The following is a 68113-nucleotide window of genomic DNA, read 5'->3' as shown; positions in this document are numbered from 1 at the left end:
CCAGATTGTTCGTGGCCGCTCCAATTGCCTCCCAGTCTGTCGTTTCCCAACAAGCACGCAACTCGTCCACAGACTCGGCGGTGAAACACTTAATGTTCCTCATAACAGTTTTAGCCAGTTTCAGTCTCTGTCTGTATGAAGGGATTAAGTGCACCATCACGTGATCTGATAGTCCAAGAGCAGCGCACGGGACTGCATGAAAAGCCTTGCTCAATGTAGTGTAGCAGTGATCCAGCGTGTTCTCCTCTCTGGTCGGGCATTTAATAAACTGTCTATACTTTGGTAATTCCTGGCTCAAATTTCCCTTGTTAAAGTCACCAAGCACGATAACAAGAGAGTCAGGAAAAGACCGTTCCACATGTAAGATCTGTCCTGCGAGCGTGCGCGGAGCGTCACGCACGTCCGCGCCGGGCGGGATGTAAACAGCCACGAGAATGAATGAAACAATCTCACGCGGTGAGTAAAAGGGCTTACAGTGGATGAAGAAATATTCCAGAGAAGAAGAACAGTGTCTGGAAATCATTGTCACGTCTGTACACCAGCTATTGTTGATAAAGAAGCATAGTCCACCGCCTCTTTTTTTGCCAGAGAGCGCCGCGTCTCGGTCCGCGCGGAGGAGATGAAAGCCCTCCAGTTGAAGCGCGCTGTCCGGGACACTTGCGCTTAGCCAAGTCTCCGTGAAACACAACACACAGGATGAGGAGAAGTCCTTGTTCCTTCTCATCAGCAACGCTAGCTCGTCCATCTTGTTGGCAAGTGAGCGGACGTTGGAGAGGAAGATGCCTGGTAGAGGCGTGCGTAATCCCCGTCCGCGAAGGCGGACAAGTGCGCCCGCTCTCTTTCCTCTTCGGTGCGGTTTCCCTCTTTTGAGCACAGAATGGACCAAATCCGTAGCTGACGCTAAGATGACTGGTAACAAGTCCATAGGGATGATGGATCTGATGTTCAGTAGCTCTTCACGGGTGTAAGAGCACCCGGAAACACAATTTATGTACAAAAACAAACAAAACAGAGCGCACGAGAGCACCGAGGCAGCCTTCATCGGCGCCATGATGTCTGTGTTGTGAAGTGGCGATTTGTCCAGGGTGTACGCCACCTTCCACCCCAATGCAGCTTAGATAGGCTCCAGCAACCCCCGCGACCCCGAAAGGGACAAGCGGTAGAATAACAATAGCTTGTTAAGAAATGTGGTTCTTAAACTGTTCCGACAATTTGCTCACTCTTTTGTTGACAAAGTGGTGACCCTCGCCCCATCCTCGTTTTTGAATGACTGAGCATATCATGGAAGCTGCTTTTATACCCAATCATGGCACCCACCTGTTCCCAATTAGCCTGTTCACCTGTGGGATGTTCCAAATAAGTGTTTGATGAGCATTCCTCAACTTTCTCAGTCTTTTTTGCCACGTGTGCCAGCTTCTTTGAAACATGTTGCAGACATCAAATTCCAAATGATCCAATATTTGCAAAAAATAACAAAGTTTTCCAGTTTGAATGTTAAATATCTTGCCTTTGCAGTCTATTCAATTGAATATAGGTGGAAAAGGATTTTCAAATCATTGTATTCTGTTTTTATTTACGATTTACACAACGTGCCAACTTCACTGGTTTTGGGGTTTGTACTAGTTTGCTGTGCAACGGTGTATGAACAATTATGTAGGAAATGTGCACGTAGTAGCAGTGCTGCAGGCTTCCTTCTGCTTAAGCCCGCCACACATCTCAGCAACACATTAGTACTCTGCCTTGCCAGTAAACAATGTCTGTTTGTCCTTGTGTGCACACTCTGGTTTGAACCTCTCTTTTATTTAAGTGTTCTGCACAATGACGTTTTAGGTGAGGCCATTTTACAGCAAAATAAACAAAAAGAATCATTTGTAGATGAGAAAAAAAAATAATCAAGTTTTTTTTCTTTAATAAATAATTGAGTTTAAAAATTGAGGCAGGAAATGTTCTGCCTCCATTAAATATTTTAGACATTTTATTATTTCATTGTTGATTTTCCGATAGCTGCATGTCATTAATCAGTCCCCACAGGATTTCACAGGCTTTCCTGAGACTAGTAGTGTTCAATGCTTGGGGCACTTTGTCATAATTGTTTATGATATATTTAGGGTTTGTGTATTAACCAAATGTATTGATACAATGTTAGTACACTTCTGTAATAGAAATAAAAACACAATGATCATTGAAATAACTAAAAACATCAGAAAGAAATGCTTTAGTTACCATAAAAAAAATTACTACAAAAATGTTGTGAAACAAATCTGCTGCTTTTGCAGCTCTATGTTTACAAAAACAAATATGATGCATACAGAGCAAATACTAACTGTGAAACATTGAGGAGACTTAAAGGCCTACCGAAATGAAATGCTCTTATTTAAACGGGGATAACAGATCCATTCTATGTGTCATACTTGATCATTTCGCGATATTGCCATATTTTTGCTGAAAGGATTTAGTAGAGAACATCGACGATAAAGTTCGCAACTTTTGGTCGCGGATAAAAAAAAGCCTTGCCTGTACCGGAAGTAGCGTGACGTCACAGGTTGAAGAGCTCCTCACATTTCCCCATTGTTTACACCAGCAGCGAGAGCAATTCGGACCGAGAAAGCGACGATTACCCCATTAATTTGAGCCAGGATGAAAGATTCGTGGATGAGGAAAGTGAGAGTGAAGGATTAGAGTGCAGTGCAGGACGTATCTTTTTTCACTCTGACCGTAACTTAGGTACAAGGGCTCATTGGATTCCACACTCTCTCCTTTTTCTATTGTGGATCACGGATTTGTATTTCAAACCACCTCGGATACTATATCCTTTTGAAAATGAGAGTCGAGAACTCGAAATGGACATTCACAGGGACTTTTATCTCCACGACAATACATCGGCGAAGCACTTTAGCTACGGAGCTAACGTGATAGCATCGTGCTTCACTGCAGATAGAAACAGAAGAAATAAGCCCCTGACTGGAAGGATAGACAGAAGATCAACAATACTACCAAACCCTGGACCTGTAACCACACGGTTAATGCTGTGCCGCCTGGCGAAGCCTAGCAATGCTGTTGCTAACGACGCCATTGAAGCTAACTTAGCTACGGGACCTCGACAGAGCTATGCTAAAAATATTAGCTATCCACCTACGCCAGCCCTCATCTGCTCATCGCCACCCGTGCTCACCTGCGTTCCAGCGATCGACGGCGCGACGAAGGACTTCACCACGATGATCGGTGCGGTCGGCGGCCCGGAGACGGAGGAAGTCAACCCAAACAGGTGAGGACAGCGGCGCGGCGGCGGACGGCGTTGTAGCTTTCGACGACACCCCGGCCGCCATCAGAGTCGGCAAGAAACATATATTTCCCCAAAGTTACGTACGTGACATGCACATAGCGGCAAGCGATCAAATGTTTGGAAGCCAAAGCTGTGCTCACGGTAGCGCGTCTGCTATCCAACTCAAAGTCCTCCTGGTTGTGTTGCTGCAGCCAGCCGCTAATACACCGATCCCACCTACAGCTTTCTTCTTTGCAGTCTCCATTGTTAATTGAACAAATTGCAAAAGATTCACCAACACAGATGTCCAGAATACTGTCAAATTATGTGGTGAAAACAGACGACTTAAGGTGGCCACCGTGCTATTCCAAAATGTCTGCTTCAACCCGTGACGTCACGCGCAAACGTCATCATACCAAGACGTTTTCAGCCGGAAGTTTCCCGGGAAATTTAAAATTGCACTTTATAAGTTAACCCGGCCGTATTGGCATGTGTTGCAATGTTAAGATTTCATCATTGATATATAAACTATCAGACTGCGTGGTCGGTAGTAGTGGGTTTCAGTAGGCCTTTAAGCTTGGTTATGTTTAACACAATGAGAATAAGGATATTGATACATTGACAAATATGACGTACCTGTGAATGACAAAAGTGCCAAAATGACGATCAACAAAAACATTTCTACAACTTCACCCCACCACCATGTTTCAGGCCACAGGTGAATGCGCCTACTATAATTAAAACACTATGCCCACAGTGAGACCCAGAGCCAACAAGGTGGCCAATCACTTGCATACACCATTTTATGGAATAACAAAACAAAACAGTGGCTCCAAAGGCTCACCAACAACAACAAAGGTAGTAAAGGTTTGCTTTTCTGACACAAATGTCAGAAAAATGTAACTGTAATTTCTGGACTATAAGCCTTTTTACCCCCATGCATTGAACTCTGCACTTTATACAATGTTGCTGATAATTTATAATGGACTAGTCATGGAGAAAAAAAACTATGAAAGCACCAAAGCCGAAGACATTTAAGCCAGCCATCGAAAAAGGAAACAGACGTTGCATGCAACGGAAATTCACCACCACTAACAGGCTTTAAAAAGGTGTGCGCTGAAAAAGACGACTTTGGCTAAATTACATTTGTCTAAAAATGTAGGTGGGTGTGGCTTGTATTTAGGTGTGCTCTATAGCCCGAAGATTATTGTACTTCCTTCTCCTAAATGAGGGGTGTCAAACTAATTCGCTAGGGCTCTGGGTTCTTGTGTGTTAAGTGATTTCGGATCCACTCAGCATAGCTGAGAAATAGGAAACTGAGATAATGCTTGCTACAAAATGAATTGTTTTAAGCGTTAGAATTTTTCAGCAGTTTGTTCAGAACAAAAAACACGGTTTTCGGTTGCATTTATTAGGAGAAAACTTACACTTGACTATACAAGCCTAGTTAATAGAAATGTAGAATGTTTTTTGTAATGGTCAAACAAAAGTACGCTGCAAAATACCATAAGTAGGTAAGTACAAAACCCAAAACCAGTGAAGTTGGCACGTTGTGTAAATCGTAAATAAAAATGTGCAAATCCTTTTCAACTTATATTCAATTGAAATAGACTGCAAAGACAAGATACTTAACGTTCCAACTGGAGAACGTTATTTTTTGCAAATATTAGCTCATTTGGAATTTGATGCCTGCAACATGCTTCAAAAAAGCTGGCACAAGTGGCAAAAAAGACTGAGAAAGTTGAGGAATGTTCATCAAACACTTATTTGGAACATCCCACAGGTGAACATGCTAATTGGGAACAGGTGGGTGCCATGATTGGGTATAAAAGCAGCTTCCATGAAATGCTCAGTCATTCACAAACAAGGATGGGGCGAGGGTCACCACTTTGTGAACAAATGCGTGAGCAAATTGACGAATAATTTAAGAACAACACTGTATAATCCAGACCTGGGCATTCTGCGGCCCGCGGGCCGCATCCGGCCCTTTGTACGTCCCTGTCCGGCCCGCGTGAGGCCAATTATAAATTACAAAATACATTTTAAAAAGTATCTATTTCGAGTGTGCAATACAACAGTGCTGCTTTTGTTTTGAAAAGCGTTATTTGTATTACTTCCGTGTGGACGTATGCTCGTGCGCGCAGCGGCAATCACAAATACAAAATAAATTTAAAAAAACATCTTTGTCGTGCGTGCAATACAACTGTGCTGCTTTTATTTTGAAAAGTGCTATATGTGCGTATGTCCTGTGAGGGAAGGCGCACAGCGGTTATCCCCGAGACGCTAAAAAGAGAAAAGTTGATGACGAATGGCGTGTTTTAAAAAAGACATGGACTGCCAAGTAAAGGTAAAGCCGTGTGCTTATTTGTGGTACACATGTTGCTGTGTTTAAAGAATATAGTGTAACGACCTGCTGAAGTAGATATTGTCTTCTTGAGTTGTGTAAATGAGAATTCTCATTTTAATGTTTAATGTTGTTTAAAGAAGAAAAAAAAAAGAAAAAACACACAGGCAGAAGTCACTTTTTAAGACGAGGCAAAAAAGCGCAGGGGCTTAAGCACCCATAGGGCCCTATGTGTGCACGTGCCTGGTGAGGCTCAACGCAGTGACGTGCCTCAACTGGCTGCTGATCACCGCACCGTCTCTTCTCAGTATTTGAACGGCAAATGTGAAAATAAAAATAAAAATAATCTAAAACTGGTGAAGTTAAATGGAAAATAACTGGATACATATAACAATTTAATTTTTTTTTCTTTTTACTTTTTTTTTTTCTTTCCATGATGGCAGGTGAGGCCGTGCCTCCCCTGCCTCTAGTGACGGCACGCCACTGTTTTGTAAGTAATATATAAATTATTCTTACAACCTGCTCATATGTAGAAGGTCACTAGTATTTTCTGACACATGCTCTGACCTAACATTTTACCTGCTCTTGCTATTCTTCTCTGTTCTAGCAATCCTGTCACACTTTGACAGCGCTAGCTATCTGGGCAATACAATTCTGATTGGCGTGAAATCACTGCCTAACAGGTGGGAAATGGGCTGTTATTTTTGTAGCTCAGTCACAAGGGACACTGGACCATCATCCACTCTCTAATAAGCAAGTGATGGAGGCAAATCTAGAGAGGGAAGTAGAGAATATCATTGTGTCTCAAACACATGGTAGATGTTAAATGAAGAGAATCTGTTATGAATGAGGCATAGGCTATGTTAACACTGCAGGTCAATTCCAATTTTTTAAGTCCATATGTGACATGTATCTGTGATGTCCACATTGATATGAAAAAAAAAAAAATTCAAAATTCTTCAAATCAGACCGAGGCCTCTTTCATATGAGGATATACATATGTTATGTATGCAGTCTGAATGACTGTGTTGCATTAATCAAACCTATACATCATCAAAACGTGATAAATGTCATAATTCTTCACAAAAATAGACGGTGGTAAAAGGAAATAATGGACAAACGAACAGAAAACAAGCAAAAATAAGATGTTTTAGAACTCTCGTCAATGTCCCACCACTCTTGGCTTCGGGTCGCCCACGCGCTACCCAGAACACGCGTCAAATTAACAAATGCCTCATAAACTGCGAGAGACAAAATCATCTTCCTTCATAATCTCCTACGCCAAACAATTTGTTTGAGAAAATATTGACTCCGGTTGAACAAAATCCTTGAAATATCCACAAATGCTCTAGGAGTAAGACCTAAACAATGCAACGCGTGTAACGTCATGACATCATTTGTGCATTCAAGTCAGCTCACGGACACATTCCATTCACATTAGACATACATAGAAGTCGCATGACTTTTGGTAATGTGAACGACTACATTAAAAGATTAGAGTTAACAAAAAATTGGAATTGGGCATCATAACCTGCAGTGTGAACATAGCCTCAGAAAGAGCAAAAATAGGCTGACAAGCAGAGATTGAGATGATAAATCCTATCAGCTTCACTACTAATAAGTGTGCTGACATCCTCCACGCCCGCAAATAAGTTTCGGACCGAAGCAGATAGCTTCGAGTGAATATATGCAAACAAAGGGAAACCCTTATATTGATCACACGCCATGTACACTGGGGTGTGATTATTGTCTAATTATGTCCTGGGCATGGCGTTAAAGTGCATCCGGCAGTGGAGGCTCCTCTATGGGGTCTTGGGGCACTAGGAGGTTAACCCCTTTACTACTGTTACCCCAGGTGGCCCTAGGCAAAGGCCTAGTACCGGACTATCCCCCAGCCAGGGATACGGTGAAGACCTCAACGGCGGGGCAGGCGGAAGATGGTATATGTAAGAACTACCACAACGGCTGCGATGGCGGAAGAAGGCACCCCCACATCCATGTGGGCCCAGTTATGGGGAAATAACAACCCAAGTCCTCAACGGTGGAACAGGCAGAGGATGATTGCTAACCCTATGGAGCGTCACAACGGCTGGGATGGCGGTTGAAGGCTGCAGCAGAAAAGGGTCCGCAGTCGTCTTGGACTCCATGCCACTGTACCCTGACCCGGATCTGTCAAGGATCGTGTGGTGACTGTCTGTGCACCAGTCTCCCCACGTTAAACAAAGTCACGCACAGGCATCCTCCATAAAGGGATACCCCCCTACCAGGAGGATGACCACGCTGACCACTACTACAGCACGCCCCAGGAAGCTACTTGGAAAACAGTTGGGCCCGAATAAAAATCAAGCCGAACACATCACAAAGCATCTCAATAATCAAGGTAAAAAACGTGAGGTTCTGCATTGGTGATGACGTTGGCAGGGCAACCAGTCAAAAGCCAGGGCAGATGGTACAATGCAAAACTCAGGGACAAAGATCAAGCGCAGCTACAAAGGCAGGACCTCACCAACAGTCTGAAAAGTATCAAGACCCAGGCAAATTCCAACTCTGGTACCTGCAATTTTGACTTCCCCCTCGGGTAATGGGGCCATTTACGATCTACGAGGTCCCAATAACAACTCTGGAGCGAACCATGACTTCGTATATAAAGATATGGCTGGGGGTCCCACGCTGTCAAGTTAACATCAGCCTCAATTGCAAAGAGGCCCTTAATCTGCCTATGATGAGCCTCAATGAAGAGTACAAGTGATCGAAAGTGAAACTCCCGATGACTTTGAAGGACTTCAAAGACCAGACCATCAGAAATGAGGCATCACACGTTAAGGACGGAAATGTACACCTTCCGATTCAGTGCAGCACACATCAGCACATATGCACAACGACATTGTGGTGCATGTCCAACTGGGAAGTGGCCTTGCAGGAAGTAAACCTTTTACTTCTGATGAGGAAAATGGTGGTGGAGGATGTGTCCCGGCAGGAAGAGACTGAAAGAAGCGCTAAGGGTGTCTCTCTTGCCAAGCAGGGACAATGGATGAGGTGGGAAGGCTTGGAGAAGAACAAACTCACCTGTTCCTTGGGGGGGGGGGGGGGGGGTAGGAAAAGCCCAACCACCCTCGTACCAAACCACAAACTTTACAGCTAACCATGGCCATGACTGGGAAATTCTAGCTGATATTGGCTAGCAACTAACCTTTCCACATGTCCCCTTCAGTGAAGATGGTCAACAACGGCTGCTACGAGACAAGCTCTACCAGCTCAGCGTGCCCGACTCCCTCTGCAGTTGGATTAATGACTTCCTGACAGACCGAAGACAGCACGTACGGCTGGGGAAGACTGTCTCGGACAGTCGAACCACAAACACTGGTACTCCTCAGGGCTGTGTACTCTCCCCCTGGCTCTTCTCCCTGTATACAAACTGCTGCACCTCCAGTCACCAATCCGTAAAACTGCTCAAGTTTGCGGATGACACCACCCTCATCGGGCTCATCTCGAATGGCGATGAGTCCGCCTACAGGAGAGAGGTGGACCGGCTGACGTCCTGGTGCAGCCTCAACAACCTGGAGCTGAACGCCCAGAAAACAGTGGAGATGATCATGGACTTCAGGAAAGTCACAGCCCCACCATCCCCCCTCACCCTGATTGACTCTCCCACCCCCGTCCCCATTGTGGACTCCTTCCGTTTCTTGGGCACCACCATCACCCAGGACCTCAAGTGGGAGCTGACCATCAGCTCCCTCATCAAGAAGGCCCAGCAGAGGATGTACTTCCTGCGGCAGCTGAGGAAACTTAAGGTGCCGACCGAGATGCTGGTGCAGTTTTACTCAGCCATCATAGAGTCCATCCTGACCTCCTCCATCACAGTGTGGTTCCCCGGCGCCACAGTCCAGGATAAGAATAGACTGCAGCGCATCGTACGTGCTGCTGAGAAGGTGATTGGCTGCAAGCTCCCATCCCTCCAGGACTTGTTCTCCTCCAGGACCAGGAGGTGTGTGGGTCGGATCACAGCTGACTCTTCTCACCCTGGACACACACTATTCTCCCCTCTCCCCTCAGGCAGGAGACTACGCTCCATCCAGACCCACACCTCCCGCCACCTGAACAGTTTTTTCCCCTCGGCCATCAGGCAAATGAACAATAACTCCTAACAGCAGCTCCTTGAATTCCTTCTAAGTCTATCTGATAGCTCAGTTACAGCTCTTTTTACTACCAAATATGTGTTTTATGTCACACGTTTGCACCAAGAAAAATTCCTAGTTTGTGAACCCGTTCTCAAACAATGGCAATAAAACTATTCTGATTCTGAACATAGAGCTCACAGCTCTATGGAAGGACTCAACCAAAACGGTCTACGAATGCAAGAGACTGCGCTACACAGACCTGGCAGCAAATGCACAGCAGTGGGGATGAAAGGCCAAAGTCTATCCGGCTGAAGTGCGGTGTAGAGGTTTTGGGATCTTCAACCATCAGGCTGTTGAAAGATCTCAGCATTCATTGACACACTCAGTGACAGACAATTAGATCAGTTTCTGAGGCAGCCAGCGACTATAGGTCAAGTGCAAAGATCCTTGCAGGGCTCACAAATCAGCAGCATGACCCACTCAACCTATGTTTGTGTGTGTGTGTGATCCCCAGCTGGTGTATCTACCTCTCCTACCATGAATGTTTATGCCAGTGTTACTGTTGACTTCAGTGCTTACAGGCGCTGCTTCAGAGTTGCTCCCATTTGCGTTGTCATTTCTGTCCGCATTCTTTTTTGGAAATAATAACGGACAGCCATAGCTAACGGACGACTATATGAGCAACTGCGACCATGAAAGTCAAGTACTAAGAGCATACCCTCTCATGAATATGACTCAGTGACCCGCCCCCACTACCTGTAAATGGCAAGCACATTTCCTTTGTTCGTCGGTTGGATTAGATGAATTGTATGATCGAGAGAGGAATAATAGTGTTGGCCCCTCTTATGCAGTGTTCATTTTGACAGCAGTTTTTATGGAAATTATTCTGTCTTTTGGCAAAAATGTATTTTAGTTTTAGTCAAATTTTAGTTAGCTCTATATATGATTTAGTTTTAGTTAACAAAATTACTTTACATTTCAGTCAGCTAAAATTAAAGTAAATTTAGTGGACTGAAATATCAAGCATAAAAGGCCTCTTTAATGTTTATTTGAAGGCGTCATTATTTAGACCGGGGATACGTATACGGCCCGCCAGCGTCCAAAATCCGGCCCGCGGAAAGTCCCCCCAAAAAAGCAATATATATACTGTATATTTATTTTATTTTATTTATTTTTTTAAATCTGTCTTTTCTAATCCATTTTCTACCGCTTGTTACTCTCGGGGTCTCCTAGCTACTCAGGCAAATCATATTGTCTAAAAATGCATTTTCTCATCGATAACGTGACATCGCGCTCTTTCAGTCCAAATTTTTTTAACACTATGCGGCCCCCCCCGAGTCAAAAAGTTTGGGTACCCCGAATTTAGACAATCTGCAAAGATTTGTTTTACACAAATATAACATGATGTCATGGTCAGGAAAATGTAGTTAGTAATGTTTTGCTCCACAGGTCGTTGCATATCTTTGAGACACTTTTGTATATTTGTATGCTACGTCTCTGGCAAAGCAGTTACAGTATGTATGTGTGTTGTAAAATTAGTTACGATAGATTCCTTCATCACAATTCATGTTTGAGTGCAGGAGAACTGGATACAACAAATACACATGTGGCGGGACAAATTTCAACCATCCATCCATCCCACCTTTTTCTGCCACTTGTCCTTCAAGGTCGCGGGTGGGGGTCTGGAGCCATTCATTGTCAATAAATCCATCCATCCATTTTTGACCGCGTGTCCCTCTCTGTCCGCCTCAAATAAATAAAATGGAAATGCTGCATCAACTTCCTCTTTTTTTTGCCCGTGTGACATAAGCGTTAATATTAAAAGTTGTCATGCCATAGATTTACCATTAAATAAACGATTATTTGAGGCAGAGAAACTTTCTTTTTATAAGGCAGTAATCCGGTAGAATTATCTTTAACTTACAGTTGTGAATTCGTCACGATCGATTATTTACCTGCTTAAAGTATTATCCATCCATTTTCTACCGCTTATTCTCTTCGGGGTCAGTAAAAATAAAAAATGTCCTCTTTACTTTCTCCCAGGTGTACACATATTACGATGTAGAACATGTCAATCTATACAAACTTCCTTATCTCACAAGGTCTTTTTTGTAACAGAGCTGTGATTGCATATATTCCAAACTTGTCCCACCCATCTACAAGACGATATTAAATATGAATGGATTTTGTTAAACATTTTGGTCCTGTTTTTATTCGTTAACTAAAATGTCAGTTAATTGTGTTATTGTCTTAAGTCAACGTGCCTTTGTTTTGATTAGTTATTGTCATATGTTACCTCTCCCAATGTAAAACACAAAACATAAATAATATAAACAGCTTCTAGCCCAGGGCAGGCACGGCTGCCTCTGTGGGCGTCCGCCAATGACGCCAAGACTGCACCAAAGGCTTCCTTATTGTCTGCTGTCTGCTTAGTAGTCCACAAGTTGCAGCCATTCTCCATGTTTCTTTTACGCTTGAAAAGTGTTAGTCCACCTTAAACATTAATTTATGTTCCAACACATTTAGAAGTTGCAGGCATTAGACAAAGTTGCGATGCTGCACATAATTCACTGGAATTTGTTGAATTTTGCAAATTCCTGTATGGACTGAATCTAATTGCAATTAATTTCAATAGGAAAAGACTGATTTGAGAATAAAGTATTCTCAAATCAAAGTCCGTCACACAATCAATTAAGCATGTAAACTGAGGTACCACTGTACTAATAATTATAGTCAAAGATCTGTGATCATTTTATATTGGGTTTTCATTGTAAATGTTTTCGTTACTTAAAAATCCCTTCCTTGGTCAAACAGAACATGTCTTTCTCCCTTACGGTACATATACCAGACACCATATTTACAAGCTAGTGCTTGAATTTCTACCAGAAGGAAAAAAAGTTATTCCCTCACATGGACTTTAAACAGAGACGGTGGCTTAACACTGCCCCCTGCTGGAACACATTCAATAACATTTGACTGAACAGTACTGCAATATACACACACCACACACTTTCTGAGTTACACCCAAAGATGTGTGCCATACTAAAGATTTTGTGACAAATTCAACCTTTACCAATGACAACATTGCTTGAATTGTCACTGTGCATTTGTTTAACAAAATGTTTATTATTGCAGTTGTTTGTAGTAGTGCAGTAGTATTAGTACATCCTACTTAATATTTACCACTGTAATGTGACTGAAGAGCTGTGTGTGTAAAGTAGATTATGCAGTCAAATCTAATTTTGTGTCTGACAAATGTACATACCTTTATTAAAAAATATATTAAATTGCATTCAAAGGTCCTGTTTGATACCTGTTTAATACAGAATAACCTCTCCATCTTCATTGCTCATACTGGGCTCTGGTTAAATAAATATGTTTAATAATTATTTGCTAGTCTTTTCTGTGTTTAGTGATCTGATTTTCATTGTTGTTTTGGGGAACTTAGTGCAGGGGGCAAGGTGGTCCCACAGGGTCCATGAAAGTGAAACCTACCAAACAACAAACCACAATAAATGGTTGAAACATGTAAACAAAAGCTGGTTTTGGTTAACACTTTATAATCAGTACACACTATTAAGCATTAATAAAGCATTAGTAAACACTGAATCCATCATTTATAAAGCATATTTTCGACATGAATACTCATTAATATGCAGTTACACAAACACGGTTATAAATGTTTTACTCATTCAAAAGCTCAGGCAGCAGTTTCCAAACATTTTGTGAGTTAGATTGTGGCATCGTATTCAAAAAGACCTCAGGCTGTAATTGCTGCCAAAGGTGCATCAGCAAAGGCTGTGAATACTTATGTACATTCGATTTCTTAGTCGTCGTTTTTTTTTATACATTTCAAAAACAAAAACATATATATACTGTTCACACTGTCATGATGGGGTATTGTGTGAGGACAAAAATCTATTAATTCCATTTTGAAATAAGGCTGTAACATAACAAAATGTGGAGAAAGTGAAGCACTGTGAATGCTTCCCAGATGCACTGTAGATAACGCATTTAGTGCTAAATAACGTCATCTTTTGAAGATGTTTCCCCAAGAGCAGCAACACTTGAAATACACTACTTTTTAATTTTACACATTTGGTAAATTTGCAAAAAGTATTGGTATCTGATCGGTATTGCTGATACCGGATGAAATTTTACTCTCTATCAGTTTGGAAATTATTGGTGGTATCACACCATCACTACTGAATACTGTATGTGTAAATGCATGTATAAATGTGCATCTGAAGAGAATAATTATTTACTTACTCTTTCTATATGATCTAACAAACCATTAACCATACCCAAATAGCTGATTTGTAAATAATATAATACTTACGGTAAGAATGCTGACTTATTTATAAAGTAAAAAATTGCAACCAGTAAGCATTTTATAAATGAGCTTATTATTGAGTAAACTGTTTGCTAATGAGTGTTAATGTCGGAAATATGCTTTACAAATGATGAATTAAGTATTTAGTAGTGTTTTATTAATGCTTAATAGTGTGCACTTATTACAAAGTGTTAATCAAAACCCTAAAATGCCGTTTGTGTCTAATTGCTTGAAGAAAAATAAAACCCACCTGAAACGCATTGTGGCAGGTGTGTTTTCCATGTTGAACTCGGCCACAGGTACACCTCTTGCAGCCACCTGAGGAGCAAACATTGCTGCAGGATACACCACGGACGAAGTGCCAACCTAAGTGATCGAAGAATATCGAGTTATGGGAGGATACATCGACGAATAAAAATAGGTATTCTCAGGCTTATTGGAAAACAGTCCTGGAACTAAATGTGAAAACGGGTACAGTATATAATTAGGAAAAAGTAAAAAAGCAAAACCATTAACACAGATTTGACCTTGTCTGCATTAAAGTGAAGAACACACTTTTACCTCATGTAGAATTAGGATGGGTAGGCTAACTCCCGGGCCAGAATGGGTTCTAAAAAAATATGGCCAGGCAGGGGGTCGACTACAAGCAACTTTGAAATATGAACTATAAAATATTAAACAACAAAGTATTTTCATTTTGGATCTGTCTTTACCACTTACTAGGATACAGATGACCAACCCCCTCCCTCCTTGAATTTGTGTCAGATAAACCTATTCGACATGTGTACAATCATAAGAAAATACACCAAAAATGCCAAACGGCTGAGCACAAAAACCCATCAATACGGTAAGCCAAATGTAATGATAGATCACTGGAAAGCACAAAGCATATAGTTTTAGAAACCCTTGGATTTATGTTGATTGCACTAATAGTTCAAGACTTAAGGTAGGTCAGAAATAGCGCTGCAAAACCTCCTGCCGGCTACAGTTTTAGTTTTACAGGGTTTTAATAAAATCATGAGCAAAAGTTTGGTGGTTGGGCCAGATTAAAAACTGTGAAAAGAGGTAGACACACATCTTACACCAAAAGTAGGTCATTAAAATGTAAAGTTTCTTAACGGTTGTACAAGAAATTTCAGAAAAAAATATGCCTCGAAAGTTGCACAAAAACATCGAGGTCAAACTATGGTCAGACATTTATTGCAACATTTATACTGTGGCCAACAGGGAAATCATCCAAAATCAAAATTGTAAAACACACAAATAATTATAAAAGAAAATCCTGCAAATGCCTAAAAACACACACAAACCCCAAATCACACAAGCATACCAGAAATGCTGCAACGTTATGGAACAACACAGAAGTTAGCCAGACTTCAGGAGGTGCTAGACCTGACGATCTTTACGACTTAGTTAAGACATAATATTTTAAAGTATTATAAAACAACCCATTAGAAAAAAAAGGACCTTTTTCATTACGCCAACTTTCTTCCGGGCGTCATTGGTGATTGAACGATTCTAAATTCGCAGCATTATATCGTTGCATGTGTTTCATGGTGTTTGTGGGATTTTGGTGTGTTTGGACGTTGCTACCATATTATAAGTAGCAGTTTTTTTCATAGACTTATACTCAGCAGCGACTTATGTGTGAAATTATTAACACATTACCGTAAAATATCAAATAATATTATTTAGCTCATTCACGTAAGAGACTAGACGTATAAGATTTCATGGGATTTAGCTATTAGGAGTGACAGATTGTTTGGTAAACGTATAGCATGTTCTATAAGTTATAGTTATTTGAATGACTCTTACCATAATATGTTACGTTAACATACCAGGCACATTCTCAGTTGGTTATTTATGCGTCATATAACGTACACTTATTCAGCCTGTTGTTCACTATTCTTTATTTATTTTAAATTGCCCTTCAAATGTCTATTCTTGGTGTTGAGTTTTATCAAATAAATTTCCCCAAAAAATGCGACTTATACTCCAGTGCGACTTATACATGTTTTTCCTTCTTTATTATGCATTTTCGGCCGGTGCGACTTATACTCCGGTGCAACTTATACTCCGAAAAATACGGTATGTGCTTTCCCTTGTCACCCACCATACACTCATGGACTGATCTGGCTTCAACTTAGAGTGAACGGGCAAAGGGAAAACGAAGAATACTCTACTACTATAATGCTGGAGCTGAAGTAAATGTCTGAAGAGACGCCGATGTCCAGGCATTGTGGTTGTGATTATGGCACTGCATATCTTTGCTGCTAACAAGCGTCACTACATTTGCCAATCAAAGATAAGTGTTTTATGGTTATAACTTTCACATTACCACTAAGCAGAGGTCACAGCCATCCAGCACTTTCTCTGCTTGACTGAGGATGTCCGAATCAAGGGCCTCCCCAAACCATACAACAGCTGGCCTCAGAAGACCAGAGCATCCTGCTCGATTACACCTAAAACACACACACACACACACGTAAACAAACATTTACCATAGCTTGATCTGAAGATGACAATAAATACAAACCCCGTTTCCATATGAGTTGGGAAATTGTGTTAGATGTAAATATAAACGGAATACAATGATTTGCAAATCATTTTCAACCCATATTCAGTTGAATATGCTACAAAGACAACAAATTTGATGTTCAAACTGATAAACATTTTCTTTTTTGCAAATAATCATTAACTTTAGAATTTGAAGCCAGCAACACGTGACAAAGAAGTTGGGAAAGGTGGCAATAAATACTGATAAAGATAAGGAATGCTCATCAAACACTTATTTGGAACATCCCACAGGTGAACAGGCAAATTGGGAACAGGTGGGTGCCAAGATTGGGTAGAAAAGTAGATTCAATGAAATGCTCAGTCATTCTCAAACAAGGATGGGGCGAGGGTCACCACTTTGTCAACAAATGCGTGAGCAAATTGTTGAACAGTTTAAGAAAAACCTTTCTCAACCAGCTATTGCAAGGAATTTAGGGATTTCACCATCTACGGTCTGTAATATCATCAAAGGGTTCAGAGAATCTGGAGAAATCACTGCACGTAAGCAGCTAAGCCCGTGACCTTCAATCCCTCAGGCTGTACTGCATCAACAAGCGACATCAGTGTGTAAAGGATATCACCACATGGGCTCAGGAACACTTCAGAAACCCACTGTCAGTAACTACAGTTGGTCGCTACATCTGTAAGTGCAAGTTAAAACTCTCCTATGCAAGGCGAAAACCGTTTATCAACAACACCCAGAAACGACGTCGGCTTCGCTGGGCCTGAGCTCATCTAAGATGGACTGATACAAAGTGGAAAAGTGTTCTGTGGTCTGATGAGTCCACATTTCAAATTGTTTTTGGAAACTGTGGACATTGTGTCCTCCGGACCAAAGAGGAAAAAAACCATCCGGATTGTTATAGGCGCAAAGTTGAAAAGCCAGCATCTGTGATGGTATGGGGGTGTATTAGTGCCCAAGACATGGGTAACTTACACATCTGTGAAGGCGCCATTAATGCTGAAAGGTACATACAGGTTTTGGAGCAACATATGTTGCCATCCAAGCAACGTTACCATGGACGCCCCTGCTTATTTCAGCAAGACAATACCAAGCCACGTGTTACATCAACGTGGCTTCATAGTAAAAGAGTGCGGGTACTAGACTGGCCTGCCTGTAGTCCAGACCTGTCTCCCATTGAAAATGTGTGGTGCATTATGAAGCCTAAAATACCACAACAGAGACCCCCGGACTGTTGAACAACTTAAGCTGTACATCAAGCAAGAATGGGAAAGAATTCCACCTGAGAAGCTTAAAAAATGTGTCTCCTCAGTTCCCAAACATTTACTGAGTGTTGTTAAAAGGAAATGCCATGTAACACAGTGGTGAACATGCCCTTTCCCAACTACTTTGGGATGTGTTGCAGCCATGAAATTCTAAGTTAGTTATTATTTGCAAAAAAATGATAAAGTTTATGAGTTTGAACATCAAATATCTTGTCTTTGTAGTGCATTCAATGTTACGGCGCACGCCCAGTCTGCTTCTCCCTCCTCAGCAGCAGCACTTAGAGGCTCTGCTGCAAGCACCGCAGGACACGCCCCCACACGCCTCCACAGCTGGAGGCAATCCTCAATCAACACACCTGGTCTTGACGAGAGGTAGCAGCATATAGGCTCACTCCGCTGACTACTCCACGCCGGAACGTAGCTCTGATTCAGTAAGCTTCACGTCTCTGGCTCCTCACCTGTGTCTCTCTCTTTTGCTCTTTTTGTCTCCCTCGTGCCTAGTCCTTATTTGTCCTTGTCATCTCCTGTTCCCACAGTACCTCCGTGTCTCCGCAGTGAGCTGTGCGCCTCACCTGCCGATCTTCCCCCTGGACTCTGACTGCCTTCCTCGACCTTCGACCCCTCGCTTGGATCACAAACCTCTTTTGCTTCGCCCATTCTGGACTTGTTTGCTGCCACAACCAACACGCACTTACAACAACCGCTGGTAACTTATATTTGGTTAACTTCCACACATATCCCTGCATACACAGACATAGTAGCATACACACCCTACGTAATCATCAAGCTCAAATAAAACCCGTTGAGCTAGACCTCCTGTTGTCGTGCCGTCTCCTTCCCCTTGTCGCATGTAACAGTACGTTCCGGCCATGATGGAACCAGACGGCACGCGAAGATCTCAGGCCACCCCTCTGTCCCGAGCCCCCTTGACACCTGAGATGTCTGCCATGCTGACAGTACTCCAGCAACACCAAGACCTTTTCTCCAGATTGGAGGACCATCTGGACGTCGCCTTCTCTAGTCTGCTGGCTAGATTGAACACCCTCAGTCCAAGCCAGGTGACACCCCCCACGCCTGACCTGGGCACCCCAGCAACACCCTCCACAGGAAAACAGCCTCAACCTCGGGAACCCAAGATTGCCAGCCCTAAATCTTTCGAGGGGGATTTTGAACTTTGCAGAGGCTTCCTGGTGCAGTGTGAGTTCATCTTTCAACACCAACAGTCTCGTTATGCTACCGATGGTGCTAAGATAGCATTCATGTTTATGTTACTTTCGGGTCCAGCATTGAAGTGGGCCACGGCAGCTATTAATAAGACTTTGGGACTGAGCTCCGATTACGTTGCCTTTCGAACTGAGTTCCTAGCAGTCTTCGACCACCCAGCCGATGTAGGGGACGCTGCCGCTAGGCTGCACGGCATCCGGCAGGGCTCCCACTCCGTGGCCGCTTACACGCTGGAGTTCCACACTCTGGCAGTTGACAGCGAATGGGGAGACAAAGCACTACAGAGCGCTTACAGGAGAGGCCTTAGCGAGACCATAAAGGACGGCATACTGCGGGACCGACCTTCCTCCTGCCGTGAGCTCATCGAACTGGCCCTGCTATTCGACCAGAGACTTCTAGAACGTGCCGCAGAGAGAGATCTTACCTCCGCCAGCTTCACATCGACACCCCTACCCCGACCTGCCGACCGATGCTCCGCAGGACAGACATTTCCCCCGATTAAGTCTCCTACTACCATTACGGAGCCGATGCAGATAGGCAGGTCTCGATTGTCTACTGCGGCCTAGCGGACCACATTATCCGCCACTGTCCTTCACGACCGAAGGATCTGGCTCTCCAACCAAGGGGGATCCTGGTGAGCCATACCGCCGTACCCACCTTAGAAAGAAGAAAAATGGATCCTGGCATACTTTTTCCCGCAACCTTGGCCTGGAACTCAAGGACATTATCAGTTGGGGCCTATTTGGACTCCGGGGCCGACGAGAGTTTAATCGACCTGGATTACGCCTGACAAGCCGGGATCCCCATGGTTCCTCTCGATACCTTCATCTCTGCTCAAGCCTTGGACGGACACCCTTTGGGTCCCATCAAACACCGCACTATACCCCTGTCGTTGACCCTCTCGGGAAACCATACTGAGACCATCAGCCTCTGGGTACTGGATTCCCCAGTAGCCCCCCTTGTCCTCGGCCGCTCCTGGCTTTGTCAACATGACCCCCACATATCCTGGTCATCTGGCAAGATACTGGCATGGAGCACCCCCTGTTACGCGCACTGCCTCAGGTCGGCAGCATCTCCCCCTTGCAGACCCAAGCCCACTTCACCACCTTCCGATCTCTCCCGTGTTCCTTTGGCTTACCATGACCTGGCAGCTGTCTTCAGCAAGGAACAAGCTCTTTCTCTCCCGCCCCACAGACCCTACGACCGTGCGATCGACCTGATCCCCAACGCGGTCCTCCCATCCAGCCGCCTGTATAATCTGTCTCTCCCTGAAAAGCAAGCCATGAGGGACTACATCTCAGAGTCTCTCGCCTCCGGGATTATCACCCCATCCAAGTCTCCGGTGGCAGCTGGGTTTTTTTTTGTTAACAAGAAGGATGGTTCTTTAAGACCCTGTATTGACTACCGACAACTCAATTGCATTACCGTTAAGAACAAGTACCCACTACCCCTCCTGAGCTCCTCTTTTGAGCCCCTTGCCCCTGCCACCATTTTCACAAAGTTGGATTTACGTAATGCCTACCACCTGGTGCGCATCAAGGAGGGTGATGAGTGGAAAACGGCATTCAATACACATTTGGGCCACTTTGAGTACCGAGTCATGCCGTTCGGACTCACCAACGCACCTGCCGTCTTCCAAGCCCTTGTGAACGATGTTTTAAGAGACATGATCGATCGGTTTGTTGTCGTTTACTTAGATGACATTCTAATTTTTTCTAAAGATCTACAGGAGCATCACCGACACGTCCGCCTCGTTCTTCAGCGACTCCTGGAGAACCACCTCTTCGTGAAAGCCGAGAAATGTGAGTTTCACGCAACATCTGTTGACTTTCTGGGCTTTATCATTGAAAGAGGTCACATCAAGGCTGACCCCAAGAAGGTGGAGGCAGTGGTGGAGTGGCCCCAGCCTTGTACTCGGACGGAGCTGAGGCGCTTCCTGGGATTCACGGGATTTTACCGACGATTCATTAAGGACTTCAGTAAGTTGGCTGCACCACTCCATGCTCTCACGTCTACCAACATTCTCTTTCAGTGGACCCGAGAGGCCGGGATGGCCTTTTGGAGCCTCAAGAGGAGTTTTGTCTCCGCCCCCATCCTTGTTCACCCTGACCCAGACTGTCCGTTTATTGTGGAGGTGGACGCCTCCGATTCCGGAATTGGGGCGGTGTTGTCTCAGCGCTCCAAGTTGGACAACAGTATCCATCCACGTGCTTATTTTTCCAGACGCCTTTCGCCCGCAGAACGTAACTATGATGCCGGTAACAGGGAGCTGCTGGCAGTCCACGATGCTTTAACAGAGTGGAGACACTGGCTTGAAGGGGAAAAACACCAATTTCAGGTCCTCACGGATCACCGCAACCTCCTGCATGTCTGGTCCGCTAGAAGGCTGAATGACCGGCAGGCCCGCTGGTCCCAATTCTTTTGCCGGTTTGACTATGTCCTCTCGTTCAGGCCGGGCTCCCGCAATACTAAGGCTGATGCCCTGTCCCGGCAATTCTCGGAGGAGCCCGCTTGCACCGTCTCAAAAGAACCCATCCTTCCTCCGGCCCGTATTATCGGCATGGTCACCTGGGAAGTGGAGAACCAGGTCCAGGCTGTGCCTACTGTGCCCCCTTCCTGTCCCCGGTCGTCCCTGGTCACACATCGCGCTGGATTTCATCACTGGATTCCCCCCATCCCGAGGTAACACCACCATTCTTACCATCGTTGATCGCTTCTCCAAAGCCGCGCACTTTGTTCCTCTGCCTAAACTTCCTTCTTCTTCCGAGACGGCCGACCTCCTTACCACTCATGTGGTCAAGCAGCATGGCATACCCATGGACATTGTGTCTGACCGTGGCCCCCAGTTCACTTCCCGGGTGTGGCAGGCATTTTGTAAGGGGATTGGGGCTACGGTCAGCCTTACATCAGGATACCACCCACAGAGTAACGGGCAAGCGTAGAGGACAAACCAATGTGTGGAGAACATGCTACGCATTGTGGCCGCCCGCCAACCTGCCTCTTGGAGCAAGTTCTTACCCTGGGTCGAGTTTGCCTACAATTCTATGAAGAGCTCGGCCACCGGTTTGTCACCATTTGAGTGCTCCCTCGGTTATCAACCCCCGATGTTTCCCCAACAGGAGGCCGAAGCGGCAGTCCTTTCTTCTCGCAGGCACATCATGAGATGCCGTCAGATTTGGAAGACCGCCCGTGCTGCCCTGTTGAGGGCCTCCTAGAGAATGTGCCGTAGTGCCAACCGGCGGCGCATTCCGGCTCCATCCTACACTCCTGGACAACAAGTCCTGTTACGAGCCAAGGACCTCCACCTACAGGTACCATCCCGTAAACTGGCACCCCGTTTTGTTGGACCGTATACGGTGGAGGCCATCATCAATCCAGCATCTGTTAGACTGTCTCTTCCCCCCTCTGTGAAGCGACATCCGGTGGTCCATGTATCCCAGATTAAGCCTGTCTCCAGTTCTCCACTCTCTTCCCCTGACCCTACCCCCCCCCCCCCCTAGAATTCTGGATAACGGTGACCCAGTGTGGACCGTCAAGGAGATCCTCGGGGTCCGTCGGCAAGGTAGGGGACTGGTATTTTTGGTAGATTGGGAGGGTTATGGTCCAGAGGATAGATCTTGGGTGCCGGCCTCCTACCTTGCTGATCCCTCCCTTCACGCCTCCACAGCTGGAGGCAATTCTCAATCAACACACCTGGTCTTGACGAGAGGCAGCAGCATAAAGGCTCACTCCGCTGACTACTCCACGCCGGAACGTAGCTCTGATTCAGTAAGCTTCACGTCTCTGGCTCCTCACCTGTGTCTCTCTCTTTTGCTCTTTTTGTCTCCCTCGTGCCTAGTCCTTGTCATCTCCTGTTCCCACAATACCTCCGTGTCTCCGCAGTGAGCTGTGCGCCTCACCTGCCGATCTTCCCCCTGGACTCTGACTGCCTTCCTCGACCTTCGACCCCTCGCTTGGATCACAAACCTCTTTTGCGTCGCCCATTCTGGACTTGTTTGCTGCCACAACCAACACGCACTTACAACAACCGCTGGTAACTTATATTTGGTTAACTTCCACACATAGCCCTGCATACACACACATAGTAGCATACACACCCTACGTAATCATCAAGCTCAAATAAAACCCGTTGAGCTAGACCTCCTGTTGTCGTGCCGTCTCCTTCCCCTTGTCGCATGTAACATTCAATTGAATATGGGTTGAAAAGTATTTGCAAATCATTGCAATCCGTTTATATTTACATCTAACACAATTTCCCAACTCATATGGAAACGGGGTTTGTACATGATAGCCCTACCTACCTACCTGGGCAGGTCCTGGACAGGGATTTGAACATCAAGTGTGTCTGGGTCTGGAGCTCTGAGAGGAGAAATTTATCAAGTTGAGCAATTATAAGTACACACGTTTTCGGCGGCGTGGCTCAGATGGTAGAGCAATCGTACAGTAACTTTAAGGTTTCTGGTACGAAACCAACTTCCACCATCTTAGTCACTGTTGTTGTGTCCTTGGTCAAGACACATTACGCATCTTGCTGTCATTGCCAACCATAAGGACTACATATGCTATAATCTGGCTTATTCACAGTCTGTACAGAAGATTGTACATTAATGTTCAGTGTCCTGAATAAATAATGTGACACTTCACTTACATTTAAAAGTAAGGTACTTCATTGACCTTTTGCGTGAAATTTCTTTGTTGCAGCAGCTACATTTATAAACAACAATAAAGACAAGAATAAAAATTAAGAATAGTACAAAAATAATAAATAAAATGAAGTCATATGGATATGTTTTTGATACTTGTGTATCAATGTGCAATCAGAGCATAAATGAGCAGGGTTTGAAATGTGCAATTAAGATGATGTATAGTATTTATTGACATGTATACTGCAAATGTAAAAGACTGACATTTACAAACACGTGAATACACAACACTTATATTGCACTAGACCTCTGCTTTTGTTTGCAAAAACAGATACTGAGTTTATAATTTTTATTCCATTCTGGTCTGATAAATATTATCATATTCAAAATTAACAAGTGATTAATTGCAAAAAGTATTGCATTAATCAGTTTTAGTTTTAGATTAATCACACAATTTATTTTGTGCACACATGCTCCTTCATATTAACTGTGGATGGTTACCTGAAAGGTGGAATGGGTTGTTATACAGTCAGTGATCAGTACATACGTCATCGACTGGTGTGTTCGCTAGCAAATTTCGCTTCAAAATACACCCTGACAGGACTTATGATAAAACTATTACCGGGTTTTGAGCAAATAAATGACATACATTGAAGTAAAACATTTCAAAATATGTTTGTATGTCATTCTGACCATAACATTGCATTTGTTTCAAAATATTGGGGTCTTTTTAGGTGAATTTAAATTATGTAAGCAGGTAATTTAGTGTGATTAATCATTATTAGTCCAAATTTAAGTGTGATTAACATTTAAAATCTGGCAGCTTTTTCTTATATGTATACACTAGAACAGGGGTGTCCAAAGTGCGGCCCGGGGGCCATTTGCGGCCCGCAGCTAATTGTTTACCGGCCCGCCACACATTCTGGAAATACTATTGTAAAAATAAAAAAGAACATTAAAAAAAGTGGAATGAGGTGAAATCTAACGAGAAAAAGTTGAAATGTTGACACAAAAGCTGCCATGCAGGCTGTTTTTTTTTCTTTTGTCTTTCTTCATTTTTCTTTTTTTGCCATTGCTCAAAAAAAAAAAATAATGACAAAAAATCCATGTTATAATGAATTATTTTCAGGGCTCCAATTACTTCAAATATTTCACTTTAAAATGTTTTATGTGGTAAATATTGCATATATTGTGTAGTAGCCATATAAAAACATCAAAGTTTTCTTTGACAAAAGCGCATAAAACAAAAAAAATAATAGTTCCAGCATAAAATCGACAGATATATCTGAAGTTGATCTCGTAACTTAAGTGTTGAAAGTAAAAGAAAAACCTAATAAAAATGTATCACTTTATGAGTGGGGCACCTTTTGGATCCCAAATATATTTAGTGATGTTTTATTTATCTTTTCACTGTGATTACTCAAGAATATGAAATAATTAAAATCAATGGTGTCCTGCATTATTGATCTTTTAGGGCTCTATTGACTAAATACTGCATATTTCAGTTTTACTATAAAAAAAACTAAGTTGTTTTTGACATAAAAGCCATAAAACATTTTTTTTAATTTGTATTACTTTATATCAACTTAAAGTTGATATAGAGATTTACTGTAAGCGTTAAATGATTAAAAACAAATAATAATCTGACTTATTTTAAACATTTTAATGACTGAGACCCTTTATGGTCCCCGGGACCCCTAAAGGTAAAATAAACAAAAAAAGGCATATATTTTGTTATGGTTTGAAAATGAAAAATATCAAAATGGCCCCCACATGCTTTAATTTTTCCGTGTGCGGCCCTCAGTGGAAAAAGTTTGGACACCCCTGCACTAGAATATGTATATAAACATAGACACACAATATCTTTCATTTAAAAAGTTGACCTAATTAAAAAACAGTAAAACCTCTAATTTATACCACGTGACCTACTTACCCTTTGCCCTCCAGAGCAGCACAAATGGGGCTGTTGTAATTCGATGCCTCGTGGCCACAACTTTTACATCGAGTTTTAAAAAGACTTCCTAGATGTTAGTATGACAGAGTCAAAAATGATAAGAGCAGAAACAGGAGTCAGATGATATATACATTACAGGTGTAAAACTACAGAAGAGACTTCAAAGTGTGTATATTCAACCAAAGTTTTCAAGAAAAAAATAAGATATACGGTCTGCTGCTTAGTTAAAAAATGGCAAATACTGTACTGTGTAATCAAATAACTACATTTGCCTTGGTAGTAGGTCTTAGCATATCAACTGATTGGTGGGTTGTTCAGCAAACGCTTGTCTGCTGCACCACACTCTTAATATTGCTCAGCACAACATGGCTGAACAAACATTTAACATCCTCTTCCATTCCCCAAAACAACAGTGCTACTGATGTGTTCAATTGGTTAATGCAGTTCCCCACTGATAAAAAAACCAAAAAACCTGACCACCACAGACTGAGGTGAGTAAACCTAATAATAACTGAATGTACATCCCAAAATGGGCTGTGGCATCATAACTTCAATGATGACGCACACATTTTTTTTTCTTTTCCATCCATCCATCCACTACCACTTGTCTCTCTCTCTTCCAATTGAGAGCATTTATATTACATATAACTATTAATTTACCGTGAATTTCAAGGATGTTTTTGGATCCAGCCCGACGATGAAGTTCATCAATGTTCTGAGTGATGACAGTGACCTTCCGGCCCTGTCTGCCCAGTTGCTCCTCACACTCTGCAATGGCCAGGTGAGCGGGATTAGGATTTTTCGTGAGCATGACTTCTCGACGGTAGTGGTAAAACTCCCACACACGTGAAGGGTTCCTGGAGAAGGCTTCAGGAGTGGCAAGTTCCTAAAAATGTACAACAGAAAAATAAAAGGTATAACTAGGGATGAGCACCGAATTTGATACATTTATTGGCACCGAGCAAATTTCGTCGGTACTATCGGGTATCGACATAAAATCAAACGGCAACATAATTTGAAAACTTTGCTGCCCGTGACGTCACCTCTGTTTGCAGACTAAACACAGCTCAAAAACTTGGCGAGGAAACAATCACTCAAGCAGCACTCAGAGCAGACTTAGCCAAAGTACCTTTAGCTACAATTTTCCATGCCAACAAAGCAAGTATGCCTGACGGAAGACGCTTGAACGTAGAGTAAGCCTCCACTTTTCCAAACTGCACTAGCTTGATGCTAATTTACATTGGCTTTGCCATATACAAGCTACTGATGAGCAATAGTTGTTTTACATGGTGATTTCAACACCTCCTAATTTTGTAATGAAAACTACAACTAAGATGCAACTGTGTAATACTGTAAGTGCAAAACTCAAAGTATAAAGACTTTGTAGGGCACAACATAAAACCATAATGGTCCATTTAGCTTAGACTATTTCCTATCTAAGCAACACACCTTAGCCGATACACTAGTGCCAGCCATCTAATGTGTTGGAATTGCAAATGCATGCAAAATCTACGATACAATACTTGCAAATGAGACCCAGAAATGCCATAAGAAAACAAGATATAAGAACTGGAGAGCAATCAAAATCAGCTCATTTTTAAATGTTTCATTAAAAAAAATTATTTTATTGTTAAGCAATAACGTACCGAAAAAAAGTACTGAAAAATTGTTACCATCGAGTACCGATATTTATTCCTAGGTACCGAAAATTGGTACGGTATTGGTTCAAATGTGAAAAGTACCCATCCTTGGGTATAACAGCAACTAATGCTTTATGCCAAAGTCAAACAATGACATATGATACATTTAGTGGTTCTAATAAAACAAGCGGAAACATACCTGAGCTTGCCATTTTCTCCAGTAGCCTCCCGCACCTCTGAAGGTGGGGACTCCACTCTCGGCACTCACCCCTGCGCCAGTGATGATGGCTATATTGGAGGCCTTTAAGAAGATTTTTCTGAACGCTGCCAGGTCTGAAAACAAGACCATGATGCATGAAAATATTTAGGAGAATTGGTCCACAGCCTGTCAGAATACTTTTTGTATAATGTAAAAGGCAATGACGGTGGTCATGTGAGATTGGATCCATTCATCCACTTCCGCTTATCCAAAGTCAAGAGAAGCCTCCCCAGACACTTTGTGCAGGGATCCCGAGCCCTTTCAAGGCCAGTTGGGAGACGGTCTCTCCAGCGTGTCCTAGGTCTTTCCTGTAGCCTCCTACCGGTCGTTTGTGCTCTAAACACTGCCACAGGGAGGCGTCCAGGGGTCATTCTGACTAGATGTCCGGACAACCTCATGTGGCTCCTCTCGATGTGGAGAAGCAGTGGCTTTACTCTGAGTTCCTCACCCTATCTCTAAGGGTGTGCCCCGCCACCCGATGGAGGAAACTAATTTTGCCCACTTGTACCTGTGATCTTGTCCTTTCGGTCACAACCTAAAGTCCATGACCATAGGTGAGGATAGGAACATGGGTCGTCCAGTAAATTGTGAGTAGAGATGTCCGATAAGGGCTTTTTTTTGCCAATATCCGATATTCCGATATTGTCCAACTCTTAATTACCGATTCTGATATCAACCGATACCGATATATACAGTCGTGGAATTAACACATTATTATGCCTAATTTTGTTGTGATGCCCCACTGGATGCATTAAACAATGTAACAAGGTTTTCCAAAATAAATCAACTCAAGTTATCAAAAAAAATGCCAACATGGCACTGCCATATCTATTATTGAAGTCACAAAGTGCATTATTCTTTTTAACATGCCTCAAAACAGCAGCTTGGAATTTGGGACATGCTCTATATGAGGAGGTTGAGGTGGGCAGGGTTGGGATGGTGGGGGTGCGGGGGGGATCAGGGGTAGCAGGGGGTGTATATTGTAGCGTCCTGGAAGAGTTAGTGCTGCAAGGGGTTCTAGGTATTTGTTCTGTTGTGTTTATGTTGTGTTACGGTGCGGATGTTCTCCCGAAATGTGTCATTCTTGTTTGGTGTGGGTTCACAGTGTGGCGCATATTTGTAACAGTGTTAAAGTTGTTCATACGGACACCCTCAGTGTGACCTGTATGGCTGTTGACCAAAAATGCTTTGCATTCACTTGTGTGTGTGAAAAGCCGTAGATACTGTATTATGTGATTGGGCCGGCATGCAAAGGCAGTGCCTTTAAGGTTTATTGGCACTCTGTACTTCTCCCTACGTCCGTGTACCACTCCGCACAGCAGCGTTTTAAAAAGTCATAAATTTTACTTTTTGAAACCGATACCGATAATTTCCCATATCACATTTTAAAGCATTTATCGGCCGATAATATCGGCAGTCCGATACTATCGGCAGTCCGATACTATCGGACATCTCTAATTGTGAGTATGTGAGATTGGATTGATTATTATATTGAATTAGATTGTAGGGCTTGACGATTATGGCAAAAATAATAATCACAATTATTTTGATTGATATTGAAATTACGATTAAAAGACAAGTGTATTCATTAATTTGAAAACATGAGTATTTCACGTAAAAACACCAACACCAACACCAACCAGTGAAAGAGTGTTTCTTTTTCCTTTTTATCTCACTTGTGTCACTTCCTGTTGTGTGCTGCACTCCCTTCTTTTTTATTTGCTATTTATCTTATGTTTTTTGTTTTTCCCTTTCTATATTTGTACCTGTTATGTGTCCCCTTGTCGTCGTCAGCATTTATCACAATTATCTTACACACACTCACAATTCTCTAATAAATACACCTCAACTATACACATCTACCCACTTTGCACACATGAATATATGCATGATAGGCTCACATTTAGATTCAAATAAGCATTACCGTACTTGCACATAAAGTATACACATACTGTACATCCATACACTTAGTTACAGTCTAGTTTAGTATGTCCACTTGTTACATGGAAAGTGTGTGGGGTCGGGTCCAGGAAAAAACAAAACATTTCACAATCATTTGAAGAACATGCAAGCAGACATTGTTTTATTACAAGAGACTCACCTCTCCAAGTTCGATACCTCAAAATTGCAATCACCACAATACCATCACACATACTTAACTAGTTACAACTCCGAACAGAAAAGCATAGCTGTTTTCAATAGTCGAAGGATTAATTTGACCCTCCATAACTCCATTACTGACATAAAGGGCAGATACATAATTCTTAATTGATTGATGGGATAAACTTTTATATCGCCAACATTTATGGTCTAAAAGTTGACGACCCCTACTTTTTCCACACTTTCTTCTCTTCACTCTCCACTCACTCAAACTCATCCTTGATGTTAGGAGGGGACCTCAATTTAATATTTAGTCCAAATATATACCAGTCCAGCGTGACTGGGAGTCACCGTGAGTCTCAGTCAGCGGGAATACTTAAGCAATATATGAACGATTACGATCTTTCTGATTCCAGGCGTTCTTATCACCCCACTCTTAGGGAATACACTTATTTTTATCCAGTTCACCACTCATCTTCTTGCACAGACTACTTTTTAACAAGTAGCTCAATTTTATCTTATATCTCAAATATTCACATCCCCCTATCATTATCACTGACCATGCACCTGTCTTACTCTCCCTCCCTAACAAAACTATCACTGCACCTACAAAACACTGGAAACGTAATACATCATTACTTAAGGACCCAGACTTTCTAAACTATTTTGACAAAGAATGGACAGATTTTTTTAGATTTTAATGACCAACCAGACACCATGGCGTGTTCGGGAGACCACGAAAGTAGTTATGCGAGGAAAAAATATTTCCTATTCATCATCCAAGAAAAAGAAAGAACGTTTATCAGAGCAGGAACTTAAAAATGAAATCAAACTATTAGAAATAGGTTATGATAACTCACAAAAACGAACAAACTTTTAGTAAATTGAGAACTCAAATTAGACTTAAGAGAAATAATTCATTCCAGCTGCAGAGGGTACGCTTGGAGAAGTTTAAGCATGGCAATAAAACAAGGAAATTATTGGCTAACCAACTTAAACTAAATTTTAAGAAACTCTGTACCATCCATTAAGGATTCAGCTGGGAACATTATTCCTGAAGAAATTAACTCTATCTCTAGAGACTTACAAACATGCATATACTGTACACACCAAATGAGCCATCTCTTTCAGATATTGAGACATTTCTTAACAATATAGACTTACCCAAATTAAATACAGGTAGGTATCAAATTTAGATCTACCTATTTCAGTAACTGAAATTCATGATGCTCTTCAACACATGCCAAACACATGCCAAACAATAAAGCACCAGGACGGTCTGATGGGTTCCCTGTGGAGTTCTACAAAACATTCTGGTCAATGCTCGCTCCAATATTTACAAAAATGACTCCAGAGATTAAAGAAAACTCATTCCTTCCTACAAACATGAATTCTGCTATAAATCAGTCGCTTGCTAAAACCTGATAAAGACCCAACACTTCCATCCTGTTACCAGCCAATCTCCTTGATTAATAATTAAAAATTAAAATTAAAATTGTCTGCAAAGTATTAGCTCAAAGATAAAGAAAAAGTCACTTGTTCACTAAATGAACAATAAGATTAATAATTCATTTTCTACCACTGGTCGTTAATAATTTTGACAAAATATTACAATGATAAATGACAATATGTTACTGCATATGTCAGCAGCTAAATAAGGAGCCTTTGTTTGTATATACAAACCCCGTTTCCATATGAGTTGGGAAATTGTGTTATATGTAAATATAAACGGAATACAATGATTTGCAAATCATTTTCAACCCATATTCAGTTGAATATGCTACAAAGACAACATATTTGATGTTCAAACTGATAAAAAAACTTTTTTTTTTTGCAAATAATCATTAACTTTAAAATTTGATGCCAGCAACACGTGACAAAGAAGTTGGGAAAGGTGATAATAAATACTGATAAAGTTGAGGAATGCTCATCAAACACTTATTTGGAACATCCCACAGGTGAACAGGCAAATTGGGAACAGGTGGGTGCCATGATTGGGTATAAAAGTAGATTCCATGAAATGCTGTCATTCGCAAACAAGGATGGGACGAGGGTCACCACTTTGTCAACAAATGCGTGAGCAAATTGTTGAACAGTTTAAGAAAAACCTCTCTCAACCAGCTATTGCAAGGAATTTAGGGATTTTACCATCTACGGTCCGTAATATCATCAAAGGGTTCCGAGAATCTGGAGAAATCACTGCACGTAAGCAGCTAAGCCCGTGACCTTCGATCCCTCTGGCTGTACTGCATCAACAAGTGACATCAGTGTGTAAAGGATATCACCACATGGGCTCAGGAACACTTCAGAAACCCACTGTCAGTAACTACAGTTGGTCGCTACATCTGTAAGTGCAAGTTAAAACTCTCCTATGCAAGGCGAAAACCGTTTATCAACAACACCCAGAAACGCCGTCGGCTTCGCTGGGCCTGAGCTCATCTAAGATGGACTGATACAAAGTGGAAAAGTGTTCTGTGGTCTGACGAGTCCACATTTCAAATTTTTTTTGGAAACTGTGGACGTCGTGTTCTCCAGACCAAAGAGGAAAAGAACCATCCGGATTGTTATAGGCGCAAAGTTGAAAAGCCAGCATCTGTGATGGTATGGGGGTGTATTAGTGCCCAAGACATGGGTAACTTACACATCTGTGAAGGCGCCATTAATGCTGAAAGGTACATACAGGTTTTGGAGCAACATATGTTGCCATCCAAGCAACATTACCATGAACGCCCCTGCTTATTTCAGCAAGACAATGCCAAGCCACGTGTTACATCAACGTGGCTTCATAGTAAAAGAGTGCGGGTACTAGACTGGCCTGCCTGTAGTCCAGACCTGTCTCCCATAGAAAATGTGTGGCGCATTATGAAGCCTAAAATACCACAACGGAGACCCCCGGACTGTTGAACAACTTAAGCTGTACATCAAGCAAGAATGGGAAAGAATTCCACCTGAGAAGCTTAAAAAATGTGTCTCCTCAGTTCCAAACGTTTACTGAGTGTTGTTAAAAGGAAAGGCCATTTAACACTGTGGTGAACATGCCCTTTCCCAACTACTTTGGCATGTGTTGCAGCCATGAAATTCTAAGTTAATTATTATTTGCAAAAAAAAAAATAAAGTTTATGAGTTTGAACATCAAATATCTTGTCTTTGTAGTGCATTCAATTGAATATGGGTTGAAAAGGATTTGCAAATCATTGTATTCCGTTTATATCTAACACAATTTCTCAACTCATATGGAAACATGGTTTGTATTATATATATAAAAATTATATACTTTAAAGGAAATTTTTTTACCATCTCCACACTTACTCGCTGCGCATATTCATCATACGTCAAGCCAAGAGGTGCATTTGTAACCTTTAACCTGTTTTAAAAGGTGTTATGATCATTTTTTTTACCAAAGAATGTATTGCGTGAATCTGTTTGAATCGAGAATCAAAAATCAATTCTGAATCGAATCATGAGTGGTTGCAAGATACACATTCTTTTTATTGTTCACAATAGTGGAACAGGAAAACCAGCTCATTTACAGTTTATGTCTGGTCATTAATTTGGAACACCACCACAGTCTTTGGGGCTTACACACATCAAATGTACGCCTTAAAACAGAGGTGTCAAAGTCAATTTCACCTCAAAATGTAATGTATATTACTGTAAATGGAAAAACAGTACTGCTGTTTTTATGGTAAAAAAAAAAGGCAGCTCAGTTGCTAGAATTTTACTGTAAAATTTACATTTGTTTTTTTTACTGTAAATTAAAAAAAATTACAGTAACATTTTGGCACCTGAGCTGCCAGTTTGTTTGTTTTTACCGCAAATCAACAACTGTAGATTTTTCAGTGTATTACTGTAAATGCCAAAACGGCACCACAGTTCATTACAGTAAAAAAAGTACAGTTTTTTTCATTTAGAGAAAAATGCTGTAAAAACCACAGTAAATTTCACAATTTTACCATGAAATCTATTGTTACTTTAACATTGCACAATTTGATGGATAACTTGCTTTGAAATCATTACTATTGGTATTTATTTCTATTTAAAAAATGGTTTGAATGTTTGATAATATATTTTTGCATAATTAGACAATATTTAAGTTAACATAATTTGCGGTTACATGGAGTACATATATTGTTTTTCTCCCAAAATAGAAATAAATAATACATTTATTGATACATAGTATTTCCAGGCTTTCGAGGACCACATCTGGCCCCCGGGCCTTGAGTTTGACACCTGTGCCTTTAAAGAAGGTCAGTTGCAGAGTTGAAACTTTATCACTTTCAGTTTCTTCTGGCCTGTCATGAACAGTGGGCTTGGAAATTATTTGGCCAAATTTAACTGGAGACCCCTGTCTAATAGACTTATAACACCTTTTTCATCTGTATGAAAACAATGGTAACATACCTGAACTGGGCCTAGCCATTGTGTGACGGTTCCAATCTTTCCTTAGAGAAGCATAGAGTTGTGACTTTATAATGCCTCTTACGGTGAGCTGGCTTACAATCATCAGGGATCAGTGGCTAGGGAGAAATTGACATCACAGCTTTATTTATTTGTTTGTTGTCAAATCTGCCAGTTTTCGCATTAGTCCTTGTTATACAAAATTGACCATTATTATCTCTGGAGACTCATATTTCATAAAGCCACTTGGATATAACTCCCTACCTACGCTGTGGGTAGTGTTAAATGATGCGTGGGAGGCCAAGTTTTGCATGTAAAGCGTCAATTAATGAATGACAGGGCGCTTCATATGTAATTTTACCACTAACAATTTCTAAATTTGTAGCCCCGTTCTGCTACGTTACTGATCGAATATATTGGCATATTTCACTAGCTATTGTCATTGTCCTCTGCGATCAAATCGCGGCCGGTGATGTGTCAAGGAAACATGTAAACTTATGTTTTAAACCCCTGGGGACATTTGATTTTAATTATCTTAAATGCCAAACAGGACATAGAAGTCCTTCCGTTTTTGAAGGTGGTAAAAACATTTTTGATTGTTATATATATTTTGTTTAACTTTCTTTTGCTTACATTTCTTAATTTGTTTATATTCTGACCATTTCAAAAGCCTTTTGGTATGATGTCACAGGTTTAAAAATTTGCAAATGAGTCACGATATGCAAATATATACCAAAGTATCAGGCTCTTTTTGAACCACATAGAAACTATTGCGATGTTGTATGGTGTAACACGTATCCCGGTTATCTTAAAAAACTTGAGATTCTTCCGAAGAAAGTCATATGTGTTATATCATGGGCAAACTTTAATGCTCCCTCAAATCTTCTTTTTTATGGGTACAATCTTCTGAAGCTTACGGACTGCAACAGATTCCACAGTGATTGTATTATGTATAATTTAGTATATGGATTAAATTCTAGACTCTGCCAGCTCATTCCAGTGACCACTACTTCTCATAGACAAAACACTAGAAGTAAACCTTTACTGAGAGGGAAAAAATTGTCATCCAAAGTGTACAAGGTTTAGTATAGCCCAGGGGTCAGCAACCTTTTCCACTCAAAGAGCCATTTTGACAAGTTCCACAAATTAAAGAAAACAATGGGAGCCACAAAACTCTTGAAAATTTAAAACGAAATAACACTGCATACAAAGCTTTTTTTGCTTTGTGCTATGTTTTAACCAGGGGTCTCAGACACACGCCCCGGCCCGCACCTTAATATAAAAATTTAATGATAGTGCGACCCGCGATTGCGCCTGATAGCGTCATACTTGCCAACCCTCTCAATTTATCCGGGAGATTCCCGAGTTCCAGGGCATGATGGTACTGCCTTTAGCGCCCTCTACAGCCTGCTCCAACAGCGTACCTGCTCGGCCACATGTTGAATGCAGCTTCAGCATGCTCAGTGCACACGTAAGTGACAGCAAGGCATACTTGTTCAACAGACACACAGCTTACACTGACGGTGGTCGTATATAACAACTTTAACACTGTTACGTTACAAATATGCGCCACACTGTGAACCCACACCAAAAAAGAATGACAAACACATTTCTGGAGAACCTCCACGCTGTAACACAACATAAACACAACAAAACAAACACCCAGAATCCCATGCAGCCCTAACTCTTCCGGTTTGATGTGTGGGGGGGTTTGGTGGTAGCGGGGGTGTATAATGTAGACTGGCTGCATGGGATTCTGGGTATTTGCTGTGTTGTGTTTTTGTTGTGTTACGGTGCGGAGGTTCTCCAGAAATGTGTTTGTCATTCTTTTTTGGTGTGGGTTCACAGTGTGGCGCATATTTGTAACGTAACAGTTTTAAAGTTGTTTTAAACGTCCACCGTCAGTGTAAGCTGTGTGGCTGTTATGTTATGTTATGTTATGTTATGTTATGTTATGTTATGTTATGTTATGTTATGTTATGTTATGTTATGTTATGTTATGTTATTTTCATTTATTTTGCGCCCCCCAACCAACTGTTACATCAGCCCGGGGCGCAGCCCGAGTGGAGAAACAAAAAAAACAGAAACAGAGACTGAGACACACAAAGGAATCTAAACTAAACATTTAAGACTCACAATGAAAACATAAATTGTTGACCAAGTATGCCTTGCTGTCTCCTACGTTAGCAGGCAGAAGCTGCATACAACATGTGGCTGGGCTGGCATGCGATTTGTGCAGGCTATAGAGGACAATTATTGCAGTACCGCTAAGGTACACTCTTAATTCAATTGTTAGGGTGAAAATCGGAGAATATTAACCCCGGGAGATCACTAGGAGAGACACTGACGTCCGTAAAACTCCAGGGAAAACCGTGAGGGTCGGCAAGTATGCAGCTGAGCCGCATCAGAGTGGTCAAAGAGCCGCATGCGGCTCCGGAGCCGCGGGTTGCCGACCCCTGGTATAGCCTGTAGAGGCCCGATGATCTGGAATGAGATTGATAGCTCTATAAAAGAATCACATTCTTTAAACATTTTTAAAAAGCGTTTTAAGCTAAATTGATTGCGACGTTATGCTTAGTACATTTAGCACACCCCTTATGGTTGAGGGATTCCCATTAGTCGCATAATTTTGGTCTTGACCTCAGTATGTATGATGAGATTATCGCAGATCTTCATAATGCAACCTTTTAATCAAATTTTAATAATAGGATAGTGAGATGATTTGGTGGATTTAATGATTCCTTTTTTATTTATAAATGAAATTGTATTTGGGTATTTGGTGGGTAGATTTTGAAATGTATTGTATTGTGCTGTATTTTGTATGTTATATGATGATGTATATTTTAACTGTGGGTCGCTGTCCATAAGCTGTGTGCTTCTAGGGATGACCTTTTGCAGAACGGACTCTGTTATTAACAAAACAAAAACAATATTGAAATACAAAACTATGTCTGCTTGTAAATAAATAAATAAATAAATAAAACAGTGACATCATTTCATCAAAAGGCTTTCCAATGTTCAAAATTTCAAAAAAACATTATTTTTGTTTAGGACCGAATTTAGAGGTGCTGTTTGCAACTTCCTCACAGTAACATTTTTTTAAGCAAAAAATATAACGAGAACACCACCGGTGGTCACTCACCCGGTCTCGCAGGGAGCGTGTGCACACATACAAAAGCAGTCCAAGAGAAGCAACAAACAATTTGCAGTCATGTTGATGTGATAGAATATACATTCAATGACAGCTAACATTAACTAATCAAATCATTATCAATAGCTAACAACAGTCAAAGCACATGTTACGTACATACGTAGTTAGGTCATTGCGTCCCAGAAGCCTAAAGGAGGGCGGGATATACTGTGTAAAACACTTCGGAAAGTTAGCACCCTCAACGCATCTGTGTATATCTTGCAAACAGAACCTTAAACGTAAAAATACAGTTAACGGTAACATTTCAATTCCAGCGTTGCTCATACTTAAGACGATAGCGGTCTCTCAAATTGAATCCTACTTCCATCACTTCAATAATAAGTATACTTAGGTCTTATCCTCGACTTGCCCAGGGTGCAGCCTGCCTACCGCCCGAGTTTAGCTGGGATAGGCTTCAGCCCCCCCCCCCCCACAATCTCAAAAGGGACCAGCCGTAGTTTATTTCTACCATTCATTTTCTACCGCTGGTTCCTTTCAAGGTCGTGCGGGGGGGCTGGAGCCTATCCCAGCTGCACTCGGGCGGAAGGCGGAGTACACCCTGGACAAGTCGCCACCTCATCCTAGGGCCAACACAGACAGGCAACATTCACAATAACATTCAGACACTAGGACCAATTTAGTTTTGCCAATCAGCCTATCCGCAGGTGCATGCCTTTGGAGGGGGGAAGAAGGCGCAGTACCTGGAAAGAACCCACGGGGAGAACACGCAAACTCCACACAGAAAGACCCCAAGCCTCAGGAAATCTAACCCAGGAGCTTCTTGCCGTAAGGCACAAGCGCTAACCACTGTGTTGCCTATTTCGACCCCAACAACTAAAAATACTTCCCATTCACACAATTTAACAAAATAAAAAAATAAAAAAACAGGGTGTGACCGAAAAAGGAGCGGAAAGAAGCAAAAGCTTAAAATGTCCTGCCCCATCACTCAGATATAACACTCTAATTCTTTCTCAACAATATACATTACAGTCCAAAAGTTTGGACACACCTTCCCCTCATTCAATGTGTTTTCTTTATCTTCATGAGTATTTGTCACTGAAAGCATCAAAACTATGAATGAATTAGGGATGGGCGATACGGCCTTTTATTAATATCTCGATATTTTTAGACCATGTCACGATACACGATATATATCTCGATATTTTGCCTTAGCCTTGAATGAACACTTGATGCATATAATCACAGCAGTATGATGATTCTATGTGTCTACATAAAAACATTCTTGTTCATACTGCATTAATATATGCTCATTTTAAACTTCCATGCAGAGAGGGAAATCACAACTAAGTCAATTGACCAACACTGTATTTATTAAACAGTTATTAAGCAGTGGCACAAACATTCATGTCATTTCAAAACAGAAAGTGCAAGATTGTCAGAGACATTTTAAAACAAGCTATGAGTGCACTTTTGTGCATGATGTCACTAAGATGACATATCAAAACAACACTAAATTAAAGTGTACTTTTTGTACAGAATTCCACTACAATATTTTAAAACAAATAAAGTGCACTTTTGTGCATGATGTCACACAAGATATTTCAATAACTGTTAAATAAAATTTAGCTGCATAAAAGTAAAACAAATTGTGTACGTCCTTCGCTATGTGGTGGGTTCCTGCGGACGTTATCTCCTTCTGTTGTTGATTTTTTTTTCATATGGTGTTGATCTGGAAATGGAAGACGCCAGGCTCAATTGGGTCAGTGCTTCGGCATTTTGTTGGTGTGGCACCGGGCGAAGATGTTGACGTGCGGAGTTTTAAGCACTCCTCATTCTTTAGCGGGTGACTTTTCAAATGATGCTACAAATTAGTAGTGCTGCTACTTTTTGTAGCAACGCTTTTGTCGCATACTTGATATATTACGGTTGTCTGTTCAACATCCTCCCGCTTGAAGCCAAACCACCGGCAGACGATGAACCATGTGCTGTTTTTTTTTTTATTCTTCTTCCTTCATTTCTTCCCAGATTCGCACCTTCTTTCTCTCGTATTACCACTCTCACCACTCTGCTTGCACCACAGCTAACGTTACCCATGTCGCTACCTCTCTGCTCCGCGAGAGCGTATGACGTTGCACGCGCGACAGTATGTGAAGTATGTAACAAGGTGCGCTTGTTTTATCTCTCTGTGAGAAGGAGAGACAAGAAAGAGTGAGAATCGCCTGTAGTGTAATGCCCGCAGCTAAAAGCAACTGTGTGAGAACGTATACTCGAATACTCACGATATAGTCATTTTTTACAATTTCAACCCACAATGGGGCTGGGCGATATATCGATATACTCGATATATCGCGGGTTTGTCTTTGTGCGATATAGAAAATGACTATATCGTGATATTCGAGTATACGTTCTCACGCAGTTGCTTTTAGCAGCGGGCACTACACTACAGGCTCTTCCCACTCTTTGTTGTCTCTCCTTCTCACAGACAGCAAGCGCACCTTCTTACATACGTCACATACGTATATGCCGTCGTGGAGCAGAGAGGTAGCGGCATGGGTAACGTTAGTTGTGGTGCGAGTGGTAATACGAGAGAGAGAAGTTGTAAATCTGGTAACAAATGAAGGAAGAATCAATTCCCAAGTAAAACAGCAGGGGGTCCATCATCTGCCGGTGGTTTGGCTTCAAGCGGGAATATGTCGAACAGGCAACCGTAATATGTCAAGTGTGGGACAAAAGCGTTGCTACAAAAAGTAGCATTACTGCTAATATGTAGCATCATTTGAAAAGTCACCCGCTAGAGAATGAAGAGTGTTTGAAACTCCGCATGTCAACATCTCCGTTCGGTGCCACACCCACAAAATGCCCAATCAACCATTTCCATATCAACACCGTATGAAAAAAATAGTCAACAACAAAAGGAGATAACGTCCGCAGGAACCTACCACACAGCGAAGGACATACACTATTTGAGTTCCTATTATGCAGCTCATTTTTATTTAAAAGTTATTGAAATATCTTATGTGACATCATGCACAAAAGTGCACTTTATTTGTTTTAAACTATTGTAGTGGCGTTCTGTACAAAAAGTGAACTTTAATTTAGTGTTGTTTTGATATGTCATCTTAGTGACATCATGCACAAAAGTGCACTCATAGCTTGTTCTAAAATGTCTCTGACATTCTTGCACTTTCTGTTTTGAAATGACATGAATGTTTGTGCCACTGCTTAATAACTGTTTATTAAATACAGTTTTGGTCAATTGACTTAGTTGCGATTTCCCTCTCTGCATGAAAGTTTAAAATGAGCATATATTAATGCAGTATGAACAATAATGTTTTAATATAGACACATAGAATCATCATACTGCTGTGATTATATGCATCAAGTGTTCATTCAAGGCTAAGGCAAAATATCTAGAGATATATCGTGTATCGCAGGTCTGGGCAATTATTTTACTCGGGGGGCCAGATTTAGATTTAAAAAAAAGTGTGTCTGGGGGCCAGTATATCTATTTTTAGGAACACTAATACAAAACCTCACAATAATGATTGAAAGCTAAAAACGTTATGACAGACCGCCTTAAAAAACGGAATGGAATTTGAAGTTTTTTTTACTGAATGAGACACCCAGAATGTGCATGAAAATAAAGAATGTGGGATTACAAAATAACTATGAATGATAAAACACTGAATATTGACAACATATTTTACAATCAACCGAAACGCAACCAAAATGCAACAAACATAGTGAAAAAAAAAAACACGTACAATCAGAGATATCACATAGTGACCACAGTAAGTAATTAGATGACCATAGTAACTAATTAGATAACCATAGGAACTAGTATATGATGCAGATTCCAAGCATTGAAAGACTTAGTATAGTTGAAGACTTCCGGTCATTAGAAAACATGAGTGCACGTCATAATGGCAGCTACACTTTCCATCTTAAACATCTAAAACTATTATTTGGGAATGTCCGGCGGGCCAGATTGAAAAGCTCAACGGGCCACATGTGGCCCCCGGGCCTTAATTTGCCCAGGTCTGGTGTATCGTGACCATGGCCTAAAAATATCGAGATATTAAAAAAAGGCCATATCGCCCAGCCCTAACCCACTATATATCGAGTATATTCGATATATGGCGATATATCGAATATACTCGATATATAGCCCTAGAATGAACACATGTGGAGTTATGTACTTAACAAAAACAGGTGAAATAACTGAAAACATGCTTTATATTCTAGTTTCTTCAAAATAGCCACCCTTTGCTCTGATTACTGCTTTGCACACCCTTGCCATTCTCTTCAAGCCCACCTGTGAAGTGAAAACCATTTCAGGTGACTCCTTCTTGAAGCTCATCATAACAAATACATAACTCCACGTGTTCCTTCATAGTTTTGATGCCTTCAGTGACAATATACAATGTAAATAGTCATGAAATTAAAGAAAACACATTGAATGATACGGTGTGTCCAAACTTTTGGCCTGTACTGTATATAACAATATTTTGTTTATATTTACAGGATACATATGTATAATTACTTATAATAAAATTACCCATTTCATCAAATGGAGTTTATATGCGTCCTGTTGACCCTAATCGATTACGGGCTGTGTGTCAATTAGAATTATTATATGCACATATGTACTGTATCTACTGTGTACACTAGTCTGTTCAGTGTGACCGCATTCAAATGGACAGTAGGGAAGTGCAATAACTGAGTCGCAACAATAGTGAAAGTGAAACAATTTGACGTCGTGGACGAAGTATTGTGATTCTGCATCGCAGCTACGAGCAGTGTCGCAAGCAAGCTAAAGTTAATAAACACAACAGCTGGAGTTGTAGCTCGGCGTTTACAGCATAAAAATGGTGACGCTGATGTGAAGGTTTCCAGAGACAATACTGCTTTGCAGTCAACTTTGATTCGATTTGTTTCACTACCTGTCACACAATCAAGACTCAGCCGGAAGACTCCCGCTGCAGGGATGAGGAAGTGCGTCAGTACATTTGTTCTTCTTCGTCTTCTTTTGCTTCTTCGTTTTTTTGACAGGTTACAGCCATAGCTTGGAAGGTGTTTATCGCCATCTAGTGTATCTATACCGTACCAACCTTAATTATTAACGTTACTGTTAATAATTATAATTTTTTGTCCGAATCGATTTAAATGTGAAAAGGTACCCATGCCTAGTCAAATTGTGTTAGCTTTGCACGTAAATATATATAGACAAAGTGGAATTGTAAAAGAAGATGATTATACAATGTACGTTAGCGCTTTCATAATTCATAATACAGTATATTACAATATTATGCAAAATGTAGCCCATTTGATTTTATGAGATAAATTCAGACAAAGAGACCAAGTAAAAGCTTATTTTTTGTAGTTGCTTTGTTTTTTTTAATTCGACAATATTAAAGTGACGTTTTATTCAACTTGTATAAGATGCTGAATATGGGGTTATTATAAATTGTAAAGTATAATCATCAACAGTAAAAAAAAAAATGTAGAAATGTAAACTTTGACAATTCTTACTTTGAAATAATCTCACTGTATTAAAAATATAAAACTCCTTTTTAAATTTGCCTACTGGTATGAATTAGCTTTGAAAAACATATTTTAATTTACTGACATGCACATGTTTGTGTTACTAAGTGGGGTCTAAAAAAAACGAACATATTTTTAAAAAAATTAAATAAAATGTTTGCTAATATTTGTCCTGACAGGACACATTGATGTAAATATGATTTTTTTTTTTTTTTTTTTTTTTATGGAAACAAATTATGCATTTTTGACACGTTCAAACTTGATTTAGCAGGGAAAAAATCATCAAGATGCAACCTGACACTTTAATATACTTTTTGGCATTGGCAAACATAATTTTTGACATTAAAACAAGTACCAGCATTGAAAAATATTAAATTGAAAAATAAAATACAGATGTTAAAAATTGAGCTGTCAAACAAATAAAATATTTAATGAAGATTACAGTAATGACATGGTGTCTACAGTCAACTCGTTATTAATCCCAATTAATCGCAGATATAATTTTCTTTTTTATCTTTAAATGCACCTAAAGCAGGTAATTTTCAAATTGTTTAATACTATCGACCTGGAACTAAACAATATGTTTGCTCTATGCAATGTTTGTCTATTAAACATTGTGCTTTTTTAAAACAGCTCCACACAACTTAGTCACACATACGCACACACGTACACTATCTCACACAAACATACTCTCTCACACATGTACAGGTCTGACTGCTGTAGAAACCAGTGGCGGGCCGTGCGTTTCCCACCTAGGCCTTCAGTGATGTCCGACTTCAATGATTACCTCTCAAAATACCATCATTGATGTCACCACATGACCATTGCTGGAGAAATACTATACAGAAACACATTTAAGCACTACTGCGCGTTGTACAAAACGGGTTATTATCTGGCGCTTTCTTCTTTTTTTTTTTTGCAAATATATTTTATTGAATTTTACAGTTAAAATCACATTTAACATACTTTGCTCACGCAAACCCTTATACAGGCACACATCCACTCATACACACTCACATGCACACTTGAGGAGAGAGGTGCACTTGAACTTTAAAGGCCTACTGAAACCCACTACTACCGACCACGCAGTCTGATAGTTTATATATCAATGATGAAATCTTAACATTGCAACACATGCCAATACGGCCGGGTTAACTTATAAAGTGCAATTTTAAATTTCCCGGGAAATCTCCGGCTGAAAACGTCTCGGTATGATGACGTTTGCACGTTGAACGGAAGTATTGGGACACCATTGTGTCCCAATACAAACAGCGTCTGTTTTCATCGAAAAATTCCACAGTATTCTGGACATCTGTGTCGGTGAATCTTTTGCAATTTGTTTAATGAACAATGGAGACAGCAAAGAAGAAAGGTGTAGGTGGGATCGGTGTATTAGCGGCTGGCTACAGCAACACAACCAGGAGGACTTTGAGTTGGATAGCAGACGCGCTATCCGACGCTAGCCGCCGACCGCATCGATGATCGGGTGAAGTCCTTCGTCGCGCCGTCGATCGCTGGAACGCAGGTGAGCACGGGTCGTGATGAGCAGATGAGGGCTAGCGTAGGTGGAGAGCTAATGTTTTTAGCATAGCTCTGTCGAGGTCCCGTAGCTAAGTTAGCTTCAATGGCGTCGTTAGCAACAGCATTGCTAGGCTTCGCCAGGCTGGACAGCATTAACCGTGTGGTTACAGGTCCAGGGTTTGGTTCGGTGTCTCCTGATAGTAGAAGTAATAGTAGTATTGTTGATCTTCTGTCTATCCTTCCAGTCAGGGGCATGTTTCTTCTGTTCCTATCCGCAGTTAAGCACGATGCTATCACGTTAGCTCCGAAGCTAAAGTGCTTCACCGATGTATTGTCGTGGAGATAAAAGTCACTGTGAATGTCCATTTCGCGTTCTCGACTCTCATTCTCAAGAGGATATAGTATCCGAGGTGGTTTAAAATACAAATCCGTGATCCACAATAGAAAAAGGAGAAAGTGTGGAATCCAATGAGCCCTTGTACCTAAGTTACGGTCAGAGCGAAAAAAAATACACCCTGGAGTCCTGCACTGCACTCTAATCCTTCACTCTCACTTTCCTCATCCACAAATCTTTCATCCTCGCTCAAATTAATGGGGTAATCGTCGCTTTCTCGGTCCGAATCGCTCTCGCTGCTGCTGTAAACAATGTGCAGATGTGAGGAGCTCTTCAACCTGTGACGTCACGCTACTTCCGGTACAGGCAAGGCTTTTTTATCAGCGACCAAAAGTTGCGAAATTTATCGTCAATGTTCTCTACTAAATCCTTTCAGCAAAAATATGGCAATATCGCGAAATGATCAAGTATGACACATAGAATGGACCCGCTATCCCCGTTTAAATAAGAACATTTCCTTTCAGTAGGCCTTTAACAACTCAAGGTTTACCTACTCAGTGGCCTAGTGGTTAGAGTGTCCGCCCTGAGATCGGTAGGTTGTGAGTTCAAACCCCGACAAACTCATACTAAAGACTATAAAAAAAAAAAAAATGGGACCCATTACATCAAGGGTTGGAATTGGGGATTAAATCACCAAAAAATGATTCCCGGCCGCGGCACCGCTGCTGCTCCCCTCACCTTCCAGGGGGTGAACAAGGGGATGGGTCAAATGCAGAGGACAAATTTCACCACACCTAGTGTGTGTGTGACAATCATTGGTACTGTAACTTTAACTTAACTTTACAGTATGGACATTAGAAAAAATACCCAGATATTGTATGTATATCCATCCATCCCGCTCTGGCTCAGGATCAGCAGGCTATCCAGACCATAGCAAGATGGATAAATATTCCTCGGCATCAGGGATCCTCAGGAAGTGATCCCAAGATCACCTCCCGAGGACCTCTGCACCGTTCACACTTTAAAAAGAAAAAGAAAGTCAGATGCTAAACAATACAAAATAAAAAGTCACAAAAAAAAAAGCAAGTAAACCGTGACAAAACCATATCAAAAGTGACACAAAAAACCAATAGTAGTGTAGGATCAATACAAAAAATAATAACAATAATAAAAAGGGAATACAACTACAAAAAAGATGGCAGTTGTTTTTTTTCCTTTTTTTCTTTTCTTTAAATGTCTATATGTTATGATTCAATATATGTCAGTAAAGGTTTCCAGGTTAGTTCCCATTTATTCATATTTGTAGAGTTTATAAATCTTATTTTTTCAAGAGTCATTACATTCTCAAGTTCATTTAACCAGTTCCTGAAGTTGGGTGCAGATGGGCTTTTCCAGTCTTTGAGAATGAGTCTTTTGGCCAAGACCGTCCCGAGCAGCAACACAGCTGTAATATATTTTGGAAGTTTTTGTGTTTCTGAAGACCACCCAAACAAGATTATATCCCTGTCAGGGACAAGTTTTCTCTGATATACCCCCGAGTAAAAAAAATAAAATGCTGGACCAAAATGATTGAATAATTGGACATTCCCAAAACAAATGAGACAGTGATCCTTCAGCAGATTTACATGTATCACAAAGTGGAGATGTATCAGGATAACATTTGTGTAATAAGACTTTGGAGTAGTAAAAACGATGAATCACTTTGAACTGCATGAGCCTATGTCTGCTGTTAATTGAGCAATTGTGAATTTGAGAGAGTGTCTGTTCCCATTGCTGTTTGGGTATTGTTGTTCTTAGTTCCTGTTCCCATGCTCTTTTAACACCGTCTGCTGATGTCATGGGCATAATGAAGCAGCTGGCAAATTTGGCGATAAGCTTTTTACTTGTGGGTGATAAATTTAGTAATTCTAAGAGAGGGTGTTTTTCATTTACCAGCTGAGACTTTTGCTTTCTTTGATACATTTTCTTGCCTGCAAATAGCAAAACCAACTGAATTGGGACAAATTGAATTTGATTCGCAATTGCTCAAATGACGCAAGACTGTCCTCGACATAAATGTATTTTATGCATTTAATTCTATTTGAGTACCAGTTAAAAAATGTTCTGTCTGTTTTCGATGGAATAAATGCATGATTGTGACACATTGGTGAATACATAGTTACATTGGAAATATTCAGTTGTTTTTTCATTTGAGAAATAATTTTGATATAATTTCCTACTACTACACTATGGCTTGTTGTTTTAATAGAAGAGACTAGTTTAGTAAAAAATAGAGACAGCAATGATGTGTAAAGGCCTACTGAAATGAAATTGTTTTATTTAAACGGGGATAGCAGATCCATTCTATGTGTCATACTTGATCATTTCGCGATATTGCCATATTTTTGCTGAAAGGATTTAGTAGAGAACATCGACGATAAAGTTCGCAAATTTTGGTCGCTGATAAAAAAAGCCTTGCCTATACCGGAAGTAGCGTGATGTCACAGGAGGTAGGATTCCTCACAATTCCCCGTTGTTTACAATGGAGCGAGAGAGATTCGGACCGAGAAAGCGACGATTACCCCATTAATTTGAGCGAGGATGAAAGATTCGTGGATGAAGAACGTTAGAGTGAAGAACTAGAGAGGCAGTGCAGGGTGTATCTTTTTTCGCTCTGACCGTAACTTAGGTACAAGGTCTCATTGGATTCCACACACTCTCCTTTTTCTATCGTGGATCACGGATTTGTATTTTAAACCACCTCGGATACTATATCCTCTTGAAAATGAGAGTCGAGAACGCGAAATGGACATTCACAGTGACTTTTATCTCCACGACAATACATCAGCGAAGCTCTTTAGTTACGGAGCTAACGTGATAGCATCTGGCTCAAATGCAGATAGAAACAAAATAAATAAATCCCTGACTGGAAGGATAGACAGAAGATCAACAATACTATTAAACCATGGACATGTAACTACACGGTTAATAATTCTCAGCCTGGCAAAGCTTAACAATGCTGTTGCGAACGACGCTGAAGCTAACTTAGCAACTTAGCAACCGGACCTCACAGAGCTATGATAAAAACATTACCGCTCCACCTACGCCAGCCAGCCCTCATCTGCTCATCAACACCTGTGCTCACCTGCGTTCCAGCGATCGACGGCGCGACGAAGGACTTCACCTGATCATCCGTGCGGTTGGCGGCTAGCATCGGCTAGGCGTCTGCTATCCAAGTAAGTACTCCTTGTTGTGTTGCTACAGCCAGCCGCCAATACACCGATCCCACCTACAACTTTCTTCTTTGCAATCTCCATTGTTCATTAAACAAATTGCAAAAGATTCACCAACACAGATGTCCAGAATACTGTGGAATTGTTCGATGAAAACAGAGCAGTTTGTATGGTGACACATTGGGTACGAATACTTCCGTTGCCGTCGTGACGTCACGCGCATACGCATCATACATAGACGTTTCCAACCGGAAGTTTAGCGGGAAATTTAAAATTGCACTTTATAAGTTAACCCGGCCGTTTTGGCATGTGTTGCAATGTTAAGATTTCATCATTGATATATAAACTATCAGACTGCGTGGTCCGTAGTAGTGGGTTTCAGTAGGCCTGGTTTAACTAATGACTGCAGTTCCAATTTCAGCCACAAGGGAGCAGAATTAAGTGATGGGAACCCCATCTTCCAATAGGTCAATGCTTTCAGATTTGATGCCCAATAATAATTTTTGAACATTGGAAGACCCAGTCCCCCTTCCTTTGTAGATCTGAATAAGTGCTTTTTAGATATTCTGCGTTTTTTTATACCCCCACACAAAATCTAGAACTAAAGATTCAAGTTTTTGGAAAACATCTGCAGGAATTAGAATTGGTACATTTTGAAAAAGATAGGTAAATTTTGGCAGGGTAATCATTTTGATAGCGTTCACTCTACCTAACATAGAGAGAGGTAGGGTCTTCCAATACTCTATACCGGTACATACTTTTAGTTTCTCAAAGGCTTCAGTAAAGTTCAATTTTAGTAATGATTAATAATTTTTAGATATTTTTAAGCCGAGATAGGATATATAGTTTTCTGCAACTTTAACTGGGTTTTGACTGATCTTAACATTATCTCCTAGGAATATAAGCTCGCTTTTGGACCAGTTTATTTTATAACCAGATATTCTACCAAAAGAGTCTACATATTCTAAAAGAAGTGGTAATGCAATTTCTGGCTCAGTAAGTGTAACAAGTACATCATCTGCATAAAGTGAGATAAGACTCTCTGATGTGCCCACTGAAAATCCTTTAATATTAGAGTTCATTCTTAAACCAATAGCAGCCAGTGGTTCTAGGGCCAAATTGAAAAGTAAGGGCGAAAGCCAGTCGCCCTGTCTCACGCCGCGATGCAATTCAAAACTATCCGATATCACATTATTGGTTATGACATATGATTTTGGTGCAAAATCAATTATTTTGACCCATCCATCCATCCATCCATTTTCCCATTTTATAAAATGTTCTCCCAACCCAAATAATTTGAGAACATGAAATAGATAAGCCCACTCAATTGAATCAAAAGCTTTATGAGCTTCCAGAGTCAGGACGGCTGCCTTTTTGTTTCCTATGCAGTCCGAGTACAACAAGTTCAATAATCTCCGTACATTGCCAAAAGAAGGTCTGTCCGGGATGAAACCGACCTGATCCGGATGGATACTTTCTGTTATGTGGTTGCTTAACCCTGTTGCGAGTACCTTAGTTAGAATCTTATGGTCTAGACTGAGCAGGGAGATAGGTCTATAATTGGCTGGATCGAGTGGATTTTTTCCCTTTTTTGGTATTTTACATATATGAGCTTCATACAAGGAGCTTGGAAGTTTATTGTTTACGAAAGAGTCATTTAACATTCTTAGTATTATAGGGGACAGTATTTCACTAAAAGCTTGATAAAACTCTGCACCAAATCCATCTGGACCAGGGCTTTTATTCACGGAGAAAGATTTCAGTGCTTTTAGCAGTTCTTCAGTTGAAATATTATTGTTTAAAGAATTCTGATGATTTGGACTCCGTTGAGGTAGGTTTAATGGAGTAAAAAAATAATTTAAATAATTAGCAGATATAGCTAAACTAGATTTATATAATTCTGAATAAAAGTCTTAAAAGACATTGTTGATATCCTGTAAATCTGTACATGTTTCACCTGTTTTTGAGCATATTTTGTGGATAGCAGCTTTGGCTTGATCTCCTTTGAGCTGTCTAGACAGAAGTGTTTGTGGTTTATCAGATATTTCAAAATGGTTTTGTTTATTTTTCAGTAAGAGTTTAGATACTTCCCCGTGAAGAAGAGAGGTGTATTAATTTTTTAGTTTCAGCATCTTATTGTAGTCAGACTGCAAAAGAGAATTTATATGAATTTCTTCCATTTCCTTAAATTCTTTTTCCGATTTTTTATGCCTTTTTCTTACTTCTCTTTGTTTTGAGCTTTCAAATGAAATGATATATCCTCTCACAGTAGCTTTCAGGGCTTCCCACAATATAGAGTCTGAGACCTCTCCGTTATCATTCACCTCAATAAACTCTTGGATAATCTTGTTCATATACTCTTTAAAATCTTCATATAATAATAATTGTGGATTAAATCTCCATTTTTGTTTGGTTTTAAGGAGATCAATTTGGATCTGCAGACTCATAGGCAGGGGCGTCACAAGCTTTTAAGGACAGGGGGGGCTTAGCCCCCAGGAGATGCACAGGATGCGAGCGAACGTAGCGCACTAGCACAAAACTTCACAAACGGCTAACAAAGATTTAGAAATTATTAATTGTTGTTATTATTATTATTATTATTATTATAGGGCAGCGCGGTGGGACAGGAGTTAGTGCATGTGCCTCACAATACGAAGGTCCTGAGCAATCCTGGTTTCAATCCCGGGCTGGGGATCTTTCTGTGTGGAGTTTGCATGTTCTCCCCGTGACTGCGTGGGTTCTCTCCGGTAACTCCGGCTTCCTCCCACCTCCAAAGACATGCACCTAGGATAGGTTGATTGGCAACACTAAATTGACCCTAGGTGTGAATGTGAGTGTGAATGTTGTCTGTCTATCTGTGTTGGCCCTGCAATGAGGTGACGACTTGTCCATGGTGTACACCGCCTTCCGCCCGATTGTAGCTGAGATAGGCTCCAGCACCCCCGCAACCCCGAACGGGACAAGCGGTAGAAAATGGATGGATATTATTATTTAAAAAAATGCACGGGACGAAATTAAATGCTCCCCGGGACGATGGCTTTTAACCATTTTTTTTCTTTTTCTTTTTATGTATTTATTAATTTTACATTTTATATTAAATGTCTTGGTTTTTCCTCCCTCTGAAAATCCTATGAAATGTTTAACAAGCCATCCTATAACAATACAACAGCTATTAATGTAACAATACAATAAAACAAATATATTTAATGATGTTTTTTTCATTATTTTAACAATAGGCTAATGTATATTACTTTATATAGATTCTACAAGAAACACAAAACTTAAAAACTAAATTATTTACAATTGCAGACACAAGGTTTCGTGCAGCTTCACTCATTGTAAAGGAAGACGGAAGTCCACGCAGGAGAAAAATGACTACAAAGATGGTGTCTGGGTTTTTCTTATATATATATATATATATATATATATATATATATATATATATATATATATATATATATATATATATATATATATATATATATATATATATATATATATATACATATTAAGACTGTTGAAAGACTTAAAGGTATACTAGAGGATGTTGTGGATCATGTTGACTATTGGTCCTCCTAATTGTCAATCAATCTGGTGATGTTACGTAAGGACATATATATATATACTGTATATATATATATATATATATATATATATATATATATATATATATATATATATATATATATATATATATATATAAAATAAAACAAATGGTTTATCGATAAGCCATTTTTTATTTATTTACTTATTACAACGCCAAAATAGGCCTAACAACGCCAATGGTTGTAATTCTGTAGCACTTTGAGATTTTGAATCAAATGTAAAGTAGATTACAAATACACTCTATTATATAAATTTTATATATATATATATATATATATATATATATATATATATATATATATATATATATATATATATATATATATATATATATATATATACACACTACCGTTCAAAAGTTTGGGGTCACATTGAAATGTCCTTATTTTTGAAGGAAAACCACTGTACTTTTCAATGAAGATAACTTTAAACTAGTCTTAACTTTAAAGAAATACACTCTATACATTGCTAATGTGGTAAATGACTATTCTAGCTGCAAATGTCTGGTTTTTGGTGCAATATCTACATAGGTGTATAGAGGCCCATTTCCAGCAACTATCACTCCGGTGTTCTAATGGTACAATGTGTTTGCTCATTGGCTCAGAAGGCTAATTGATGATTAGAAAACCCTTGTGCAATCATGTTCACACATCTGAAAACAGTTTAGCTCGTTACAGAAGCTACAAAACTGACCTTCCTTTGAGCAGATTGAGTTTCTGGAGCATCACATTTGTGGGGTCAATTAAACGCTCAAAATGGCCAGAAAAAGAGAACTTTCATCTGAAACTCGACAGTCTATTCTTGTTCTTAGAAATGAAGGCTATTCCACAAAATTGTTTGGGTGACCCCAAACTTTTGAACGGTAGTATATATATATATATATATATATATATATATATATATATATATATATATATATATATATATATATATATATATATGTATATATATATATATATATATATATATATATATATATATATATATATATATATATATATATATATATATATATATATATATGTCCTTACGTAACATCACCAGAATGATTGACAATTAGGAGGACCAATAGTCAACATGATCCACCCAGAAATAAATAAAACAAATGGCTTATTGATAAGCCATTTAAAAAAAAATTTGTTTTAATATTTATTTATATGTATCATTATTCTCCAACTCACCTTTCCAGTAGAGGCCTCTCCCCTCTCACTTTCTGTGCTCCTCTGCCCTGACTCCTACAGGTCAATAGGGGTTGTGGAGTGATTATTATTATTATCTACTGATGATAGTCATACGTGAATGAGTTCAGCTCCTGTTCTCCTCCATGTGTAAAGTGAGAAACACAGCTGATGCTCCAGAAGGAAGTAACCCCAAAGATAGCAAATGGTAAACAAGAGTGCACATTTAACTTTATAAATAACCAGGACCTTCATGATGCATTTCAGGCTAACTAGCTAACTAAGTAGCAGCATTGTTTTAGAGCGGGAATGTAACTTTTTGTCAAACACAGACCTGGTGTAAAGTGGAGCTAATACATTTTACTACAAGCATTGATGAACTTACTTTCTTGAAAAAGTTTCTTTTGTCCAATTGTGCATCCGTTCACGTTCTTGTTGTGCAGTGCTGTGTGCTAATGTGCTTCGTACACCTGCAGGACCGCAAGCAAGGTCGCAGAGAAAATGCGGACTGGTATTTGAGTGATGTGGGCATTTTCTATATGAACAAGTCCAAGGACCGCAAGCAAGGTCGCAGAGAAAATGCGGACTGGATTTTGAGTGATGTGGGCATTTTCTATATGAACAAGTGGAATGGATTGGATACCGTCGCACTGAAGGGGCTCTCTGCCTTACGCTATGAAGTGAGGGGAAACTGAGTGAATAATGACAGATTATATGATTATTTATTTAAACTCATATTCGGGCCACTTTATAATGAATATGTCGGCATGTATTTGTAAAAAAAATAAAATAAATAAAAAATAGAATTTTTTATTTTTTTTTAACACCAAATTATTTAGGGGGGCTTAAGAAAATTTTAGGGGGGCTTGAGCCCCCCTAAAATAGGCCTAACAACGTCAATGCTCATAGGGCTGTGATCTGAGATGACTCTACTGTGGTACTCAGGATTACTGACATTGGAGAGAGCAGAGGCTTCCACTAAAAAATAATCGATTCTCGTGTAAGAATTGTGTACAGCAGAGTAAAATGAATACTCCCTTTTATTAGGATGTTTTGTTCTCCATATGTCTATGATATTTCTTGATCTCATAAGATTATTAATGGTTTTAGTTGAATTAGCAATTACATGAGATTTAGTTGACAATCTTTCTTAAGTGGGATCCAAAAGGCAGTTAAAATCACCACCAATGTAGATATGAGAGGAGTTATCATCAGGAAGTACACCAAAGACTCTATGATAAAAGTTTGAGTCATCGGTGTTTGGTCCATAGATATTCAAAAAAGTTACTGGGTAGGATGTAATATGACCATTTAATAAAATAAATCTTCAGTTAGGGTCAATTATTTTTGATGTAAGTATGAAAGGCACATTTTTATGATATAAAATGGCTACACCTCTAGCTTGTGAAGTAAAGGGTGCATGATAAACCTGAGATATCCAGCTAGATTTACGTTTGTGTTGGTTGTCTTTACAGAGATGTGTTTCTTGTAAGAATAAAACATCTGCTTTTAATGAATTTAAGTGTGAAAAAACCTTCCCTGCTTTAATATTTTTGGCCAAGCCCCTGACGTTCCATGAAACTTCTTATAAGTTGACATTAAAGTTTTTTAGGGTATTCCATCTTTACGTGAAAAAACACCTTAGTAATTGGCAAGTTGAAATATGATTGTGCACCTCTCTCCTCCACATTCATGCTCAGATTCCCACATACACCCCATTGTTCTCCCCTCCCTCTGTCCCCATCGTGTGTAGTTCAATATTTTGGAGTAAAATCTCCATTGTGATGTTATCCATACAACGTTGTGTTGGTCGATTCCCCAGTTCAAAAGTCCCCCACCCAAATCTTCAGGCACAGGGCGCATGCTAGTAGTTGCGTTCACTGCTCCAAGCAATAGCTCGGCAGCGAAGTGTTTTCTTTTTTTTTTTTTTTCCTGCGTCCTCAGGGAAAAAGTGTATTTCTGCTTAATGCTTATCATAAGCCTTGTGTGGTAGAGCCGTTATTGATAATTAGCCACTAAGATGTTTTATAATGAAGGTCTTAGTGTCTGTATAGAGTCAGGTCGGGCTTATACCGCCATGGGTAAGATGTATCCCCGTGCTACCTGCCGCATTCGGGCAGATGGGGCTCGTAAACCTGGTAAGGCAGCCCATCTAAGAGAAGGAAATCTCCAATCTCAAAACCACCGCTGCCTTGCGGTCAACCCACTTGATGGTAAGGATAAGGGAGTAAAACCCGACAGAAAATCAGGAGCCGGAGTCCTAATGGCGGTTTGATGTTGTAGCGTCATTCCAGCAACTCCTACGGCGTCGCTGGTGCCAATTTGTATCGACACTCGTCGCTCCCTTGGATCCACCAGCCTTGCGAAAAGGGGGGGCTTGCTGCCTGGACAACAGCTTGCCCTCCATAGTTCCATGCCCAGGCCATGTAGATCCATTGGAGAGGTCAGTCCAGCAGATACCGGTTCTAAGCCCCTCCGATTGGTGAAGGAAACAGGTGCCAGGGGCCATATCCGTCCGTGGGAGGGACCATCCCAGTGAGACCCCCCCACTTTTTGGATCCACCCCATCGTCTCCCGAGACGGAAGGATGCCGACGAGTGTCTGTAGGAGAGGTAAACACCTTTACCTGGTCATTGTACTCCACATGCAGGCGAGCTGGAAAACGTAGCATAAACTTGATTTCCTTCTCCCGCAGTGTGTTCATTACCTCTCGAAAGGCCCGTCTTTGCGCGGTCACCTTTGCAGTGTAGTCTGGAAACAAGAACACGCGCAGGCCGTTGTAGATCAGCTCCTGGCCGTGGCTCAGTCAAAGAAGTATTTCCTTGTCCTGGTAGAAGTGTATTCTTGCGATGATGTTCCTGGGGCGCTTGCCGTCACCATAGCGAGCAAGCTGGACACGGTGCGCGCGGTCCACCACCACTGGCTTGGAGAAGTTACTCGCTCCAAACAACTTTGGTATCAGGTCCGCAACGAAATCCTTAAGTCTTCCCTTTTCTTCTTGCTCTGGTATCCCTACTATTTTTATGTTATTACGTCTTGAGCGCCCTTCCAATTCGTCTACCGGTATTTTAGCTGCCAATTTCTCATTGCTCTTCTGCGTTTCAGTCAGTTTTTGTTCGAGCGCTCGTGTTCGGAACCTTGCTGCTCCATGTCCTCCACTCTGTTGGTCAATGCCGCCTGCTTGCTTGTAAGAGCCTCAAGCTTTTCCTCAAGCATGTCAAAACGTTTGTTCATAGACTCGAGTATCTTATCCAGCAACTTCTCCAAAGTTGATGACGCCATGTCAGCGCCAGCCTCGAGCTTGTTTACGGCCACAGGTGACTCTGATTGCTTCCCTCTTCGTGTCTTGGGCATAATTGTTGTTATCTATGTCTTGATAGAGTATAACTCACCCAGAGTGATAGGCATGCATATAGTTGGCCAAGCGTTGGCAGTTTTAATTAAAAAAAAAAAAATAGCAGAATTTTAATTAAATCTTAAGAGTTTTCACCGGAGTTACCGCAGAGGCAAACTACTGCTTGTGCATCTTAGCCACGCCTCCCAATCTAAATCTAAATTTTCTTAAATGTACATTCATCTTGGAGAAAGCAAACCACCAAGTTGAAGTAAACAGTGGTATTTCAGTTTAAGCACATGATAAGATAAGGTGTATGTGGACTGGAATTAGCTCTCTCACAAGAAGGAGCAATAAAACCAGGCTTCAGAATGCAAAAGTTATAGCTCTATCCTGGCGGAGAGATTCCATGTTTATCTTAAACGTAAAACCTACAAGTTGTGGTATACATCCGTTGTTTTCCAGTCACTACACACAACATCTCCTTACATGGCCATGTTGTGCTGTCCTGAATTAAGCACACACCCAGACAGAGAAAGAAGGAATAGAAGACTGGTAGTTTGGCTTCTCCAGTTGAGGAGTCCTTCATTTTTTTGACCTAGGTTCCTCTGGGTACTGCAGACCCGTTTAATGATGCTCGCTTGTAATAAAGCAGCTTTTGGTTCAGTAAAGCGTCTCTGACGTCTCTTTTGATCCAGTCACACTGCCGTGACATCCTTCTGTCCGAACAAGGAGGACAAGACCAGAAATACACTTCAGTATGCTTGCTCATTAGCACTTACATTGGTCATTGGACTTACGGTGACAGATGTACATAAAATATAATTTGACCATCAGTTCCGGACCTTAATTTCAACTGTTTCAACAGTAAGAGCTTGTCCAAACGCCACTAAAATGCTCAACGAGCTCTTAAGGTTTCAAGGCACCGATGCACTTCATCCAGCTGATGGCAGCATTTAGTAAGGAAAGGTAGGGTAAAGGAATGAAAAACAACAATCATACCAAAATGGACGGAACACAGCAGCTTATGTGAGCTAACGGACGTTAAAGAAAAGATTGTCTGTCTGCAAAATGAAATTCAAGAATGAAAACGCTTGCTTCACAGAGTGACTGAAAATACAAGGCAAGATGCTAAAGAATCACTTAAACAAAAGGAAGAAATGTTGGCTGAGTTAAGGGTTCGGTGAATGCGCATATGAAACTGGTGGGGTTCGGTACCTCCAACAAGGTTAAAGGCCTACTGAAACCCACTACTACCGACCACGCAGTCTGATAGTTTATATATCAATGATGAAATCTTAACATTATAACACATGCCAATACGGCCGGGTTAACTTATAAAGTGACATTTTAAATTTGCCGCTAAACTTCCGGTTCGAAACGCCTCTGAGGATGACGTATGCGCGTGACGTAGCCCGGCGAACACGGGTATGCCTTCCACATTGAAGCCAATACGAAAAAGCTCTGTTTTCATTTCATAATTCCACAGTATTCTGGACATCTGTGTTCGTGAATCTGTTGCAATCATGTTCATTGCATTATGGAGAAGGAAGCTGAGCAAGCAAAGAAGAAAGTTGTCGGTGCGAAATGGACGTATTTTTCGAACGTAGTCAGCAACAACAGTACACAGCCGGTGCTTCTTTGTTTACATTCCCGAAAGATGCAGTCAAGATGGAAGAACTCGGATAACAGAGACTCTAACCAGGAGGACTTTTGACTCTCGATACACAGACGCCTGTAGAGAACTGGGACAACACAGACTCTTACCAGGATTACTTTGATTTGGATGACAAAGACGCAGACGTGCTACCGTGAGTATGCAGCTTTGGCTTCTAAACATTTGATCGCTTGACCGTATGTGCGCAACTTTTTTTTGCGTATGTACGTAACTTTTTAAAAATATATAAGCTTTATGAACCTTGGGTTAGGTGAACGGTCTTTTGGGCTGAGTGATTGTGTGTGTTGATCAGGTGTTTGAATTGTATTGGCGTGTTCTATGGAGCTAGGAGCTAGCAGAGGAGCTAGGAGCTAGCGTAACAAACACGCAGGTGTTTTTATGCAGGATTAATTTGTGGCATATTAAATATAAGCCTGGTTGTGTTGTGGCTAATAGAGTATATATATGTCTTGTGTTTATTTACTGTTGTAGTCATTCCCAGCTGAATATCAGGTCACCCCCGGCTCTCACAGCATCTTCCCTATCTGAATAGCTTCAACTCCCCACTAGTCCTTCACTTGCACTTTACTCATCCACAAATCTTTCATCCTCGCTCAAATTAATGGGGAAATTGTCGCTTTCTCGGTCCGAATCTCTCTCACTTCATGCGGCCATCATTGTAAACAATAGGGAACTTTGCGTATATGTTCAACTGACTACGTCACGCTACTTCCGGTAGGGACAAGCCTTTTTTTTATCAGATACCAAAAGTTGCAATCTTTATTGTCGTTGTTCTATACTAAATCCTTTCAGCAAAAATATGGCAATATCGCGAAATGATCAAGTATGACACATAGAATAGATCTGCTATCCCCGTTTAAATTTAAAAAATTCATTTCAGTAGGCCTTTAAGAACCACTGGTCCAAGGGCATATTCCCTTAGGAGAGAACCACACATATTTGAACTTGAATGTAAAAATATGTCGATCTCATCACGGCTAGTGTCGACCCAATACTGGGCCTACCCTTGATATCGATAATGTTGCCATTGGATCGATCAGCCCGCCCCCTACATCAGACTGTATTGGTTTGAGAATCGCTTGCCGCAATAGCGTATAGTTGTAATGCGCGTTTTCCACCAGTGGAGGTCACTACATCACAGACATAAAATGTACCCGTTTTTGTTACCAAGGAAACGTTAATCAAACTGTCAAAAATCACACATTTAATAACACATTGGTGACTTTCACAAAATACTTGGACGCAATAATTGTTTATTTGTCAGTTGTCAGCAAGATAGTCATTACAAAATGTAAAGCACAATCATATATTAGTATTTGTAGTTTAATCATCGCATAAACGTGTTAATGTATTATATATACATGCGTTATTTTCTGATGATATTATTTTGTATCCTGTCACCAACAGAGAAAGAGTGCTGTCGTTTTAATTGTAATTTAAGAGTTACGTCAGTTTTCCTGTCTGGCGATTGGCTGGGGGACAGGAAGTGGCGCAATTTGAACGAGGAAGTGAAAAATAAAAAACTTTTATTTTACGTGACATGAATATATAGTTCTTTTTTTTTAATTTCTTAACGTGTTTCGAATAAAGAAAATTAAACAAAACAAACACTTTTTTTTTTTTTTACCCAAATCATTTGCGAAAGAAGCCCGCCACGAAACGCCGAAAGTGAACCAAGTGTAAACAAAAGCTAAGCAAAACCAAAACATTTTGCGGTATTGTATTCACTAAAAGAGTTTACAAAAGTAGGATTAGGGAAAATATGGACAATATATATTGCATATCCAATTATTCATAGAGTCAAAGAAATACAATTTGAAATTATTAATGGAATATACCCTTGTAATGACTTTTTTGAAACAAAACATGAGCATTATGGTTGACAAAATTTACAATTGGAATGCTGTAGAAGATGTGAATCATTTATTTTTGGAATGTAGAATGTGTACATTTATTTTGGGAGGAGATCGGAGATTGGCTGAAAGACAAAGGTATAGAGATGTCCCCATTTGGCATATTTATTAAAGGTAGCCACCTAAAAAACATCATTATTATTGTTATATTGCAAGCTACATTTTTCATACACAAAAGTCACTTTCTAAAAGTGAGACCCAAGTTCTCACATTGGTTTAATGATTTCAAGTTATTAATTCAATCTTGGAAGTCTGTAAAAAGTAGAACAACCCTTAAATTAATATCGCTATTCAAGCAATGATTTTAAATAGCGGTATTTACAAGATATTAAACAGTTTTCTATTTATTTTAATTATTTATATATTTTATTCTAAACTCATTTATGTTGTCTTATATTTACTGTTACTTTCTTTAACAGGTTTGGGTTGTATTTAACATTATATTTAATTTCATGATGTCAATTGCTCAACCTGGTGTAAAATATGTAATTGTATTGTATTTAAAGTGTGTATGTTCAACTGTTCAATTAAAAACATTTTTTTTTTGGAATTGTGGAGATTTGACAGATGAGGACCAAAAGTGTTATCTGAATCTAACTATAGATATGATTTAAGAAAAAAAATGCTACTACTAATATTACACAAAACCACAGTTTAGTATGGAAGTATAATTGTCTCACATCAATTTATATATATCAATATGATATTAATGCATATGCATATATTAATAAATATACAAATACAAATGTGATATACAAATAAATAAATCATTTGTATAAATAAACGCGTGTTTGTAAATATATTTTTGAGATTTTAAAATACATACAAATACAATTTATAAATATGAAAATGTGACATACAAATAAATCAAGAATATGTACAAATAAACGCGTATTTGTAAATATATTTTTGAGATTTGAATATAAATATGCTTGATTTTGTATTTGTATTTGTACTGAATTTGCATATGTGGATCGCTTTTTTGCTTTTGTGTCGATGAGACATTCCTCCCACAAACCAGATGCACAAATAAATGTGACCTACACACTCCCCTGAACAACCAGCAGAGGGCACAGCAGCCAGAGTGGTCTGGGTCACAGAGCATTATATGCATTATATGCAAAATGCCCGGAGTTCTCTGCACAAAAACAATCCACGTCTCTACAGCGAGAACGCACAACGGGCCTGAGCTTGCTAACGTTAGCATTGTATTAGCTAATGCTAATGTATCCAGTTAATCTAAAAGACCGTGCTAGCTGCTATTTTTATTGTATCAATGCCGTTTAATGACCTTGTCCCGATGTAGATACTGATCTCTTATCAGTGCAATGTGCGTCAAATCATCATCAATTTATATCAATCATCATATGACCCTCCCTAGTGTGCCTCTGATTGGCTCGCCAGTGTCTGAACCATGTCTGTGACCCAGACCGCTCTGGCTGCAGTGCCCTCTGCTGGTTGTTCAGGGGAGTGTGTAGGTCACATTTATTTGTGCATCTGGTTTGTGGGAGGAATGTCTCATCGACACAAAAGCAAAAAAGCGATCCACATATGCAAATTCAATACAAATACAAATACAAAATCAAACATTTATTTTCAATTCTCAAAAATATATTTACAAATACATGTTTATATATACAAATTCTTGATTTATTTGTTTGTCACATTTTTATATTTATACATTTTGTTTGTATATATTTTCAAATCTCAAAAATATATTTACAAATACGCATTTATTTATACAAATTATTTATTTATTTGTATATCACATTTGTATTTGTATATTTATTAATATATGCATATGTATTAATATCATTCATATATATATATATATATATATATATATATATATATATATATATATATATATATATATATATATATATATATGTAAGTTGATGTGAGACAATTGTATGTCCATAGTTTATAATCTATAGGGCTGAATTAAAATAAAAACACATCCACAGAAAATGTTGACATTTAAGAAAGTTGATATTTTATTAATTTCAAAATTAAAGTATTCACACAAACGCGTATCGAGTAAAATAGGCAGAGAATAACTCCTCACCCATCAAAAAAAAATAAAAAATGAAAAGGAAACAGTTGCATTGCCTGTCCACTTCACTGTCACCATGGTTACTAAGAAACCCATTCATCAAAAATCATGTCTAGATAAAGAAGGAATAAGCACACATTAAGTGAACAGACTGAAAACTACTTGCAGTGCTAAAACAGCAGTACTATTGAGCCGTGGGGTTCCCTGCTGTTGGTCCTCACATCAGCAGAAGCGTTAAGCTGTAACACGCCCTCTTTATGCACCCACTTTTTACTTGACACCTGAACGCGTCCAAATGGAGGTAGAGGTAGATTTTCCTGAGAAGTTTAAAGAGACAAGACACGAGGCCTCACTTCCTATCTGACGTCGACGGGAAGCACGTGCTTCCCTAAAAAAAAAAAAAAAAAAGTCACATTATCATCTCTAAATGAATAAAATCTGCTCTAAAATGTAATCTCTGTGTGCCGGATTGCTACAGCATGTTCAAAAATAAAAGCAAAGAAATAGCAACAAAAAAAAAACATGATATAATCCCCTAAAAGCATATTCCATAAATTTTAGTAATCAGATTAATTCATACAATTGTCACAGCAGAAGGCATCTTGTTATACTTTCATCATCCTTTGCAGTCCACCCGTCAGTGGTAAGGTTCCACCAGCACCCCCCCCCAACCCGTAAAAAAAAAAAGCTGTGATGAACGTTCCGCGAATGGATTTACAGCAGCAACATTAGGACAGTCTTTTTGTTGGATGCTTTTAAACACAGGGAGCAAAATGGATCCAAAGTGATTCGACTCCCAACAGTTTCACTTCTGCTGCGGTCCAGAATGTGCGGAAGGCCGATCGACACAGAGCCGGTCCTTGCATCAACTTTTAGCAGCGTTCAGGAAAGAAAAATAAACATCTGCCAGAAACCTTCTTTGCTATACAATTAAGACTCTTTTCAGAAATGGTTGGTGTTAGAGGATCCTGCCTTCACAGCAAAAATACTCGTTCAAAAGAGTCACTCATATTATGAACGCTTAAAGCGGGGTGTGTCCAGAAGAGGTATACATTTTCTACATTAAAGACGCTACTGTTATACGGGACATTTAAAGTTCTGTACTACCCTATTTTCCGGACTAATCGTTACTTTTTTTCCAACGCTTTGAACCCTGCGGCTTATAAAACGGTGCGGCTGAATTTGTGATTTTTCTTCGCTAATGGCCATGATGTTTTGAATTCAACAAATAGCTTTCATATTGCTCTGACAGAAACTCTGAGAAAGTTCCCGACTGGACTGTTTGGTTTTCGACTACGATAGGGCGAAACACACCCTCCTGGTTTTTTTTTGGAGTATAAATATTTGGGGTTGAACTAGATCTGACCAATCTAAGTTAAGTTAAAGTAGCAATGATTGTCACACACATGTGGTGAAATTAGTCTCTGCATTTGACCCACCACCCTTGATCACCCCCCTGGGAGGTGAAGGGAGCAGTGAGCAGCAGCGGTGGCCGCGCCCAGGAATCATTTTTTGGTGAATTAACCCCCAATTCCAACCCTTGATGCTGAGTGCCAAGCAGGGAGGTAATGGGTCCATTTTTATAGTCTTTGGTATGAACTTGTCTATGAGCACGAACTGATGAGGGTCGAAAGGTCTTCTAAGACTAACTAGTCCAGCTGCGATCGATTGAATGCCCTGAGATGACAACGACCTGGATGAATGTGAACATCCGTAGACCGAAAAAGGTGTGTCGTTGTTTGTGCTACGACGCCATCCATTGGACGAGTTCGCACACTGCAGGTGCTACGTGTTAAAAATGCATTTCCGGTTTCGTGCCTTGAACCGGAAGTATAATCGTCCGTAGCGTTTCTGCTCAAAAGGGCTCCGTCATTTATCACACCAAGCAACGTGTGTGTGTAAGTTTTACAACATAACTAAAACAATTCATGTGTGAGGTACGTAGGGTGTTTTTATGCATATTTGTACGTGCTATCATAATGTAAATCAAGCTAGCGTCTTTAGCATTAGCAAATATTGCTAACACGTTTACAAGTGTCTTTGTTAGTATTAACTTACAATGGCATTCTGCTTGTATTGTTTCAGTTTCGTAAACTCACCAAATTGTGACCATGGAGTTATTGAGTCTGTTTAGCTGACTTCTGTTTTGTTTGATCAGCCGTTTTACTGCCGTGTGACAGGCACCGTTTGGAAACAATTAAGGTATGTAAATTAACATTTACAGAATCGTTTGTAGCGGTATATATCTGCTGACTATAGTTAACAAAATGTCTTTATATACAATTTGGTGGGTGCGGCTTGTATACACCTGTGCGCACACTCTATAGTCCGGAAAATAGGGTATATAATAATAAACAGTGTTACCTCGGTTTTCGAACACCCCACTTTTCACACAAATATTCATAAAAACTTTGCCCCGATTTTGGTATTTCGTCTCGGTTATCGCACACCTAACAAACTTGTCCGTTTGACCGCAAAACAAAGAATCCGACGCGTTGGTGACTCAGTCTTTGAGCTGTTTTTATTTTATTTTATTGAGTACGACTACAAAATAAGCAACCATGGGGCCAAAGAGAGTTGCGAGTGCCAGCACTTTGATTAAAAAAAAACACGCGAGAAACACTATTGAATTCACAAAATAACTCGATGCGTAGTAAGATGTCCCCTTCGAGCTCGTCGCCGTATTTGCCAACAAAAGTCTTTAATAAAAGGTAAAAGTGAGGGTAAATATTTAATTTGTCATTTATATGTATTTTTCCTTGTCTTCTGTATGTAAAACTATATTAATTCTCTATAAAATGTGTTTTGTGGTAATATTTTTGACTGTCTCGAAACGATTAATTGGATTTACATTTCTATTCTTTCTTATGGGAAAAATTGCTTTGGTTTTTGTACGATTTTTTTTTTTTTTTGAACGGATTACTAATGAAAAAGGAGGTGCCACTGAAGTTAATTAATAAATAATTAGTTCAGTTTTTAGACTATGCCAACAAAAACAAGCAGCTATGTGTTATTTCTTCTCGAATCCCACAGTGTTTCTCACCTTCTTTATCAAAGTGCTGGCACTCGCAACTTTCTTTGGCCCCATGCACCTTGCCCGCACAGCATTGTGGGGAATCGACTGGCCAAACAAAGAATCCTGCACTTTCTGAGCTTTTTTTTTTTTCATATTAAGTACGACCACAAAATAGGCCACCGTGAAGGCAAAGGAAGTTGCGAGTGCCAGCACTTTGATAAAGAAGGTGAAAAACACTATTGACTAAATAGCTATACAGCTGAGTACGTCGTGCCCCTTTAAGCTACATGCCTATGATAGTAGGAACAAAGTGCTGGGGTGTTCCATTATTGTAGACGGCACGGAAACAAAGACAACAAGAATTGCGGCCCATTGTGCTGCATACCGTTGCAAAATACGCTGTATTGTTCAAACAAGGACACTGGCGATGGCCTTTTTGTAAGTAAATGTATGCATAGCACATGATATGTTGACAAAAGTAAACCGCATGAAAATCACTTGAGAAATCAGCAAGTTATTAATTATTTCCAATACGAAAGGCATTGTATTGCATTGCCTTAAATGCACGGCTGCTACACCGTTGCTGTCCTATCTATTGTAGAACAGCTCGCAATATGATTCCGATTCTTGGGTGACGATTTGATTCAGAAATATAATAAAAACAATTTCAAAACAGGAAACAGGGTACAAAAGTATCCTCTTCGCTGTTGACGAATGATGTCAACGCACAGCAAGTTAAACGCGAACATACCCTAAAAAACGTGTTTTTTTTCAAAGAAATTCGGAAAAAAAGTGTATATATATATATATATATATATATACACATATATATATATATATATATATATATATATATATATATATATATATATATATATATATATATATATATATATATATATATATATATATATATATATAGTCAATGTTTCTGTGGTTTATCCGTTGTACAGTGGTCAATACCGGGGTAGAGCGGAATATACGTTAGGTCAGGAAAAAACAGAGGCTATTTCATCCCGACAAGCCTGTTTCGCAAAGCAGGCTTGTCGGGATGGAATATATGGTAACACTTTAGTATGGGGAACATATTCACCATTAATTAGTTGCTTATTAAAGTAACAGACTTAATTTAGAGTTATTTGGACACTAGGGGAACATATAAGGGTTAGGGTTACTAATAAGCAATAATTCTGAGGTTATTGAGGGAAGACTTAGTTAATGTCTTATTGGTTGTATAATAAGGACATGCAGAATAAGGCATTAATAAGTACTTAATAATGACTCATTAAGAGCCAATATGTTACTAATTTGCATCTTAAGCAATTAATTAATGGTGAATATGTGTTCCCCATACTGAAGTGTTACCAAATATATATATATATATATATATATATATATATATATATATATATATATATATATATATATATATATATATATATATATATATATATATATATATATATATATATATATATATATATATATATATATGTATATTTTATATATATATATATATATATTTTTTTTAAATTAATAATCAAAATATTAATAAAAAAAAAAAATCTTATATTTTAGCGAATTAGAATTTTAATAAGAATAAATACCGTATTTTTCGGACTATAAGTCGCAGTTTTTTTTCATAGTTTGGCCGGGGGTGCGACTTATACTCATGAGCGACTTATGTGTGAAATTATTAACACATTACCGTAAAATATCAAATAATATTATTTAGCTCATTCACGTAAGAGACTAGACGTATAAGATTTCATGGGATTTAGCGATTAGGAGTGACAGATTGTTTGGTAAACGTATAGCATGTTCTATATGTTATAGTTATTTGAATGACTCTTACCATAATATGTTACGTTAACATACCAGGCACGTTCTCAGTTGGTTATTTATGCGTCATATAACGTACACTTATTCAGCCTGTTGTTCACTATTCTTTATTTATTTTAAATTGCCTTTCAAATGTCTATTCTTGGTGTTGGGTTTTATCAAATACATTTCCCCCAAAAATGCGACTTATACTCCAGTGCGACTTATATATGCTTTTTTCCTTCTTTATTACGCATTTTCGGCCGGTGCGACTTATACTGCGGAGCGATTTATAGTCCGAAAAATACGGTAATTGTAATTCGGATGTTAACCTTTTTTTTTCAGCACCCCTCACTATTTATACGTGAGCTACAAAAGACGGAATGCGAAAATCGGGTGACATTTTTCGTTCAAAAGTGGGGCGTCCACAAAGCGAGGTCCCACCGTCGATGGTAAAACCAAAAGTGAAGGTGTGTGTTTCCTTTTTTTAGGTGTAGAATATGCCGCCTGGCAATAAAGAACAATAACTGTGGGCCTGGACTTTGGACACGGCTGCACTAATGCTTTCTGCTTTCCAAAGCAGAAATTAGCTGATATCTGATGGTCTGCGGTGGTGATAGCATCACACACCAAGTGAAAGTTAACGTTTTTTTTTTTTTCACTTTTCCAACCTTTTTAGTCGCTGAGGTAGAAAGGTGTCTAAACGGGTATGTTGAAGAGTGTTTGGAGGTATACAGTGTTGTCACGATATCTCCTGATTGTCACCAGCACGCCCTTGCAAACATCGAGATTTGATACGATGGGAGAGAAGAAAACCACGTAGCGAAAGAATGAGTAGTTGCTGTTCAAATGCAAATACCTCACAGGGATGGTCGATAAACAACAAACAGATCTATACAGGGGCTGGGGGCAGGTGCTTGAATGTTGCCTAAGGGGGCCAAAAGGTCACGGGGGGTGCAAATGTAAAAAAAACAAAGAAATGTTGATCCTTTAGATGAGGATTGATTGAATTTTGCCTCCCTCAAACAGATGCTTGATTTGATTGTCAGCTCTTTTCAGCATCTGTGACATCTGCTACTCGAGCTTGGCGCGCAGCAAAAACCTAAAAGCTTTCCTCCAAAATAACACAAAAGTCTTTAAAAAGCGCCGCAACGCCGCTCGAGTGGGAATTTGTGCTTTTTCGTGTGGCGACTTGAGTGTGCACACGTCCTACCGGCCGCACTTAGAAGGCACGAAGAGCCCATAACACCGCCTCCGTCGTACGAGTCATATCTTCAGGAATATTATTTACACTTTAATCAAACGCAGAGTGGAAATAAAGTCAATATTTGGGAACTTTTCTGAAGGTACCACGAGTAGGTAAGAAAATGAATACATCTCCAAATGCCTTACAGTTGAAAACGGGTGGCGTTATAAACCCCCTCAATACGGTGTTTTCCAGCTAACACAGGGGTGTCCAAAGTGCGCCCCGGGGAACGTTTGTGGCCCCCGGGACATTGGAAAGATCAATTTTAACAGAGATAAACCCAGCAAAAATGGGGTAAATAGAGCAAAAAGGTATAGTATAAAAGAGAAAAGCTGAATATCTTTAACATAATAGTGTATATAAAGTGATTGTTCTAGTCTTTTTTTTTAACTATATATGTATACATATATACATAGTTATATACACACACATTATATATATATAT

At 40.0% G+C, this 68113-nt stretch overlaps 1 protein-coding gene across 1 annotated transcript; it reads right to left on the bottom strand.

The window, feature by feature from the left end:
- Positions 1 to 12211: 12211 nt before the first annotated feature.
- Positions 12212 to 42273, bottom strand: LOC133635354 (NAD-dependent protein deacylase sirtuin-5A, mitochondrial-like). Its single transcript, XM_062028480.1, has 9 exons — positions 42153 to 42273; positions 34062 to 34177; positions 27501 to 27634; positions 26322 to 26547; positions 25641 to 25728; positions 23370 to 23423; positions 16396 to 16519; positions 14308 to 14423; positions 12212 to 13215 (listed from the first exon to the last, which is right to left on the bottom strand). Exons 2-9 carry the CDS (start codon positions 34162 to 34164, stop codon positions 13149 to 13151), a joined length of 912 nt encoding a protein of 303 aa, XP_061884464.1. The 5' UTR covers positions 34165 to 34177; positions 42153 to 42273; the 3' UTR covers positions 12212 to 13148.
- Positions 42274 to 68113: the final 25840 nt, after the last annotated feature.

This window comes from Entelurus aequoreus, linkage group LG19 (genome assembly GCF_033978785.1).
Source record: "Entelurus aequoreus isolate RoL-2023_Sb linkage group LG19, RoL_Eaeq_v1.1, whole genome shotgun sequence".
Classification (NCBI taxonomy): domain Eukaryota; kingdom Metazoa; phylum Chordata; class Actinopteri; order Syngnathiformes; family Syngnathidae; genus Entelurus; species Entelurus aequoreus.
The sequence above is the reverse complement of the archived record's forward strand: the minus strand, read 5'-3'. Positions and strand labels throughout refer to the sequence as shown.

Excerpts from the sequence above, each read along its gene's own strand:
- LOC133635354 (XM_062028480.1), bottom strand. The coding sequence starts at position 34,164 with ATGATTGTAAGCCAGCTCACCGTAAGAGGCATTATAAAGTCACAACTC. Across the intron at positions 27,635-34,061 it reads AATGGCTAGGCCCAGTTCAG|ACCTGGCAGCGTTCAGAAAA; the intron begins GTATGTTACCAT and ends TCTTGTTTTCAG. Across the intron at positions 14,424-16,395 it reads GCTGTGACCTCTGCTTAGTG|GTTGGCACTTCGTCCGTGGT; the intron begins GTAATGTGAAAG and ends TCGATCACTTAG.